Below are 72,089 nucleotides of genomic sequence, written 5' to 3' on the forward strand. Positions count from 1 at the left end.
GGACAAAATGCAGGAGATACAATTCACTACTATGGTCACTGAGACCCCATCAAAAGCATCCTCATGCAACATCCCCAGCCTCAATTAGTTTAGGGCTAATCTGAGCTGTCACCCACCAAGATCGCCCTTCTGACCAGGTGTAAACTTAGAAATCAAAAAACTTCCTAGCGTAATATTCTTCCCATTACATCCAAAGCACCACAAATTTTCTCACATGGGATTTGCAACAAGCCAATCATTATAACTGTGTTAAACACTGTATTGTAATCTCCCTGTAACCAAAAGCTATCTCCATGGATCAAAGGTAATGAAGACCTCTGTTTGAAATATTTGCACGTTGTCTATCAGTATAATGTTGTAATCATCTTTTCTACTTCTAAAATTAACGAGTGAAAGGAAAGAAATTTGCAAATCCTCCGAAGTGGTCATGAACTACCACTAATGTTACCTAAGTTGCTTGAGAAAATGAAGAATGAACATCTTTCTAGACAGTTTATACAAAAAGAAACTGTACAAGCTCTCACAAAAGATGCAACCTCTCACACCTGGTGACCTGTTTCATCATCTACTTATTTAGAGCAAATTCCATACTATTGTCAAAACAACTACTATATGTTTCTACTTGATAGGAGCAATCTACACTTTTCCAGGTTTCCCCAACCTATTTTGGAGTTCAATCTATAAATCAGTATTCATAGAGCACATCACTATCACCCCTACTGGTATCTGGGCTGGGGTGCTACTAACATTAGTTTCAAGGATTGGTGAGTAATTCCTCAAAATCACTAGCCCAAAACTCTGTATGCCTCATTGAAACAAAATAACAAACTAAACATGTGAATACACATACACAATTCCATGGTTTTCAGTACCACTGAGTATAAGGCAGTATACCAGGCTTACTGATTAACAAAAATTAATTTTAGGAGGTGTGGTCAAGATGGCGACCAAGTCGGTCGCACGTTGACAAGCTCCTGTTATGGGCCCATGTGAATCATCCTGCAGACCATCAAAGGGGGTGAGGAGATGGCCTATGGCAGCAGGCTGCGGCAGGTGACAGTACTGGGACCTAGCACTGGCAGGGTATCCCCCAGCACACAGTAGTTTCTGCCTCCTCCCACCAGAGACGAATGGGCTAAGACAGTGACAATGGGGGGACATCCCCAGTCTCCATTCAGCCAGTCCAAGCAAGGCTGCATGGGCAACCACAGTCACCCACGTCGACGGTGCACAATGGCCTGCTTGCAGTGCAAAAGAGGTACAGCTGTAGGCCATACCAACACGCAGGGACAACCCAGCATGGTGAAACCAAAGGGTCCCAAGGTGAGCAGCACCCCAGAACTGGAGCCACCAATGTTGGCCACTAATCCCGATCAGCTGGTGCTAATTGGCAGTATGGAACAAACAATTCAGGCCCTCAACCGGAAGTTGAACAGCCTGTTGCAGGCCATTGAGGATGTCAAAATGACACTAAAGCCAAAGCTTGATACCTTTACCATAGACATGGGACTCCTGCGGGCTGACCACAGCAAACCTGTGGAGCATATAGAGTCTGAACTCCACACTGTACACCATGCACACATCAACTGACATGCAAACTCAATTAAAAGTCCTGAAGCAGGCTGTGACCCTCCTTGAGGCAAGAGCGAACAACGCTGCAGGCTGATCGAGGTGCAACAATGTGTGTATTATTGACCCACTGGAGGGGACAGAAAGCCCCAAAAAGGAGTTGTTTCTTGAGGACTGTCTGGTGTACATGGTCCTGGAGGGTAGGAAGTTGCACTTTTCTCATTGGAAGGAACACAAAGGGTTTTCCTCCTAGGCTAGTGTTGGCCAGACTGTTCATCTATCAAGATAGGGGCCACATTTTGCAGTTCCCTAGAAGCAAAGGCCCGTGGCAAGTGGACAATACAAAGGTGAATGTGTTTTCAGACTACACCCTAGAGGGTCAGCAACGCTGGAGATCTTTGCTGGATATTAAACAACAACTGAGCTGCATGGGCATTAAATATTCTCTAATGGTCCTGACTAAATTATGGGTGCTTGACTCAGGAAAAATGTACTTTTTCATATCGCTTATAGAGGCCAGTGAATGGCTGGAGTCCACGAAAGGGATGATTTCACCCATTGACCCAGACCTACAAGATGGTTGTGAGTGACCAATGATGAAGTTCAGGTCCCACAGATAAATGAGGAGTAAGCCCTCGGTGACCAGTAAGTGAGCGGTGGTGGTGACAGAGATTAAACTGCACAGTATCTCAGATTTTGCCCAGTCAGCCTCCCCTGCAGACTCCCCAAAGTGGCTGGATGAAACCACACACGATGATCTCAATCTGGACCTAAGCATAGGACCGGCCACTACCCAGGTTACATCCGACCAGATAATATGGGTGGGACACTGTCATATCCTTTAATTGTCACAATTGTTGTTATCATTGGGTTGTTGGGAAGAAAGGAATGGAGAGGTGATGTATTCCCATGATGCTAAGGGGAGGCTGTTGGGTCACCGTGCAGGCCGGACCACCCATGAAGAAACGCCACCCTAGGACTTGGCCTACCCCAGAGACTGAGATGAAATGGTTTAACATATCAGCTTGTTGGGTCAAACTATGGATGGGCTACCGTTGTAGTCCTGACATGGGGATGAGAGTTGGGAGTTTCCTTGTTATTAAGCAGGGCATCTAGCCACCTCTACTATAGATGACAGAAGCACACAATGCTCCTGAGATAAACTGGTGCACACACTAGAGGGAGGGGGACAGGGACCCCCTGGCAATTGCTAGCATGTACGAGGAGGAGGTATCTCCTAGACTCACAGTGTTGACCTAGAATGTGCTTTGGATGGCGATGTCCCGTCAACGCCATAAGATGTACAATTACCTGAAGCACAGAGGGGGTGCATATTGCATATCTGCAAGGGACACACTTATTGTCCACAGAGCTACAGTAAATATTGAAGAGTTGGCAAGGACAAATTGCAGCCACCGCCTATTCAGTGTAAGCTTGAGGAGTACTGATCTGAATATCCCAAGTGTTCTCCCACTGATAAATATTAGGGTCATTGACAAGGAGAGGTGATATTTTGTAATGGAGGGAACACTCAATGGGGAACCACTGTGGCTAGTGGTGATTTATGCCTCCAATAGTAATTAAACACAGTTTCTTGATGCCCCCCCCCCCAACACTGGTGCAAAACCTGATTTCCCCGTGTATATGAGGTGGAGACTTCAATTCTGTACACAACATTGGCCTACATTGATCAACACCCCCATTGCAGGCAACAGGGTCCTGGGCGATCTGACACCCTTTTGCCTCCTGGATTAGGGACAGACAACTCTATGACATGTGGTGTAGGATGCATCTCGACAGTTTAGAACTCTCATACTACACCCCTGTGCATTACCTACACAAATGCATCAACCTGTTGCTATGTAACAAAGCTATGGCTTCCTGTGTCATAGACACAGAATAATTGGGGCGTACACTGTCAGACCACAGCTCTCTTAAGCTGACAGCTGCCATGCATTAATACCCACAGGAAGGCTCAATATTCAGGCCATTTTAGACACATGATACAGGGAACCTATTGGAAACTGCATTGATCAGTATTTTACTGAAAATGACAGCACTGCACCAAGCAGGGATGTGAAATGGGATGCCTTTAAGGCGGTAATCCGTGGGCTATGCATTAAAACCTCATTTGGCATAGAGCACATGTTGATCAGGGAGATAATCACAGCAGAAGGTCGTGTAAGAGAGGCCAAGGTAAGTGTAAGACCCTCCTTCGCTGCTCTGCGTCAAGACTGCAAAGAACTGGAGGAGAGCCTGGGAGGCTACATTAGAGAGATTATGTGGACCTGCAATACATGAAAGGAAACAGGGCAGGTTGATTGTTAGCATGGCTCCTCCACACAGAGACCCCCAGGGGCTGCACGATATCTTGCAGGAGAGATGGTCACCTCCCAAACAGAAATTAATGAGGCATTCATGGAGTCTACACTGCACTCTACGCTCTGGTGAATATGGTGGTTGATGCGTCCCTGTGCTCTTTTGTGGACAAGCTGCCCATCCCAAAGCTTAGCCCCCTTCAGAGATCCAACCTGGATGAAGCACTCACGACAGACAAAATATGCGCAACAATAGATCAAATGGTGCGTAATAAGACTCTGGGGCCGACGGGCTACCGACGGTGTTTTACATGACATATCAGCCAGCACTGGCCCAAAAGCTTCTTCAATTATATGAGAAAGGCAAGAAGTTTGGAATTCTGCCTCAGACACTTAGAGAGAGATTGATAGTTGTCCTCCCTAAGTCATGTCAGGATCCCCTTGATGTGCGCTGCAATTGACCACTGTCTCTATGGAACACAGAGTGCAAAATACTAATTAAGGTGCTATGTAATAGACTGATCCCTATAATCAGCACCCTAATTCACCCTGACCAAAATGGGTTTACTTCAGGGTGGAACACACTTCATAATCTCAGGTGACTTTTCTCTATAATTAATCTAACATCAGGGCATGATATATCCCAGGTGGGTATGTACTTGAATATCGAGAAAGTATTGGACACAGTGGGTGGCCGTATCCGATGGTGTTGCTGGAATGAATGGAGTTTGGGCTGGAGATTAAACAATGGATTGAGCTCTTATACTCAGGGCCCATTGCCAGAGTTCGTATGGGTAGGGACATCTTTGACCCATGGCCCATAGGCCATAAGACAAGGCAGGGGTACCCGCTCTCTCCCTTGATATTCAATCTGGCTATGGAGCTTATTGCAATTCTATTCAGGAAAGAAGGCCTGGAATGGGGGATTTTGAACAACGGCGCTTGGGATACCATTTCCCTGTAATAGGTTAATGCGCTTCGTTATCTGCGCGACTCGCAGCCATCCATCTGGCCTGTGATGGAGGTGTTAGAGGGTTTTGGGTGCGTATCGAGATTGCGAGTTAACCCAATCAAAACGTGCCTGGTGCCACTTTGAAAACTGACTAATGCAGAGCAAGTGGGGATGGCGGACTTTTGCCTGGAGTGGAAATATGATATGGTTAAATATTTAGGAATCCAAGTATAACACGCAGATAATGTTCTCATCCAGGGGAACGTGACCTAAGTGGTGATCACCACCAGACAGTCAATACAATTCTGGAAGACCCTACCTCTCTCTCCATTGGGCAGAGTGGCTATTGCAAAAATGCTGGTACTACCAAGGTCGCTGTACCATTTCTTGGCCCTATCACTGCTGCTCCTTAGGGTTTTTTTAGGGACCTGAATAGTATGCTGATAGATCTGATATGGGGAACGGGAAGGAAGCGAATAGTGCTACATAAGCTATACAACTCCCTAGGCAGGGGTGAGTTGGGGGCACCAAATTATGAGTTAGCTTATACAGCAGCTGAGCTGCAATGGACCTTGAAGTGGCTCACAGACAGCCTCAATCCTGAGAAAAAGGCCCTCCTGTGGGGACAACTGAAAAGCTCACTGCTGCGTTGTTTGATGAGACTGTGCACCAGGAACACCAACATGAATCAATTGGCAAAGGTGACGAAATACTGCTGGCACAGGTATGTGCGTTCTGGGGCACCCTCCATACCCTACTCTCTGAACCTACAGTTGTGGGCACTGTCGGCCTTTTATGAAATAGCCCTCCACCACAACACAAAGCATGGGACGGAATGTGGGCTGCCCACACAGGGGGACATGTTTTCACATAAAATAATTCTCTCATTTCAGAAGGTGACCAACAATTATGGAATAGGTCTGGGACACTTGCTGAAGTACAGTGCCTTGGCACATGCAATCAAGCAGATATGGAAGCAAGACCAGGCTGAGCCGCAACTCTCAGATACCCTGTAGCTCTTACTTGATCATGGAAGGAGTAGAAAGGTGGTCATCCTACTATATAACGCACTGCTGGGAAGTCAGATCGAAGTGTACCTGGCGGCGAGGCATATGTGGAACACTGTTGTAAACCGAGTGGTGATGGACAAACAGTGAGTGACCGCTCTAGAACATGTTAATACGGTGTCTAAAAACTCGAGACTTAAGTACACGCACTTCAATTACATACACCAGGTGTACCTTAACTCAGCCCATATCAGGCATGGTGCTAAAATGTCCCGATGTGTCTCCTGAGATGCAGACTTTCGACATATGAATTGGTCATGTCTCGAAATTACACAATATTGGGAGGCTGTGATGGCATTTGTGGCTGAATTCATGAGTAAACCACTTGTGAGGCACAATGTCTAGTAGTGAACCAAATATGTAGTGAAATGTATAGCTCTGGCATATTCCACAGCAAAGAGGCTAATTACAATGATGTGGAAATCACCAGCAGCACTACAACTATGCAGGTGACTGTGGGATCTCTAGAGATGAGCAACAGTGGAGCCTGACACTTCGGCTAAACTTCATGCTCAGGGTCTTAGAGGCCCACCGTTGGACACATGGGACACCTACCTGGTAGTGTTTCATCCAAAACGGATAAGGGGCCAACCTGGAGCATGGGATAGCCACAATTTATTGGGATGTTAGGTACATGGGATGTAAAAAAACAGGTCCCAAGGTCTGTGTAGAGTGGGGACAGTACTGTTTTGTGGTGGGAGCAGGCACTGCCATTCCTCAGGATCACTCTGACTGCACTGACATGAGGGGTGCACGTGCACAAGAGGGGAGTCACATACTCACTGGATACAACACGAGCGTGTGGAACACAAAAGTCATCCAAACAATAAATGTACTGTGCTATAGAGACAAAGTGTGATTAGTAATTGTGAGGCTGAGCCTGTCCACTGAGTTTTAAGGGGAGAGCGCAAAGCGCTCCGTCCCGTATTGTAATCTCTCTTTGGGCTTCTAACCATGCCCATGTCACGTCAGTCACTTTCATTGGTTTGTAGACTTGACTTTTAAGATCTGCTTGCTTTCATTAGTGAAAGGCATGCATGAGTCATGCTTTTTCCGGTGTTTAGCCCTCCTTGAGAGCACGGACCAACTACTGAAAACATACAAGGCTCGATGTTTTCTGTCCGGTATCTGGACTACTTTTATCTTTATTTAGCAGCGTGATCTCACTGGGCAGTAGTCGAGCGCTTTGTATAACATCGATCCTGTTACATAAGTAATTGCACTTTTGCTGGTTACATAGATAATTGTACTTTTGCCAATAGGTTTCACAGCGAGTGAACTTTTATTTCCCTTTGTATGTCTGCTATGCGCTGATGGCGGACATCGGCTCGCTTATGTGAAACTTTCACTTTTCAGTTTATATGGCAAGAAAAGTCCAGTTAGTTATGTGAAACTGTTTTACTTTTAATTTTCAATTTATGTGGCAAGAAAAGTCCTGTTAGGAGTTTACAATGCTAATAGCTCTAAATCGAGCAAACGCGAGACCCATTGCATTGCAAATGCTTGTTTTCTTTTTCAGCTATGACTGTTATGTTGTTCTATCAGGGATGAACAGTGGTGTTTTTTCTGTTATTGCCCTCCTCTTCTCTTAATTTACCTATTGTCTCCCAATCAATACCAGCTAAAACTATGCAGTCTGTGAGTGAACCGCCACACCTTATGCAAACTATTGGCAACTATGTTGTTTAATTGTTGACACATTCCAAGAGACTTCCAAATATCGGATATGTATAACATATGCACTTTTGTGTCAATCCTCATTTTTCTGCCTTAATACCTGTTTGGTTGTACATGAAACTTGATAAAGAGATACTGGGAAACAAGGTATAAGAATTCTAAGACATATTAGTAGCTGGAGCACTTCTTCTTTTTTGCGACAAAGAAAGATCCCCTGCATGGCTACCTGGAATTCATCATAGAAAGCTGTAGCTTTTTTGTCCCTACCTTATCACTCACAACATTCATGATTGTGTGATGGAAGTACTTTTAACATATGGAATGAGACCCAGAGCAGGGGTGTGGGGTTTAGTACGACACACCATATGTGCCCTCTTTATTGAAAGTGGCTACAGTTTTCTTGCAGGGCTGTAGAGGACTGTCTGTAGTGGCACTGATACTGTTAGCAGTAGAACCACAGACATTGTTCTCTCTCCATGCCCATGTAAGTTTCCTATTCTCATATCTGACTTTTTCAAATTAGTCTGCTGGTTCACTGCAACCTTCTCTTCGCCCAGCCATGGCAGACAAAGATGTTGCATGTGTGGACCGTTTGGGATGTGTAGATAATATGTGTAAGGAGTGTGTATGCCACAGATGTAAATGGCCAAACTGCGATCCATTTTGTATTTGCTGCATACAAGTTGTACCTAATATGAGGGGGTGTTGGGAGACAGCAGATGTGAAGAGCAATGCTCCCCTTAGAAAATTACAGGGATCATTTGTAGTTGGTCAGACTGATGAGTGTTAAGGAGAGGAGATAGAGGACACCACTCAGAGACAGGTCAACAGGTAGTTAAGTAGGGCAGCATCCCTTGCCTTTGTGCTCTTATTTTGGGGTTCTGCTGCCTGGAGACTCCAAGCTCCACCCCACCGTCATGCTCACATCTTGTGACAACAATGTCAGTTGGACCAGCCTGAGTGGAATAAGCAACAAAGCAGAACTGCCCAGAACCTGTCTCAGAATTGTACTGTTGGAATACACAACTCCCATCAGTTTGGTACAAAATGGGATAGAAACTGTTTGCCAGTGTGCCAAGAATTCATGGTCTCCACACTGATGGTGACTAGAAACTCTCTGAGCACCAGCACTGGTGTATCCGCAGGCAACTTCATTTGTCAGATTTGATACCGGAAATATGGAGGCATCACCTAGGATGGCCAAGGGGTGCTTTTAGACCAACAGCTCTGGAAGATATCTGAAGGTGTTCTTGCACAAGGAAGGTGTTATTCAGAAGAAGGGAGACATGAAGGAGACAAGCCGAAGATGTCCGCTTCTGCATCAGGGAAGACCCTGCACCACACTACAACTTTGCAGAACTAAAGCACCAAGAAGACATGTGGTGCTTAGGAAGATCGGAACAGTTAGCAGTTCAAGTGAAGGCGAACCAAGACTACCAGAGGGGATCCACACTGACCATGAGGCTTGCATCCGCCACTAATTATTAATAAAAGACCACAAGTGGAAAGCAGCTAGCTTACTTGGGTAGTTGATTCTAGCTCTAAGGAAGATTCCAAGCCACAAGATCCATTGAGGTGTGAGCAATGCATGGGATGGTTATGAGTGTTTGTAAAGTTCACTATCACCTGCTTGCTAGGGTTAGCAGACCACCATGTCTGTGTTTGCTTTTAATTAAAGTTAACTTTTTTAAACCCATTTTCCTTAAAGGAAGAGGAGTTTTGGCACACTTATACATGTCACACTGTTTCAATATTTGGAACGGATACCTACAACACACCCCTTTCAAATATCATATTGTTATGGGGACGCACTTCCTTTTGAGGAGTTGTTAAAAGTTTACTGACTCCTAAAATATGATTCACGTGTAAGAAAAAGCATTTTTGTGGTTGCAAGTTCAAACTTACAGCATCTGCAGTGGTCAAAATGCTTAATGCACTTGGCAACAAGTGAGACAAGGAATAAGGTACTATGCAAACCCCAGAGGGCCAAAAATGGGGGAAGAAAGAGGCTGCTACAAACACGGATGAAATCTTAAGACCCGCTGACCTGTGCTCCAGGTAGTATTCTTCTATAGACTTTCAGGCTATCATATCCCCCTGTCACTGGCCCCAGTGACTGGGCAAAGACTACTGCATGTGAGTACCATAGGAGGTGGTCTTAAGACATCTGAGTTAGAGAAAGCACAGGCCTCCCCTGCTCTTAAGAGCGCTGAGAGACGACGCTCCCTCCAATCCTGACTCTTCTTTCATGCTGGTTACCAGCATGAAAGCAGCACCAGGATTGCTTAAGGGAATTTGCTGGAGCTGCAGAGACCAGAGCGAGGGGGCGCTGGACGTCTTGCAGTAAACATGTTAAGGTTTTTTTCTTTGTATTCCTTTTTTCACACCACTCATCTTCAATGCATGCACACACGACCACATTTGCCTACCCCCCACTCTGCATCATGCCAACCGCTGTTGCACCATTAACGAATCAATCAGATAGCTAAAAACGTGGCCCACATTCTGCAGATTAGGGCAGTTTGCAACTTGTAAAGACAAGCTATGTAGGAGTTTTGCAACTTGTCGGACTCTGTGTGTGTTTGCACTTGCTGCAGATAATGTTTGTGGTAATATCAGGGAAAGCAACAGTAACAAGCATTTTCAATGCAACGGGTCTCGCAATTATTCGAGTTAGAGCTATTAGCGTTGTAAAGCAAAAAAAAACGCAGTGCGATTGCGCTATGTAAAATGCAGCGCGATCGCACTGTGTAGAAAATAAACAGATAAAGTAGTCCGGACTCCAGGCTGAAAACATCGAGCCTCGTATGCTTTTGGTACTTTACTGGTGCTGTGTAGGTGGGCTAAACACCGGAAAAGGCATTACGTATGCATGCCTTTCCCAAATGAAAGCAAGCGGATTTTAAAATGCAAGCCCACGAACCAATGTAAGTGACTGACCTGGCATGGGCGTGGTTTTAAGCCCAAAGAGAGATTACAAAAAACGGGCCCACCAGACCACAGAAAAGGCCCACAAACAGCCATAAATTCGTTCACCACATTGACCGGTCCTTCTGTCACTGCCAGATTGATTTATATCCTAGCCCGACCCTGGGTTTGAGTTACAAGAAGCAGGCTGATCAATTTCTACAGCAAGAGACAGGCCATAGGGTCACTAAGTCAAACCAACCCCTGCCTGCCTTCTCTATAGGAATCCACTGTCTTAGACGTGAATATCTCAAAGGATGGAGGCGGCCCCATCTGACCACGGTCCTCTTTTGTGGGGAGAGGTCAGACTTCACAGGTATCCCTCCCTTGCCAGCGAGCAGTGCCTGCCAGCGGTGGAGGCGGCAGGTGCCAAGCCGCGTCGAGCTCTCGGTGGCGGGCACTGAAACAGAGGGCATGAAGTCATCTCACGGCGGCCCGATAACTCATTCTCCATGAGCTGATAATGACTTCCAGGCAATTAACTCGAAACAAAGGAGGCTCCGTCTCAAAACCGACAAGAACGATTCTAATAACTTAACTGCTCAGGGTAGAATTGGAATTGCATTGTAATTATTGCTTTTTTATTAGGTGAAATTAATGAATTTTGATGAAAAGAATATTTTATGCTCATTATAGACAACCGCATTTCGTGCTCATTTTGTTCAAGCTCACCTTGAAATATTACTGAACAGCCCCTAATCCAGACACACATCACCTGCAGGTGCTCAATCGACGAGACCCCGAAAACAACTCTGCAAATGCACCTCCTGCCACATACCTCAGTGTCCCATCCCTGGGACTAGCACACAGCTCTGCCAGAGCACCTCAATGGGAGCACTCAAGGGCATTATAGTATTCTTACACCTCGACCCCAACGGCCTCTGTCCCTCTTAATAACGCCAGTATTCCTCGTTCCAGACCCACAAGTGGGGGGGGGGGGGAGGGGGGATGTTTCATCGTGCCTGTGGAATTGGCGAATTTGTTGACTCTGCCTTACTATTGCAACAAGGAGTTCGGACCGAATTCCGCCAGGCGTTGCAAGGCTTCAAAATGCGAGCAAGATTTGGCGACCCCTAGCACCATTTTCTAACTCACGAGATTATAAATGGTCGCTGTCAGAAGGCTGTTTCTTGAGTAGATTTGCTGCCTCACAAGTACATTTTCTATTTGAGCGGCTGCAAAATCAACTCGAAAGAGCATGCGAACCGGATGGTGCCATTCGCACGGATTTTGCAGAACAGCTCACACTACTGACGCTAAATCGCAGTGCGGGCAGCTCGACATGTATACTTTATAGCCATTGGCATAACCTCGCAGAGTTTTTAATGTAACTCCTCGGAATTCCACAGAGTGAAACTGCAAACTCCGTCCACCCCTACCCACAAGACCTTTCTTATTCCAGGACTGATCCCACACTCAGCTCTGCCCGTGCACAGCCTGTAGCATTCACTGTTATATCTCCCACCTCCATATCACCACCTTACTTCCACACAGCCCTCACAATGTTCCTCATTCCTGAATCAAAATACCCCTCTTGCCCCAGGACTGATACCCACCACAGCTTTAACACTGCATCTCAATCATTACCTGATACTCAATGGTAATTTCAGCACTAGCATCCGTACACTACTCCAGTGCTTAATTTGAGCCCATGGTTTCTGGTGCTCGGCACTGGCACTTAATTGTCAACACTAGTACTTAAGATGGTCTGTCACATGGTGTTTCCATGTGTTTAATTTAGGGATGAGTACGAGTACAAGTACAGCTGTTTAGTAATTCAATGTATATTAAAATTGACTCATTACTGCTGCAAAAGCCATTCTTATTGCTTTGGGGGCCTGAAATAGTCTGAATTGTCACATTTCTAGGCATGTGATGACAAATAGTTGTGTTGGCATGGTTGCAGGCAGGGGCAATTGGTGGTGGCCTCCTGGAAGGCCCTGGTACTTCTAGTTTTTACAAATTAAGCACAGCACTACTCTACCTCACCTCCTCAGTCCTGTCTGACCGCATCTTCTGATATTCTCAGCACTAGGACCCAATACCACTATGCCAAAGCACCTCAATAGTGACGTACATCATCATGTTATTCTCAGCATTAAGACCACATACCACTCTGACAATGCATCTCAGTCCTGACCTGCAGGATTCCCTGCTGTTCTCAGCACAAAGGCGCTCCCAAAGCTCTGACAATGCACCTCAGGCCTGACCTACGGTACTATGTGTCATTATTAGCGCGGAGAAACTCAAGCAGCTCTGGGAATGCACCTCAGGCCTGACCTATGGTATTTCACGTCCTTATTAGCTCCCAGACTCTCACAAACCTCTGACGTTGCACCTCAAGCCTGACCTACAGTACTCCACACCATTATTAGCACTGAGACTCTCACACAGCTCTGACAATGCACCTCAACTGACAGTCTCACACGGCTCTGACAATGCACCTCCAGTCTCATCTACGGTACTCTGTCATTATTAGCACTGCGACTCTCTCGCAGCTCTGACACTGCATCTTAAGCCTGACCTACAGTACTCCATGTCATTATTAGCACTGAGACTCTCACACAACTCTGACGAAGCATCTCAAGCCTCATCTGCAGCCACCCCTCCTACACTCAGCATGGCAAGCTCCGATGTGCCAGCCTGTCCTCTTCCTCTGTTCCGGATTGTACACCAGTGAGTGACTCAACCACCAGTTAGTTTGCTGAAACTATTCAGCACACAAAAGGCCAGGGTACTCTGATGCTGAGGGACTGCAACCAACGTGGACCTTTCACCAAATCCCAAGGTGGCGGAAATCCCATCAGACGAGGCTACTGGGAGGCACTGCTGTGTCTCTGGCTGTTCATAGCATTTACTGAGTGTAATTACTTGTGATAAACAGAGTTCGAAGTGGGCGGGATCTATGAGGATGGACGTCATGTTTTTTTACATTTACAATTCACATATATTTTGTCAAAAAACAACGCCCCTCCAACCCTGTCCTGACCTGAAAGAAAAGTAAATGTTGCAGTTAGTTAATCAGCAAATGTAAAAGCTGCTTGGGAGCCAGAATAGGCTTTAATTGATGGAGTCACTTGAAGCTCCACAGTGAAAAAGATTTATTCTTTTTGAGAAATAATGAGAGTGCTTTACCAACTGAGTTCTGGAGTGCATTCTTTTAATGAACACATAACAAATGTTTGCACTAGATGCAGTCTGAGTATGTACTACTAAAATATAGCTTTTGAAAATACTTTTTTTTAGCTTAAACACTTAACCTTCTTGCACATTTTATGGCATCCTATTGTATACTGTGTAATACAATTTTAAAATAATGTCTTACTTTTTTGCAGTGGTTTATGTCACACACTTGTACCTTCCACCACTATAAATATACAAATCACTTTTCCCCACTGCACCAACCAGGATTCAAATCTGTGACTCACTAGTTTCACCTAGAGGCATGTGCAATGATTGCCTTGAGGACATGTTGCCTGATCGCTACGGTAGACGACTTTGGAACAGTGGAACCAGATTTCAGTCCAAGTTTTGTCTCAATTACTTATGATTCTGGGTCAATCACTTAATCTACATGTGTATAAGAACACTGCAGCTCACCTTCTCTATAATGTGCCTAGACTGCAGTCGGCCAAACCTGCCCTCTCTGCTCTACATTGGCTCCACATTGAACAATGAGTAAAGTTCAAGATCTTATGTTATATCCACAGAGCCGTTTACGCCAAAGTCCCTCCGCTGTTGCACACATTAGCTACTTTCTATAAGCCTCCTAGACCCCTCAGGTCATCATCTGCATTATTGGCAACAGTACCGCAAATAAAAAAGCTAAATGGGGCGAAAGATCCATGGCTTATCTAGGCGCCAAGCTGAGGAACTCCCTTCCATTTTCTCTTCGGCAAACTAGCCACAAACTGTCATTTCGTCAGCTATTAAAAACCTGGCTGTTCGAATATCTGCTTTATAAGCCTAGTTGTGGGTGATTGCTGCTGCAAGCTCTGGGAGGCCTTAGGATAGCCATGCGCGATAGAAATGCAATAACATAACATAACATAACATAATATAATCTGGTTCTTATACCGAGTGCTCTAATGCCCTTGGGCCAAGTTTGTGCTATAGGAAACAAAAAAATCAGAGGTTTCTTAAAGTAAGAATGCATGACGCTATGATTAGTTTAATTTCCATATACTTTTCATTTACTGTATGTACGATGTTTTATGTGCAGTTATCTTAAGGTGAACAAAACAGTTACCGAATATTTTGTTCTTTTTAGCCACATCTTTGACCATTCTTCCACATTCAATTACCTGCCCCTTTGCACTCAGGATCACAGTTCTGTTTTTAATGCACATAAACATTTGCAAACAGAATCAAAGTTCCCAAACTGTAAAACACTCACCCTCATCATCCGTTTGGAGTCAAATATATAAAGGTAGTCACTTGTTCATGCAACTGGGCTTCAGTAACCTCTGCAGAGGACCTGGGACACCAGTGGTGGCAGTACCCTGCATGGATACCACATAGTAGCTACTGGTTGTTGAAAAAGGGCAACACACAGGCTAGGACCCTCACGCCACATTGCCACTGCCTTCCAAAACTACAGCATCTGCAACTATTTTCCACAATAAGACCCTCATGCCTCATCCTTAAAGGAAAACAAGAAGCATTACAAAAACGAAAAATGAAATGTTTTCGTTTCATTTTTTCAGAGCAGGCAGTGGTCTAGGACCACTGCCTGCTCTTAATTTTTTTTTGGAGTGTCATTCTCAACGGGGAGGGGGTTACCACCCTTTACAAAAGGGTGCAAACTGCGATTGGTTTGGGACCGCGTTCGCTATGCAGACAGTGAAAATGGCGACGGGTGCTACTGCACCCGTCGCACCCCTGCAACTCCGCCGGCTCCATCGTTGCAGGGGCTTTCCCGCTGGGCCGGTGGGCGTTCTTCTGGCGATCGCCCGCCGGCCCAGCGGGAAAGTCTAAATGACCCCCGCGGTCTACGGTCTTTCGGCGGTTTCCGCCCGGCGGGCAGCGCCCGCTGCCCTCCGGGCTCAGAATGAGCCCCTAAGTCCATTAAGCCTCTCTGCCAATGTATCTCAATCCTGACCTGCAGCACCTCATGCTATATGCAACCCTATAGCCCTCACACTGCTCTGCCAATGCATCTCAAACCTGACCTGCAGCCCCCATGCTTATATGTAACAATAGTACCTTCACACTGCTCTAGCAATGCATCTCAAACCTGACCTACAGCACCCCATGCTATATGCAACCCTAGAACCCTCACACTGCTCTGCCAATGCATCTCAATCCTGAACTGCAGCATCCTCTACTATTCTCCACACTAAATCCATTAAGCCTCTCTGTCAATGTATCTCAACCCTGAGCTGCAGCACCCCATGCTATATGCAACCCTATAGCCCTCACACTGCTCTGCCAATGCATCTGAATCCTGACCTGCAGCCCCATGTTTATATGTAACAATAGTACCTTCACACTGCTCTAGCAATGCATCTCAATCCTGACATGCAGCACCCCATGTTATATGCAACCCTAGAACCCTCACACTGCTCTGCCAATGCATCTCAATCCTGAACTGCAGCATCCTCTGCTATTCTCCACACTAAATCCACTAAGCCGCTGTGCCAATGTATCTCAATCCTGACCTGCAGCACCCCATGCTATTTGCAAACCTAGAACCCTCACACTGCTCTGCCAATGCATCTCAATCCTGGCCTGCAGCCCCCATGCTTATATGTAACAATAGCACCTTCACACTGCTCTAGCAATGTATCTCAATCCTGACCTGCAGCACCCCATGCTATATGCAACCCTAGAACCCTCACACTGCTCTGCCAATTCATCTCAATCCTGAACTGCAGAATCCTCTGCTATTCTCCAAACTAAATCCATTAAGCCTCTGTGCCAATGTATCTCAGTCCTGACCTGCAGCACCTCATGATATCTGCAACTTTATAGCCCTCACACTGCTCTGCCAATTCATCTCAATCCTGACCTGCAGCGCCCATGCTAATATGTAACAATAGTACCTTCACACTGCTCTAGCAATGCATCTAAATCCTGACCTGCAGCACCCCATGCTATATGCAACCCTAGCACCCTCACACTGCTCTGCCAATGCATCTCAATCCTGAACTGCAGCATCATCTGCTATTCTTCACACTAATTCCACTAAGCCTCTGTGCCAATGTATCTCAGTCCTAACCTGCAGCACCTCATGCTATATGCAACCCTAGAACACTCACAATGCTCTGCCAATGCATCTCAATCCTGAACTGCAGCATCCTCTGCTCTTCTCCCCACTAAATCCATTAAGCCTCTGTGTCAATGTATCTCAGTCCTGACCTGCAGCACCTCATGCTATATACAACCCTAGAACCCTCACACTGCTCTGCCAATGCATTTCAATCCTGAACTGCAGCTTCCTCTGCTATTCTCCACACTAAATCCATTAAGCCTCTGTGCCAATGTATCTCAATCCTGACCTGCAGCACCTCATGATATCTGCAACGTTATAGCCCTCACACTACTCTGCCAATTCATCTCAAACCTGACCTGCACCCCCCATGCTTATATGTAACAATAGTACCTTCACACTGCTCTAGCAATGCATCTCAATCCTGACCTGCAGCACCCCATGCTATATGCAACCCTAGAACCCTCACACTGCTCTGCCAATGCATCTCAATCCTGACCTGCAGCCCCCAAGCGTATATGTAACAATAGTACCTTCACACTGATCTAGCAATGCATCTCAATCCTGACCTGCATCACCCCATGCTACATGCAACCCTAGAACCCTCACACTGCTCTACCAATTCATCTCAATCCGGACCTGCAGCGCCCATGCTAATATGTAACAATAGTACCTTCGCACTGCTCTAGCAATGCATCTCAATCCGGACCGGCAGCACCCCATGCTATATGCAACCCTAGAACCCTCACACTGCTCTGCCAATGCATCTCAATCGTGAACTGCAGCTTTCTCTGCTATTCTGCACACTAAGCCCATCATTCTGACCCTGGCGGTCCTAAACCGCCAGGGCCACGGGCAACGGAAGCACCGTCAACAGGCTGGCGGTGCTTCAGTGCCCATTCTGACCGCTGCGGTCAGAAAAGGGGATCCGGCGGTTTCCCGCCGGATTTCCCCTGGTGGGCCAGAGAATCCTCCATGGCGGCGCTGCTTGCAGCGCCGCCATGGGGATTCCGACCCCCTTCCCGCCATCCTGTTCCTGGTGGTAAAACCCGCCAGGAACAGGATGGCGGGAACGGGTGTCGTGGGGCCCCTGGGGGCCCCTGCACTGCCCATGCCACTGGCATGGGCAGTGCAGGGGCCCCCTAACAGGGCACCACAAAGAATTTCACTGTCTGCTATGCAGACAGTGAAAATGGCGACGGGTGCTACTGCACCCGTCGCACCCCTGCAACTCCGCCGGCTCCATTCGGAGCCGGCTTCCTCGTTGCAGGGGCTTTCCCGCTGGGCCGGCGGGCGATCTTCTGGCGATCGCCCGCCGGCCCAGCGGGAAAGTCTAAATGACCCCCGCGGTCTATTGACCGCGGTGCGGTCTTTCGGCGGTTTCCGCCCGGCGGGCAGCGCCCGCTGCCCTCCGGGCTCAGAATGAGCCCCTAAGTCCATTAAGCCTCTCTGCCAATGTATCTCAATCCTGACCTGCAGCACCTCATGCTATATGCAACCCTATAGCCCTCACACTGCTCTGCCAATGCATCTCAAACCTGACCTGCAGCCCCCATGCTTATATGTAACAATAGTACCTTCACACTGCTCTAGCAATGCATCTCAAACCTGACCTACAGCACCCCATGCTATATGCAACCCTAGAACCCTCACACTGCTCTGCCAATGCATCTCAATCCTGAACTGCAGCATCCTCTGCTATTCTCCACACTAAATCCATTAAGCCTCTCTGCCAATGTATCTCAACCCTGAGCTGCAGCACCTCATGATATCTGCAACTTTATAGCCCTCACACTGCTCTGCCAATTCATCTCAATCCTGACCTGCAGCGCCCATGCTAATATGTAACAATAGTACCTTCACACTGCTCTAGCAATGCATCTAAATCCTGACCTGCAGCACCCCATGCTATATGCAACCCTAGCACCCTCACACTGCTCTGCCAATGCATCTCAATCCTGAACTGCAGCATCATCTGCTATTCTTCACACTAATTCCACTAAGCCTCTGTGCCAATGTATCTCAGTCCTGACCTGCAGCACCTCATGCTATATGCAACCCTAGAACACTCACAATGCTCTGCCAATGCATCTCAATCCTGAACTGCAGCATCCTCTGCTATTCTCCCCACTAAATCCATTAAGCCTCTGTGTCAATGTATCTCAGTCCTGACCTGCAGCACCTCATGCTATATACAACCCTAGAACCCTCACACTGCTCTGCCAATGCATTTCAATCCTGAACTGCAGCTTCCTCTGCTATTCTCCACACTAAATCCATTAAGCCTCTGTGCCAATGTATCTCAATCCTGACCTGCAGCACCTCATGATATCTGCAACGTTATAGCCCTCACACTACTCTGCCAATTCATCTCAAACCTGACCTGCACCCCCCATGCTTATATGTAACAATAGTACCTTCACACTGCTCTAGCAATGCATCTCAATCCTGACCTGCAGCACCCCATGCTATATGCAACCCTAGAACCCTCACACTGCTCTGCCAATGCATCTCAATCCTGACCTGCAGCCCCCATGCTTATATGTAACAATAGTACCTTCACACTGCTCTAGCAATGCATCTCAATCCTGACCTGCAGCACCCCATGCTATATGCAACCCCAGAACCCTCAAACTGCTCTGCCAATGCATCTCAATCCTGAACTGCAGCATCCTCTGCTATTCTCCACACTAAGTGGGTCATTCTGACCCTGGCGGTAAAAACCGCCAGGGCCAACGACCGCAGGAGCACCGCCAACAGGCTGGCAGTGCTCCCTTGGGCATTCTGACCGCGGCGGTACAGCCGCGGTCAGAAACGGAAAACCGGCGGTGTACCGCCGGTTTTCCGCTGCCCTGGGGATTCCTCCATGCGCCGCCATGGGGATTCCGACCCCCATACCGCCATCCTATTCCTGGCGGTTTTGGCCGCCAGGAACAGGATGGCGGTATGGGGTGTCGTGGGGCCCCTGGGGGCCCCTGCAGTGCCCATGCCAATGGCATGGGCACTGCAGGGGCCCCCGTAACAGGGCCCCACCAAGATTTTCAGTGTCTGCCAGGCAGACACTGAAAATCGCGACGGGTGCAACTGCACCCGTTGCACCCCTTCCACTCCGCCGGCTCCATTCGGAGCCGGCATCCTCATGGAAGGGTGTTTCCCGCTGGGCTGGCGGGCGGCCTTCTGGCGGTCGCCCGCCAGCCCAGCGGGAAACCCAGAATACCCGAGGCAGTCTTTTGACCGCGCAGCGGTATTCTGGCGGTCCCAGCCAGGCCGGCGGCTTCCGCCGCCGGCCGGGATCAGAATGACCCCCTAAATCCATTAAGCCTCTCTGCCAATGTATCTCAACCCTGACCTGCATCACCCCATGCTATATGCAACCCTATAGCCCTCACACTGCTCTGCCAATGCATCTCAATCCTGACCTGCAGCCCCCATGCTTATATTTAACAATAGTACCTTCACACTGCTCTAGCAATGCATCTCAATCCTGGCTTGCAGCACCCCATGCTATATGCAACCCTAGAACCCTCACACTGCTCTGCCAATGCATCTCAATCCTGAACTGCAGCATCCTCTGCTATTCTCCACACTAAATCCACTAAGCCACTGTGCCAATGTACCTCAATCCTGACCTGCAGCACCCCATGCTATATGCAACCCTAGAGCCCTCACACTGCTCTGCCAATGCATCTCAATCCTGACCAGCAGCCCCCATGCTTATTTGTAACAATAGCACCTTCACACTGCTCTAGCAGTGTATCTCAATCCTGACCTACAGCACCCCATGCAATACACAACACTAGAACCCTCACACTGCTCTGCCAAAGCATCTCAATCCTGACCTGCAGCCCCCATGCTAATATGTAACAATAGCACCTTCACACTGCTCTAGCAATGCATCTCAATCCTGACCTGCAGCACCCCATGCTATATGCAACCCTAGAACCCTCACACTGCTCTGCCAATGCATCTCAATCCTGAACTGCAGCATCCTCTGCTATTCTCCACATGAAATCCATCAAGCCTCTGTGCCAATGTATCTCAGTCCTGACCTGCAGCACCTCATGCTATATGCAACCCTAGAACCCTCGCACTGCTCTGCCAATACTTCTCAATCATGACCTACAGCCCCCATGGTTATATGTAACAATAGTACCTTCACACTGCTCTAGCAATGCATCTCAATCCTGACCTGCAGCACTGCATGCTTTATGCAATACTAGAACCCTCACACTGCACCAATGCATCTTAATCCTGACCTGCAGCACCCATGTTATGTGCAACACTAGGACCCTTACACTGCACCAATGCATCTCAATCCTGACCTGCAGCGCCCATGTGATATGCAACACTAGAACCCTCACACTGCCCTGCCAACACATCTCAAACCTGACCTGCAGCCCCCATGCTTATATGTAACAATAGTACCTTCACACTGCTCTAGCAATGCATCTCAATCCTGACCTGCAGCACCCCATGCTATATGCAACCCTAGAACCCTCACACTGCTCTGCCAATGCATCTCAATCCTGAACTGCAGCATCCTCTGCTATTCTCCACACTAAATCCATTAAGCCTCTTTGCCAATGTATCTCAACCCTGACCTGCAGCACCCCATGCTATATGCAACCCTATAGCCCTCACACTGCTCTGCCAATGCATCTGAATCCTGACCTGCAGCCCCCATGCTTATATGTAACAATAGTACCTTCACACTGCTCTAGCAATGCATCTCAATCCTGACTTGCACCACCCCATGTTATATGCAACCCTAGAACCCTCACACTGCTCTGCCAATGCATCTCAATCCTGAACTGCAGCATCCTCTGCTATTCTCCACACTAAATCCACTAAGCCGCTGTGCCAATGTATCTCAATCCTGATCTGCAGCACCCCATGCTATTTGCAACCCTAGAACCCTCACACTGCTCTGCCAATGCATCTCAATCCTGGCCTGCAGCCCCCATGCTTATATGTAACAAAAGTACCTTCACACTGCTCTAGCAATGCATCTCAATCCTGACCTGCAGCACCCCATGCTATATGCAACCCTAGAACCCTCACACTGCTCTGCCAATGCATCTCAATCCTGAACTGCAGCATCCTCTGCTATTCTCCACAAGAAATCCATCAAGCCTCTGTGCCAATGTATCTCAGTCCTGACCTGCAGCACCTCATGCTATATGCAACCCTAGAACCCTCGCACTGCTCTGCCAATACATCTCAATCATGACCTGCAGCCCCCATGTTTATATGTAACAATAGTACCTTCACACTACTCTAGCAATGCATCTCAATCCTGACCTGCAGCACTGCATGCTCTATGCAATACTAGAACCCTCACACTGCACCAATGCATCTTAATCCTGACCTGCAGCACCCATGTTATGTGCAAGACTAGAACCCTTACACTGCACCAATGCATCTCAATCCTGACCTGCAGCTCTCCATGCTATATGCAACACTAGAACCCTCACACTGCACCAATGCATCTCAATCCTGACCTGCAGCGCCCATGTTATATGCAACACTAGAACCCTCACACTGCTCTGCCAATGCATCTCAATCCTGACCTGCAGCCCCCATGATTATATGTAATAATAGTACCTTCACACTGTTCTAGCAATGCATCTCAATCCTGACCTGCAGCACCTCATGCTATATGCAACCCTAGAACCCTCACACTGCTCTGCCAATTCATCTCAAACCTGAAGTGCAGCTTCCTCTGCTATTATCCACACTAAATCCATTAAGCCTCTCTGCCAATATATCTCAATCCTGACCTGCAGCACCCCATGCTATATGCAACCCTATAGCCCTCACACTGCTCTGCCAATGCATCTCAAACCTGACCTGCAGCCCCCATGCTTATATGTAACAATAGTACCTTCACACTGCTCTAGCAATGCATCTCAATCCTGACCTGCAGCACCCCATGCTATATGCAACACTAGAACCCTCACACTGCACCAATGCATCTCAATCCTGTCCTGCAGCACCCATGTTATGTGCAACACTAGAACCCTTACACTGCACCAATGCATCTCAATCCTGACCTGCAGCTCTCCATGCCATATGCAACACTAGAACCCTCACACTGCACCAATGCATCTCAATCCTGACCCGCAGCGCCCATGTTATATGCAACACTAGAACCCTCACACTGCTCTGCCAATGCATCTCAATCCTGACCTGCAGCCCCCATGATTATATGTAATAATAGTACCTTCACACTGTTCTAGCAATGCATCTCAATCCTGACCTGCAGCACCTCATGCTATATGCAACCCTAGAGCCCTCACACTGCTCTGCATATTAATCTCAATCCTGACCTGCAGCGCCCATGCTAATATGTAACAATAGTACCTTCACACTGCTCTAGCAATGCATCTCAATCCTGACCGTCAGCACACCATGCTATATGCAACCCTAGAACCCTCACATTGCTCTGCCAATGCATCTCAATCCTGAACTGCAGCTTCCTCTGCTATTCTCCACACTAAATCCATTAAGCCTCTCTGCCAATATATCTCAATCCTGAGCTGCAGCACCCCATGCTATATGCAACCCTATAGCCCTCACACTGCTCTGCCAATGCATCTCAAACCTGACCTGCAGCCCCCATGCTTATATGTAACAATAGTACCTTCACACTGCTCTAGCAATGCATCTCAATCCTGACCTGCAGCACCCCATGCTATATGCAACCCTAGAACCCTCACACTGCTCTGCCAATGCATCTCAATCCTGAACTGCAGCATCCTCTGCTATTCTCCACACTAAATCCACTAAGACACTGTGCCAATGTATCTCAATCCTGACCTGCAGCACCCCATGCTATATGCAACCCTAGAACCCTCACACTGCTCTGCCAATGCATCTCAATTCTGACCTGCAGCCCCCATGCTTATATGTAACAATAGCACCTTCACTCTGCTCTAGCAATGTATCTCAATCCTGACCTGCAGCACCCCATGCAATACACAACACTAGAACTCTCACACTGCTCTGCCAATGCATCTCAATCCTGACCTGCAGCCCCCATGATTATATGTAATAATAGTACCTTCACACTGTTCTAGGAATGCATCTCAATCCTGACCTGCAGCACCTCATGCTATATGTAACCCTAGAGCCCTCACACTGCTCTGCAAATTAATCTCAATCCTGACCTGCAGCCCCTACGTTTATATGTAACAATAGCACCTTTACACTGATCTAGCAATGCATCTCAATCCTGACCTGCATCACCCCATGCTATATGCAACCCTAGAACCCTCACACTGCTCTGCCAATTCATCTCAATCCTGACCTTCAGCGCCCATGCTAATATGTAACAATAGTACCTTCACACTGCTCTAGCAGTGCATCTCAATCTTGACCAGCAGCACACCATGCTATATGCAACCCTAGAACCCTCACACTGCTCTGCCAATGCATCTCAATCATGAACTGCAGATTCCTCTGCTATTCTCCACACTAAATCCATTAAGCCTCTCTGCCAATGTACCTCTGTCCTGACCTGCAGCACCGCATGCTATATGCAACCCTATAGCCCTCACACTGCTCTGCCAATGCATCTCAAACCTGACCTGCAGCCCCCATGCTTACATGTAACAATAGTACCTTCACACTGCTCTAGCAATGCATCTCAATCCTGACCTGCAGCACCCCATGCTATATGCAACCCTAGAACCCTCACACTGCTCTTCCAATGCATCTCAATCCTGAACTGCAGCATCCTCTGCTATTCTCCACACTAAATCCATTAAGCCTCTCTGCCAATGTATCTCAACCCTGACCTGCAGCACCCCATGCTATATGCAACCCTATAGCCCTCACACTGCTCTGCCAATGCATCTAAATCCTGACCTGCAGCCCCCATGCTTATATGTAACAATAGTACCTTCACACTGCTCTAGCAATGCATCTCAATCTTGACTTGCAGCACCCCATGCTATATGCAACCCTAGAACCCTCACACTGCTCTGCCAATGCATCTCAATCCTGAACTGCAGCATCCTCTGCTATTCTCCACACTAAATCCACTAAGCCACTGTGCCAATGTATCTCAATCCTGACCTACAGCACCCCATGCTATATGCAACCCTAGAACCCTCACACTGCTCTGCCAATGCATCTCAATGCTGACCTGCAGCCCCCATGCTTATTTGTAACAATAGCACCTTCACACTGCTCTAGCAATGTATCTCAATCCTGACCTGCAGCACCCCATGCAATACACAACACTAGAACCCTCACACTGCTCTGCCAATGCATCTCAATCCTGACCTGCAGCCCCCATGCTAATAGGTAACAATAGCACCTTCACACTGCTCTAGCAATGCATCTCAATCCTGACCTGCAGCACCCCATGCTATATGCAACCCTAGAACCCTCACACTGCTCTGCCAATGCATCTCAATCCTGAACTGCAGCATCCTCTGCTATTCTCCACAAGAAATCCATCAAGCCTCTGTGCCAATGTATCTCAGTCCTGACCTGCAGCACCTCATGCTATATGCAACCCTAGAACCCTCGCACTGCTCTGCCAACACATCTCAATCATGACCTGCAGCCCCCATGTTTATATGTAACAATAGTACCTTCACACTGCTCTAGCAATGCATCTCAATCCTGACCTGCAGCACTGCATGCTTTATGCAATACTAGAACCCTCACACTGCACCAATGCATCTTAATCCTGACCTGCAGCACCCATGTTATGTGCAACACTAGAACCCTTACACTGCACCAATGCATCTCAAGCCTGACCTGCAGCTCCCCATGCTATATGCAACACTAGTACCCTCACACTGCACCAATGCATCTCCATCCTGACCTGCAGCGCCCATGTTATATGCAACACTAGAACCCTCGAACTGCTCTGCCAATACATCTCAATCATGACCTGCAACCCCCATGTTTATATGTAACAATAGTACCTTCACACTGCTCTAGCAATGCATCTCAATCCTGACCTGCAGCACTGCATGCTTTATGCAATACTAGAACCCTCACACTGCACCAATGCATCTTAATCCTGACCTGCAGCACCCATGTTATGTGCAACACTAGGACCCTTACACTGCACCAATGCATCTCAATCCTGACCTGCAGCGCCCATGTGATATGCAACACTAGAACCCTCACACTGCTCTGCCAACGCATCTCAAACCTGACCTGCAGCCCCCATGCAATACACAACACTAGAACCCTCACACTGCTCTGCCAATGCATCTCAATCCTGACCTGCAGCACCCCATGCTATATGGAACCCTATAGCCCTCACACTGCTCTGCCAATGCATCTGAATCCTGACCTGCAGCCCCCATGCTTATATGTAACAATAGTACCTTCACACTGCTCTAGCAATGCATCTCAATCCTGACTTGCAGCACCCTATGTTATATGCAACCCTAGAACCCTCACACTGCTCTGCCAATGCATCTCAATCCTGAACTGCAGCATCCTCTGCGATTCTCCACACTAAATCCACTAAGCCGCTGTGCCAATGTATCTCAATCCTGACCTGCAGCACCCCATGCTATTTGCAACCCAAGAACCCTCACACTGCTCTGCCAATGCATCTCAATCCTGACCTGCAGCCCCCATGCTTATATGTAACAATAGCACCTTCACACTGCTCTAGCAAAGTATCTCAATCCTGACCTGCAGCACCCCATGCTATATGCAACCCTAGAACCCTCACACTGCTCTGCCAATGCATCTCAATCCTGACCTGCAGCCCCCATGCTTATATGTAACAAAAGTACCTTCACACTGCTCTAGCAATGCATCTCAATCCTGACCTGCAGCACCCCATGCTATATGCAACCCTAGAACCCTCACACTGCTCTGCCAATGCATCTCAATCCTGACCTGCAGCCCCCATGCTTATATCTAACAATAGTACCTTTACACTGCTCTAGCAATGCATCTCAATCTTGACTTGCAGCACCCCATGCTATATGCAATCCTAGAACCCTCACACTGCTCTGCCAATGCATCTCAATCCTGAACTGCAGCATCCTCTGCTATTCTACACACTAAATCTACTAAGCCACTGTGCCAATGTATCTCAGTCCTGACCTGCAGCACCTCATGCTATATGCAACCCTAGAACCCTCGCACTGCTCTCCCAATACATCTCAATCATGACCTGCAGCCCCCATGTTTATATGTAACAATAGTACCTTCACACTGCTCTAGCAATGCATCTCAATCCTGACCTGCAGCACTGCATGCTTTATGCAATACTAGAACCCTCACACTGCACCAATGCATCTTAATCCTGACCTGCAGCACCCATGTTATGTGCAACACTAGAACCCTTACACTGCACCAATGCATCTCAATCCTGACCTGCAGCGCCCATGTTATATGCAACACTAGAACCCTCACACTGCTCTGCCAACGCATCTCAAACCTGACCTGCAGCCCCCATGCTTATATGTAACAATAGTACCTTCATACTGCTCTAGCAATGCATCTCAATCCTGACCTGCAGCACGCCATGCTATATGCAACCCTAGAACCCTCACACTGCTCTGCCAATACATCTCAATCCTGAACTGCAGCATCCTCTGCTATTCTCCACATGAAATCCATCAAGCCTCTGTGCCAATGTATCCCAGTCCTGACCTGCAGCACCTCATGCTATATGCAACCCTAGAACCCTCACACTGCTCTGCCAATACATCTCAATCATGACCTGCAGCCCCCATATTTATATGTAACAATAGTACCTTCACACTGCTCTAGCAATGCATCTCAATCCTGACCTGCAGCACTGCATGCTTTATGCAATACTAGAACCCTTACACTGCACCAATGCATCTTAATCCTGACCTGCAGCACCCATGTTATGTGCAACACTAGAACCCTTACACTGCACCAATGCATCTCAATCCTGACCTGCAGCTCCCCATGCTATATGCAACACTAGTACCCTCACACTGCACCAATGCATCTCAATCCTGACCTGCAGCCCCCATGATTATATGTAATAATAGTACCTTCACACTGTTCTAGCAATGCATCTCAATCCTGACCTGCAGCACCTCATGCTATATGCACCCTAGAGCCCTCACACTGCTCTGCAAATTAATCTCAATCCTGACCTGCAGCCCCCAAGTTTATATGTAACAATAGTACCTTCACGCTGATCTAGCAATGCATCTCAATCCTGACCTGCATCACCCCATGCTTTATGCAACCCTAGAACCCTCACACTGCTCTGCCAATTCATCTCAATCCTGACCTGCAGCGCCCATGCTAATATGTAACAATAGTACCTTCACACTGCTCAAGCAATGCATCTCAATCCTGACCTGCAGCACCCCATGCAATACACAGCACTAGAACCCTCACACTGCTCTGCCAATGCATCTCAATCCTGACCTGCAGCACTGCATGCTTTATGCAATACTAGAACCCTCACACTGCACCAATGCATCTCAATCCTGACCTGCAGCACTGCATGCTTTATGCAATACTAGAACCCTCACACTGCACCAATGCATCTTAATCCTGACCTGCAGCACTCATGTTATGTGCAACACTAGAACCCTTACACTGCACCAATGCATCTCAATCCTGATCTGCAGCTCCCCATGGTATTTGCAACACTAGAACCCTCACACTGCAGCAATGCATCTCAATCCTGACCTGCAGCGCCCATGTTATATGCAACACTAGAACCCTCACACTGCACCAATGCATCTCAATCCTGATCTGCAGCACCGCATGCTATTCTCTGCATTAAGACCCTCTGACAGTGCGCTCCATCTGGATCTCTAGTGTCTCCCGCTGTGCTTCGCATTACGACACCCACCCAGTTTTGACCCAGGTCTCAAGCGGTGATCGCAGCACCAATGATGGTCCTACACTGAAGCTCCTCGCAGTTCCTCCTCTGCTCCACAACTCGGAGCCAGCCAGCCAGCCGACAGATCGAAAACTATGGTAATGAGATGCATATTCAAAAGTATTTGCAATTCTGGGCTCTCCTAGGCGACTACGCCGCTGCTCTCCGTAGCAGAGCCGCGATGAATTGATTTAGGTTAAGAATGTCTGTGACACCTCGCCCGTCATCCCCTGGGTTAAATAAATTCTGTCTCCGGGAGTCCCTACCAGAGAGCGAGATGATAGTACACTAGTTATTGTAGCCCCCTAATCTCATCATGCATCCCATCTTATTCACCATAGCCATTAACACCGTTCTGCAGGAGAACTTGTTCTGCTTATAGCGCTTCCTACTACACATCTGCAGTTTTAAGCACTTTAAAAACAGATGTTGCTATTACCCAATTTAATGGCACTCAATTTGCTAACCTGGGAAGGATGGACGATTGAGTCAGCTTTCCCATTTGAACTCGTGACCTTTAATCATTGTCGATCTCAGTGGTGAATGAACTATCTCACTGAACTACCTTGCTGGTGTATTGGTTTAGAGTTGGTTCAAACCCTGGAACTGGCTGAGTTTGTACGCGTTTGTGTATAGATTCGTCTCAGAGATACCTCAAGTCAAAGTTTTCAGTTCTGACAGTGTCAACTCAGCCTTTCATTTTTATACCGTATACAAGAGTGGCATCTACGAACTGATTACGACCCCCATGGTACTAGTACGGTGCAAACCTTTGGCGTATGATTACCACACGTAAAAAGCAATACCTTGCAATTATGAATTAAATCACTCTGAATGAGGAATAACTATGCAGAGTCGGAATCACCATAAACTATTCTGTATGGTTTTCCCTTTTCTAAGGGAGTTGGAGACTTGCTCTGCGCAAATTGTAAATGTGTGCAGGATCATCTGTGTGAGTGAAGGGTGGAGGGTAGGGAAGGTTTGGGGGAAGGAAAAGATTGGAATTTGCAGGGGGAAGCATTGCATTCTCCCATTGACAGAGAAAAAAATCAGTCTGGACAGGGAAAGAGGCTTAGCTACTGTTGCAGTCAACAGCCTCATATGGTTTAAAGGTCACTATTATCAACTGGTAGAATCAGTCCAGTGTTCCCCCACAAGGGAAAGCGGGGTGCGAGAACTCCAGGCCGGGCATGATCAGGTGGAGTGTACCCACTCGGGGATACTGCTCTACTGGCTCTAAGACGTCTTACATTTCACAAATTATTGCCGACAGAATTAGGGCTATGATGTGTGGCAAAAGGAGTACAAAGATCTGTGCCTCCTGCATTTTTTCTCACCCTTTCTCCCGGTATTTCTCCTGTTTGCAGTGTCTTTCACCCCGAGGCCTCCGATCCAAAGAGCTGCCAGCTGTGGGGTACCACTAGGCTGGGTTAGACTCTTCTTGATTAAAAAGCACCTAAGGAACTACTCACTCCACCTACCTGAGACCAGTCTTCCAGGGCACCCAGGGGTGACTGCCTAGATAGTGGCAGTGTGACGTGAATAAGGGAGCAGTCTTTCTGTCTACCCACAAGATTTAGGCCTACTGATCCACTGTGTTAATCCTGTGTGCGCACCCCTAGCTTGACATTTCTAATGCATGTGTGTGTGGGGGGGAGGAAAGTGTTAGAGGTTCATGCATGTCTGGAACATCTATTCTGTGGTGGTGGCTGCCTGTGACCATGTTCTCCCACTGCTCCACGGCACTCATGACTCGTCACATCCAGGGATGCGGCCCCTTGTCTTGTGTTGTCTTCTGTCCCTCCTGAACATCTTGCCAGTATCTGACTCTTAGCTGGACTCAACATCCAGCACTTGCACCACAGATAAAATAAGATGTACTCAGCTTTGCCTCAATGAGCTTTTAACAGAATTTTCAAATGAAGCACGAAATTTAATTGGAGCTGAACCCCTGTCCTGCTGCTCCGTAAAAATGAATATATACTGACCTTTCGGCCCATTAAAGAAGGAGCCATGTGACCTCGAACTTGCCCCGGGGATTTAAACTAGTCTGTCTCTGGACATGCAGTAGTGAACAGAACGTCTGTCTACAGCTAGGAAAACCTGGGACCAAGTTCTTCGTAGAAAGATGCTCTACTTTACGTGCTGTCCACCTCCTAAAGTGCTTTGTGGAGTGACAAAAGCACCTCAGCTATGGAGTGTGGCTATCCGGTTGAATGCACTGTGTATGAAGGTGCGTGAGTTATAATAATTTCAACATGTTGTGTAGATTCACTATTACAGGCATAAGTTTAGAATTTAAAATCTTTGTATAGTTAAAGTTTGGTTTGTAGATAAAGAATAAATAAAACATAAATAAAGTTATAGTAATGTGAAGAAGGTGGTGTGTAAATTATAAATAAAATGTTTAACTATAAATATAGAATGTGTGTTGTTTGTGTAGTTGAAGTTGGCTTTGTATAGAAATATAAGAAAGGTTTAACATATCTCTCTCTCTCTCTCTATATATATATATATATATATACATATATATATATATTTATATATATTTTTATTTATTTATTTAAGCAAGGGCCATGATTCACAGATCCAAAGTTCAAAACGTTTTTATTGTTTTATTGTTGCATACTAGACCAACATGTATTTGATGAATTCTTTGTTTCATCAGGGTCGCCTCTTATCTTATCTCTATCACACTTACTACAGGTAAAGCAGAGTAACTACAGTATATAAATCATAGCTACATTCGATAAACATTACTGAAAGTTTAATATATCATTATCTAGGTTTAAAATGATGTCAATAATCCACTGTACCTAACACATAAAGATTAATTGATGATCCTGAATAATGCATGTGCTATAGTACTATTGTGTAACTTTTTCAATATTTATATGCTTCATTTTTACAAACTAGTAGTGTCCCATTAAACCTCGGTCATGTCTGTCAATGGTTTCAAACCCTTGATAACAAATGTATAGTTTGGGTAGCTATAACAACAGTAAAGGATAATATAATTATTTATAATGTTGAAAAAATGGTTCAAATCCCCCTTACTTGTGCATGCAAATTGGAAAAAAGTTTGAAATGTAAGTCATGCCTATCAGTATCTAAACCAACATCTTGCCTCACATTTCTAATTTTACTCTACACTCCTTATACAAAGTGCCATATATACTCTGAAAATATTACAGATTATTTAACCTATTCTTGATTACTCTGTACTCTTTGAAGCCATGGCTAGGATAGAATTTGATTAAATCTGTGACTGGTCTCTTCATATGTGGCAATGCAGTCCATGTAAAAGTAGTGTGACAGTGAAAGAACACTGTATCCTAGATGGACAGGAAAGAAGAATCCATACATGGATTTTCTGTAGATTTTATTTCTGTATATATGTATTAACATGTCCATGTAGATTGCGAAATGTGAGAAGCATGATTTTTGCCATTAAAAAATAGCTGTTAAAGCACCTTAGAGCTATTAGACAGAGAGACCCTTCTTAGTGAGTAGCTAGACATTTTGCTCCGATATATGACTCTAATGCAGTGCTGTAGTATATTTTGGGTGTTGACAGTGTGCTAACTCAGATGGAGAAACTTTTAAGAAAACTCAAATTGAGGCTCATAACTGAATTGGGAACGAAGCATCCAGCTGGTGTCAATATGGAAGAGGAGCTGGCTGTACAAACTGACTGAAATATCAGACGTGATAGATTAAGCCTCCTGTGGAAGAACTGAATGAATATATTGGAACACGTCCTGTGGGAGATAATGTCTATATCTGCGGATATGTAAATGTAGGTACTTATGTGTGTGCTTTTCTGAGGTTATATGTATCATGGAGAAGATTACATGGGGCATCTCAGAAAATGATTCAAAGGGTTATGACATACTCACTGCCATGATATTTATGCTCTTGTGAAGTTTAAATAAAGGGGTAATTAGTTGGAAATGGGATCTCCTCTATGCCAAGTGTATAATTGAAATGCAATGTAAGCATGTCTCTGTATGGTGAAAATTATGTAAACTGGATCACTGAGCACTAAAAACTCCTGTATTTCTTTGTGTGCATATTATAATATGAAAACTACACTTATGAATTATGGAGTGACTTAAATTAAATTATAAATTTAAATGAAATAAATTGAAATTAAATTACATTAAAAGGAGTATTCATTAAAAATTGGACATCTCAGATGAAAGACTTCCACGGGGATGCACACAAAATTTCTTCACTTTGGGCCCCGGGGACCCCTTGCCCCGAGGTATTTATTTTTTATCAAGGAGAGGGGAGTGTGTGGTTCCCCTCCCCAAACCATTAAGGGCACCAGGGGCCCCAACCCCCAAGGCCTTTTTTTTCAAATTAAAGGGGAGTTGGGCACACAGCCCCACTGCCTTAGCCACACAGGGGGCCTTTGAGGGGAGGGGGTGCACAGGGCAAAACATATTTTAAGGGAAGGGGAGCATGCCTCCGGATACCGGGGACCCCATCCCCTGGGGCCTTTGAGGGGAGAGGGTGCACAGGGCGAAAACATATTTTCAGGGGTGGGGGGAGCGTGCCTCCCCTCTCCTATACACTATGAGCCCCTGGGTCCGCATCCTCCTTGGGCCTTCTTTTTTTATAAAGTGGAGGGGGACATATGCCCCCTCCCCAAGCCCATAGGAGCCCCAAGGACCCCATTCCCTCAGGCCTCTGGTGTTTCTGGGTGGGGGCCCCTGTGCCCTCCCGGGGCGCCCATCAAACACTATCTTGAGGGCCGCAAGGGGACGGGAAAAATCTGAGTAATTATAACTCATGCTCTAAAGTAACTATATCTTACACCCCTGGGATGGAGAGTGTTGTCATCTATTCCTTTTTTTTAGATGTAGTGATATCAATAAGGTAATAGAAGATGTCATGAGTGATGTAATATGTGAAGAATTTAGCAGTGCATGGAGAGGGAGTGAGTTATAGTTATTTTAGGACATGAGTTATATGAGATAAATATATCTGGTGAATTCCAGTAGTTTGGAAAGATTGAAATATCTAGATTACAGGGAATACATGGCATGAAAGCTTGTCAGAGTACTATAGGGAGTCATTCACTTTGAAACCTGTATGGAAATCCCAACCAGAAGAGCTGGATGCCCACTAACTGTCCCGGATGTCACAAAGGAGCATCTTGAAGTAAACTGAAGGGAAGTCCCAGGGAAGCATTGGTTTGCCATCTGAACTTCACTTCACTTACAGGGACACACTGCCTCCCAAAGTCACAGACATATGATTGACAGCAAATCTGAGGGATGCTTTACCTTGTACAACTAGGAAGGTTCTGACAGTAGTTCTCCTAAAAACTAGGTAAGATGCGCTGGACAGAAACACACAGTAGCTTCAAGGAGGCGAAGGCGCTCACAGATAGGCTGCAGGTGCTGGGGATGACACTCAGCTGCATGTGGGTGGGAAAACAAAGAATGGATGTGAGACACAGGACGCAGGAGGGCTGCGGGGGAATGGAGGGTTATGGAGGGGATGAAAGGCGGTGTGGCACACAGCGCCTGCAGGGAGCGAGGGCAAACAGAGGTGATGCATTGAGGACGGGGGGACAAACAGTGGAGGCAGGGGCACACATGGGTGGTGGTGCAGGCGGGCAGGGGGAGACAAATGGGCTGTAAGGACAGGGCAGGGCAACACACAGGAGCTACAGGGCGCAGGAATACACAAAGGAAATGCACATGGGCCGGGCGACAATAGGAGGGAAACAGGTTCTCACATAGGGGAAACAGGAGGGAGGGGGCACATAGAAAAACGTTATCGTTCTCCCACCCTCACCACCAAGACGTGGAACACTCTTCCCACCCACCTGCGTCAGACACAGGACCTACTTACCTTCAGGAGACATCTCAAGACATGGCTGTTCAAGCAGTAGCACCTTGAGATCCTCACGGGTGAGTAGTGCGCTTTACAAATACTCTTATTGATTGATAGGGGAGCTGGAGCACACAAACGGGTACAGGGCCTGCAGACAGCAGAGCAGAGAGGCACTGAGAGGGTGGAGGGCACACAGAGGGAACGAGACTGACGTACAAGTCAGAGAGGGGGCGCAGGGGACAGAGAGTAGCATAAACCCAGCATGGTATACAGGGCACCACGCAGGTGCTGCGCGCAAAGTGGACTGGAGATACAAGAGAGAAGGTGCAGAGTGGCACCCAGGGGTACGGGGTCTGAGGGTAACACGATCGAGAAGGGGCTGGGGGCACAAAGAAGGGAGGCAGGGTCACACAGAAAGGGGTAAGGGGGAGGCACACAAACGAGTTGAAGGGGGGAAGAGGGGCTGCAGAGGGCAAAGCAGGGAGGCAGAAAGAGAGAAGCGGGGGGGACACAGAGACAGCAGGGCAGCCGAAGCAGCACACCCAGGAGATGCAAGGCCATGACAAGGCTGCACACAGGAGCTAAAGGGTTATGGGCAGGGCCGGCCATTAGCATGGGCAAGCTAAGCTCAGGCCCAGGGCGCCAGTGTTCTGAGGGGCACATGGAGCTGTGTGCATTAAGGTTATGCCAACAGCAGCGCACTTTTCATCTTGCTCCGGCGTTGTCCTTGTCCCTGTCTGTTTCTGTGACTGTCTGATTTGCCTGTTTAAAGTGGTTTTAGTCCTTTATTATCATAGCCTGGGTGAGGTTTTTAACAGTCCTCTTTGCTGCCCTCCCTTCACCCTCTGACCCCTTGCTGACACACATCAACAAAACCATCATCTGAGTGAGGCGGCTAAGGTGAGCTGGGGGAGGTCCTGGGATGTGTGTGTTCAGGGCCAGTCCTTGCTCATCCTGGCACTGACCATTGAATCCAAAAGGGACCCCTTGCTGCCTCATTTCGTCACTACCATCAGCAAGGACGCCAAATTTCTCTCCGGTCACGCCCAGGGCGCTATTTTAGCAAAGGCCGGCTCTGGTTAAGGGGGTGCATGTATGCACAGAGGGGCTGTGTGCACATGCAGGGGATACATGAGGCAAACAGAGGGGCTGCAGGAGGAGCTGAGCATGCAGCGGCTGCAAGGCTTGCTTGTGCACAGAGGGCAAGAAACCGGGAGGAGAGCCATAAAGAGGACCAGCAGGAACAGGACAGGCTGGTACAAAGGGGCTGCAGTTAGGATGAGGGCACATAGAGGGGCTGCAGGTGAGTAGGGATGTCAAAAGGGGATACAGGATGCAGAGGACACGCAGAGAAAGTGCAAGCGGTCAGAAGGCATCCAGGGGTGGAGAGGCGCACACATGTAGCAGAGGGGCAGGGCCACACAGTAAAGCTCCACATGTATGAGGTCACAGAGTGGGCATGCAGGAGAGGTCGAGGATACTTGTGATGGCTAAAGGGGTGAGTATCAGACTGCCCGATACGGTGTATACCCGGGGCATATTATTTTTTTCTTTTGTGTGTGTGTGTGTGCGTGCGCGCGCCGAAGCATGAGCCCTAAGGCAGTGTGTTTTTTGTTATTTTCTATATATAATTCATATATATAGTGTAATTGCCATTGATGGCTCTGGGGAGGGTGCATAACTAAAGTCCTCCAACGACAGTAAGTAGGACATCACTGGCTGTGGATCTGCATGTTGGTGCGCTCCAAGTTACCTTGGTATGTGCGCAAACGTTTTTAACAGGAGGGAAGGTGCCCTGCTAGACATTCTCATTAAGTAGCTCAATTTCATTTAGAGAGACAATCTTCTCTGTTCTGCTGTCTTACTGTTCTATTAGACCTTCACAACTTAGCAATAACTGTGCGAATTCAGATTTCTTACAACACATATTCCAAATTACATGTTGCATTGGGCCTCAATTGTTTTGAACCAAAGTATATCCATGGACGTCAATTCACCAAAATACCAGGGGCAGTGGAAGTGAGATCACGCACCATTTCATCTTTACTTTCAGTCACACACACACACACACACATGCTTACACATACACACCAATTCACTCATACACACACTCTCTTTTACATAAGCTCCCTCTCCCTCGCAAGCATGCCCACAACATGCATTTAAATGTATTCTATACTTACCTCAACGACCAAGGAGGGTCATATTCCAGCTAACTGCACTCCATTTTTTTAAATTACACTAATAGTGAATAATATATTATCACCCTGATCACCAAATTAGAGCACTCCCCCTCCCCAATCGTTCACATGATTATATATTATAGACGTAAGCACGTTAGCGATCAGTCTGAGCAGGGAGTATCACTCTGGTTCATTCAAGACACCCCAACCCCTTCAGCGTCAACACTTTAGAATGGACCTGAAACAGCAAAAAACGGGCCCAATTAAAGGCACTTTTCAGGCTCATTGCATGCAGAAGGCGCTATAGTCTTTGGAAACATTCGTGTCTCCCCTTCAGCGAGGATCTCTGGGGGTGTTAACAGTTGGTGCGCATTGATCCAGCCTTCCTGGCAAGCCAGGAGCTCTCCCCTGCTCCCAGAGCCGGACTCTCACTTGGGATCGCCCGCTGCGCTAGGCAGGTAGTCCTCATCGATCTGCCTCTCCTGGACAACAAACCTGGCCCGTTCTGCTGTTCCCCTCTCCTGCCCCGGATCGGGCTGCATCGACCGGGCTCTCCCAAACAACACACGTCTGACGCGTAAGTTACACCTTATGCACCTCCACACCCGTATCCAAAAGGCCCCCTCTCTCCAGACTTTAGGCAGGCGCTCGGACGCTGGATGCGCAGGAGCTCGGATGTGTCAGGACGCTGGATGCGCAGGAACCCGGATGTGTCAGGACGGAGGCCCGGCTCACACTAAGCTCTTTGACTCCCAGCGGCGGAAGCGCATCGATGGAGCTAGGCCGGACTTTGATCTTCTCACCAAAAATTAAATAACTGTGGAGTGAGTGATCAATGGGCCCGAAAAGGAAATCATTCACCAACAAGCTCAATACCAACTGCTGCTAAGTCCTCATAAATCCGGCAGTAATCGCTGCCAAGGGCCAGTGGCGTAAAGCAAGATGATAGGCGCCTCGAGCATCTTGGGCTCCAGAGACCTCCTAACTAACAGATATACATATGTTTTCGATTGCTGAGGCGGGGAGGAAGTGAGGAGGTAGAACACTCATCCTCCTAGTGACAATACCTCCAGCAGGCGTGCAGCGTGCAGGTTTTGCATGCTGCACGAGAATGTGCCTGTCAACTCAGCCACGTGCAGTGCCTGCCACACGGTAAGGTGTGCTCCCATTTTACTCTGAAAGCCTGCAGAGACCATTGTACCTCAGCACGGCTAAATCACACTCCATGAACCAATGATCTGTGCAATGTTGCGCCAGACTTCATGGTGCGCCGAGTCTTACTAACTGCAGACATCCCCACAAACCAGGCTACGCCATCTCGGGATCTATGGCTTTTCACCACAAGAAGGCAATCTACACAAGCTCTACACTGGTGTCAGTGCCTAATTTGTGATGGGATAGGTGCAGGTACCCAATGTTTTGCTCAAAAGCCTATGATAGACGATTTTGAAGGTCAGGGAGCTGAATACGAAGGATGTGTGTTCTTAATTCTACCTAGTGCCTCTTTAATCCACCATCAGACACTCCCTATCTCTTTATTTCACCCCTGAGAGTGTTTCTTCAGTCCTGCTTTTAGGTCGAAGACTACAGACAGCTGCGGGCTAAAGACATCTTGGGGACATTCAGAAAGCTTCACTATGAATGCATTCCGCCTATTGCTTACCATTGGCTTTGTGGTTTATAACTCACATTTACTTGGCTTCTACTTGCTGGCTTTATTTGTTTTACGCTGTCCAGCTTATGTTTGTCCCTCCTGTTGAGCATCTCTTGTTTTCTGTATCCTTCTGAGTATGAGAATTGTGTAAACAGGGGTTCGATCTTGTACTTATCTTGTCACATTTGCTGTGCTATCAAAGATAGAGGTCAAATGTCAGGCTCTGTCTTCAGAGGCAGCTCAGTGTTTTCCTTTCTTTCTCTGACTTCAAAGTGAGAACATTTATGTGCCAATTATGTTGGCTACTAGGGTGTACTGGAGGAAGGCTTTAGGGTGTATTTTTTTTCTACCACACAACAAAATGTAAATGCTTGGAAATGAACAGTGCAGACATTTTAGAATATATCTGAATTAGAAAAGCACAGACAAAGCAAATTTTTTGGTCATTTTGAAGTGTAGTGGAAAAAATATCTCAATACGATCAAAATAAATCACTAAACTATGCGATGGCATTTCTGCACATTACTGTTTGTGTGCTGTACATTTTTTATCAGTAAAACTGTATGTCTTCATAAATGTAATGGTCATTTCAATTGAAGATGTGGTGTCTGTAATGGCTGTGCACTACCTCAACATACATACTTCACTTTATGCCACTCCACTATACTCTGCACCACTCAACACCACTGTATTCTACTCTGCACCACTCCACTCTAAACCACTCCACTCTACCCCATTTCAGTCTATGCCTCTCTATTCTACTCTGTACCACTCTTCTGTACGCCAATGCACTTTATGCCAAGCTAACCTGCCCCACTGCTCTTTTCGACACTATACTCCACTTAAGTCTAGGACACTTCACTTTGCAACACTGCATTCTGTGCCACTGCACTCTATGCCAACGCACTCTAGTTTGTACCACTCCATTCTACACCAGGGAACTCTGCCAATCCACTCTACACCACTCTATTTTACCATGTACCTCTGTGCTCTGCAATACTGCACTCCACGTCAGTCTACTCTATGTCACTGCCCTCCAGCTTGCACCACTCCACGTATTGTGCACTACTCCACCCTACGCCACTTCACTTTACTCCCTGCAGTGAAATGGCATAAAGTGCAAAGGTTTTGAGTAAAGTAGTGTAGAGTTCATTGGCAAAGAATGCTTGGATGTAGAATAAATTGTTCTGAGAATGCAATTCCTACCTGTGCCGACCACACTGGAGGAGATCACCACCCTGATCTTGAGTCTTCCTACCTGCAAGGCCACTAGGGGCGATGGCTTCATTCAAGTACCCTCCCCCCACCTCTGAAAGATGGAGAATGTTGTTCAACCACCCTCTTTCAGGGAAGCAATATTTGTACTGCTCCTTAAAACTTGCAAATTGTCCAGACACCAGATGCCAAAATATTGACCAAAGTCCTTGTGAACTGGCTGCTACTTTTCCTGTCTGACCTGCTCTTCTTGATCAGGCAGTATTTATACAATGCAGGGCTACCTCTCATAATCTCTGCACCCTGATCGCCCTGATTCATCAGCATGATCTGCTATAAGTGATGTTAATCTTTCTGGACGCCACCTCTCTAGAATGGCCTTTTTTGTCTTTGCCATTCTAGCTAGAATGGCTTCCCCTGATAGCTTCGTACGCTGGGTAAAACGCATCTGCGGTATGACTGGAGGGGCTTTGCGGTGCCATATTTTTAATTATACTACACCACTGCACAGGCACACTTTGTCAATTACTAACTATACCCCCACCATACATGACATATTTAGGAATAGAACATGACACAACATCGCCGCACCCCCTGGGTGCAATAATTAGCCAACTCTCTCCCATTGACTGCACCAAGATAAAGTCTGTGGCACGCATCCAGCATACCTAAGACACAAAACGTAGAAAGTTGCAACTGCCACTACTTTACACTCCAGCACAATCATTGACATATTACCTGCTGATCCAGATAACTCACGAGCCTCAGCCCCAGGGGCGGCTCCTCCGTTAGAGCGGAGGAGCGTCGCTCCTCTGAAAGGCCTCCCGAAGAGCCCCAGAGATGAAAAATTAAATGGGAATGGAGTTAATTCATTACCAATTTATTTTTCATCAACCCATCCGGAACTGAGTGTCATAACGGGGCAGGGACCTGCTGAGTGTTAGCAGCAGCAGGGAGAATTGGTGGGATGCCTGTGCACTAGTTTAAAAGTGTGCATGTCTCTTTGGCTGGTCGTCTTGCAGTGGCTCGCTAGACCTGCACATTTCAAACCTCTCGTTAAAGAAAGCACAGGCCTTCAGTGCTCTTGAGAAAGCTGAGAGATACCGCTACCTCCAATCCTAGTGCTGCTCTCATGCTACTTACAAGCATGACAGCTGCACCAAGATTAGTTAGGGGAATTTGCTGGAGCCCACAAAGCCTGGAGGAGACAGAGCAGAACATGGACCTGAGCCAGGACATCGTGCAGCAAGCAATTAAGTGGTTATTTATTTTTATTTACAGTTGTCACTCACCTTGCATGCATGCATTCACACACCACCAATTTGCCTGTTCCCCCAGCCCAACACACTAACTACTTGCCAGGCTCTGCTGCTCAGGATTTGGGGGGTGCACATGATGGGAGATATCTATCCTAAGGAACAATTTCTAGACTATACGTCAATTGAAACTGTAGCATGGCGCGCAGCATCAGACAGGTTCATGGACCCTAGATTGTGCACACTTTGCAAAACACACACACCTGCCTTCCCGTTCGAACTCCCACCATGCAAGACCCTTGATACTCTCCTCACTTGCACCAAAAACAAACACCTTGTGACTGTGCTGCACCCGGCCATACAGACTAAGACCCCTTTTGAGATCGCCAAACCCAGACTAATCTGGGAGGAAGATTTCTGGGGGTCTGGGTGATTGGTGGGACGGAATCATAAACAAGCAGTGGATATACTGCTGTGAACTGACCGGGAGACTATACCCGAATGGCTGTCCATGCCTCATTCATTTTACATTTTTACACAGACTATCATGCTTTTGCTTAGCCTGACCTGCTGTCAAAAATGAACAGACTCTTCTTCTCTGGGATTCAGGGCTTCTGGGGCAGACTTTCTCCACCTTTCCTGGCACTGACCAGGGACCCACAAGCACTGGACTAAAGTTTTTGAAACTCTTTAGGAAATATCAGAGCTCAGGCTTGAGCCGGCTCAAAGATGATGCTCTTGGGCTATATGGCAGGTATCTAAGGTACCACTAGTTGCTTGGTGACCTTTGCCTTATTGCTGACTGAGGGAAGGGTGGCTTGCATATGAGGAAGAGACAAGTCCCCCACGGTCACCTGCTGGCTTCATGGTCAACAGTCACAAACAATTGGGTCTCTCACTATTACTACATGCTACCCCGCACCAGTCGGCCAAAAGACATATGGAGCCCTTTGCAGTCCTGCCTATTTAACACCAATATTCTGGATCGCTGAATCAGACCGGTAAAAAACTGTTCCTTGCGAGAGGTCCACAGGCGGTCATGATGCTTAGCCTGGCAGCCTGCTGGCTACATCTGCCTCATGCCGGTCCCCTGGGGAATCCATAGAGGGTGGCCACTGCAGACTGGTCCTCATCTTGTGACATGTGGATGTATGTGTGGCCTGGAGCTCCCATCTGAACAGAAGCAGCACTCAGATATCTACTCTTTATACTCCAGTAACATAGGAAGATTGTGACAAAGATATTTTTTCCCCTCTCTTCATTATGCCATGCACTGTTTCGTTTTTAGGGTCGAGTCTGTGAGTGCATGCACAAGCGCATGCATCTTGCTTGCAAGACTGTTGTGTACAGTAAAGGGCTTGGAGCCTGGTGGTCACTTATCATTTATCATAGCTTGCGTGGTTTTGGAGAAGGGACCAAGCGATGATAGATTCAACTTAATCAGTGTTTGTCCGCTGCTCCCGATATGATTGAGGTACTATTTTGTTCTTTTTATCTTCTAGTGCCCTGTTAACAAAAGGCTTGTGACTAGCAAAAAACTTACTCAGCAGGACAAAAAAAATTGCAAAGTTTCATTTTTGTAGCTAACTTTCTTTTATTTTGCCAAGTCATCTTTTCTCATTTTGCACTTGTGTTTTCTTTTGTTTTTGCTCAAGGGCCTATTCTCAAAATATGACAATTATCTTGTTCTAAATATTGTAAAGCAACATTGTTATTTTATTATCTGTAATTTCTAAAGTTCTTTAAAACATATTTGTGCGTACACCCCAATCCATCCCATTTCAATCCACCCCACTACAAACCATCCCACACAAAGACACCCCACTCCAATCCAATCCACTCCAACCCACCCCAATCCAATCCTCCCAACCCACCCCAATCAACTCTGCCCCACTCCAATCCAAAACAATCTGCACCACTCCAAAACAATCTGCCCCCCCCACTGTAATCCAAAACAATATGCCCCACTCTAATCCAAAACAATATGCCCCACTCCCATCTACCGCACTCCAACCTGCCCCAATCAGGTTCAAAACAATCTGCCTTACTCCAATCCAAAATAATGTTCCCCACTCCAATACGCCTGGTCCAAAACAATCTGCCCCACTTCAATCTACTTCACTCCAATCCAAAACAATTTGTGCAACTCCCATCTGTCCCACTTCAATCCAAAACAATCTGCCCACTCCAATGCAAAACTATCTGCCCCACTCCAATCCGCCCCACTTTAATCCAAAACCATCTGCCCCACTCAAATACGCCCCACACCAATCTACCCCACTCCAATCCAAAACAATCTGTCCCACTCCAATCTGTCCCACTCCAATCCAAAACAATACATCCTACTCCAATACAATTCACCTCACCCCAATACAATCCACCTCACCCCAATACTATCAAATCCACCCACTTCAATCCACTCTAATACAATCTGGTCGCTCCAATCCAAAACAAGTTGCTCCACTCTAGTATGTCCCACTCCAATCCAAAAATTATCTGTCCCACTCCAATCCAAAAAACTCTGTTCCATTCTAGTCTGTCAAACATCAATCTAAAACAGTGTTTCGACAACAGTCAGCCGCATTCCAATCCAAACCATCCTGTCCCACTCTAGTCTAAAACAATCTGCCCCACTCCAATCCAAAACATCTTTCCCACTTTCATCTGCCCCACTCCAATCCATTTCAATGTGCCCACTCCAGTCTGCCCCACTCTAGACTGTCCCACTCCAATCTGCTCCACTTTCATTTAAAACCATCTGCCCCACACTAAATTGCCCCACTCTACCCCACTCCAATCCCAAACAACCCACTGCAGTCCTCATCAATCTGCCCCACTCCAATTCTCACAACTCCAATCTAGTCCACCTCACTGAATCCACACCTCTCCATCCCAATTCAACCCACTCCAGACCACCAAAATCTTCCCCACACCACTCCAATCCACCCCAACCCAGACCAGTCCAATCTACCTCATTCCCATCCAATCCACCTCACCCCTATCCAGTCCACTTCACCCCAATCACTTCAGTCTAGTCCTCTCCACTCCAGTCTAATCACACCACTACAGTCCAATCCACCCCACTCCAATCCAACACACTCCAACCCAACCAACCCCTCTCCAATCCATCTCACCCCATTCATCCAACCCATCCTACTCCACTCCAACACACCCACTCCACTCCACTCACATCCATCACAATCCACCCACTCCAAACAACTGCACTCCAATCAAGTCAGGTGCTGCCCAATCCACCTCACTCCAGTTCAGTCCACCCACACCACTCCAATCCATCCCACTCCAATACAATCCACTTAAATCCACCCATATCCAGTCCACTTTAACCCACCATGCTCCAGTCCAATCCACCCCACTTCAAACCACCTTAATCTACCCCACAGCAATCCAGTCCACCTCTGTCCAATTAATGCACCCCACACCAATCCAATCCACCACACTCCAATCCCATTCGGCCCATTCCAATTCAGTCCAATCCAGTCCAACCCACTCCAATACATTCCACCCCACGCCATTCCAATTCACCACAATTCTCTCCACTCCATTCATTCAACTCCACCCCACCCCAATCCAATCCACCCCACCCCAATCCAATCAACCCCGCCCCTATCCAATCCACCCCAATCCAATCCACCACACTCAATCCACCACACCCTAATCCACCCCACTCAGTCCAACCCACCCCACTGAACCCAATCGATCTCACTCCAATCTACTCTACTCCAATCCACCCCACTCCACCACAACCAATCCAACCCAGTTTGATCAACCTCAAATCAATCCACCCCAGTCTAATCCACCCCACCTCACTCTAATCCACCTCACTCAGCCAACCCCACTCCAATCCAATTTACCCCACACAAATCCAATCCACCTCACCTCAATGCAACCCACCCTCTCCGATCCACCCATTCCAATCCATTCCAATCCAACCCACCCCAAACTAATCTGCCCACCCCTCTCCAATTTATTCCACCCCTCCAGTACGCTCCATCCCAGTTTAGTCCACCATACTTTAATCCAATCCATCCAGTTTACCCCACTAGAATCTACCCCACCCCACTCCAATCCAATCCACCTCAGTCCAATCCACCCCATGCCAATCCAGTCCACTGCACTCAATTCCAGTTTACTCCTCTCCAATCTACCCCACTACAATTAACCATACCACAATTCAATCCACCTCTCCCCAGCTCAGTCCACCACACTCCAATCTAATCCATCCAACCCACTCCAATCCACCCTATTTCAATGCAATCCACTCCACCCTAATCCACTCGACTCTAATGTACCGTGCTCCAATCAACCCCAATCCAAAGCACCCCAATCCAATCCAACACACCCTACTCCAATCAAACAAACTGCACCCCAGTCCAATCCATCCCACTGCAGCCCACCACATTCCAATCCAGTCCACCCCATACCATTTCAATCCACCCCACCCCACTCCAATCCATCCCACCCCATCCAATGTACCTGACTCACTCCAATCCACCCTCTCTATCCCAAACCAATCCACCCTACCCCATCCTAGTTCACTCTACACCAGTCCAACACATTCCATTCAGCTCATCCCAGTCCAATCCAATCCACCCTACTCCAGTCCAATCCACCCCACTCCCATCCAATCAACCTAACTCAAATTCAGTGAATCCAATCCAACCCACTGTAATCTAATCCACCACACTGCACTCCATCCCTGTACATTCCAATCCACCCACTCCAGTCTAATCCACCCCACTCCAGTCCAATCTAATACACCCCCACTGCATTCCACCCCTCTCCAATCCGCCATACCTCACTCTATCTCAGATCTATCACTTCAATACAGTCCACCCACCCCAATCTAATCGACTCCACTCGAATCCACCCCAAACCAATCCATCTCACCCCATTTCAATCTACCCAACGCCAATCTAATCCACCCCACTACCGCAATCCACTCCATCCTATTCCAACCCACTCCACTCCATGACACTCTCTGCCACTGAACTACTGAACTCTACTCAACTCTACAACATTTGATTCCCTCTACTCCACTTTACGACACTCCAACAAATCCACTCTACTCCTCCACTCCACTCTGACTCTCCACGCCGCTATCTTTTTAGCCATGCTGAACAGCAGACACACTTCTGTACAACATGGCTAAACACATTCCCAAAGCCAATAAGACTTAATTAGACAGAATCTATTGGCTTTTCCAATGCTTGCTTATTTAAGTAATCAATATAAATAAATTGTGTAGAGCGTTAAAGCCATTAGACAGGAATTTTGTTACTTAGATGTTGGTGTTGAAGTTATATTTAGATCTTACCTAACAAATTTAAATTACTTCCATGTTCTTTTAATAAAAAAGTAAACCATAAAAAATACATACATCCATATACATCCATTGAGGGGATGCAAGTCAGCTCCCGTTAGACTTTGGTCTGTTTGAGTGTCATTCACATTCTGTCTTCACCCATGATAACAAATAGCATGGGGCAATGAGTCAGGAAACTTAAACCCTTGTCCCCATTGCATTCAGAGTGACTGCATTTTGAATGATTAGATATGCACATTCTCCTGAAAATGCACCTCATTACATGTCCTATAGGTTTCCATTTTCTCCTTTTATATGTTCATTTTCTCCTTTCACATGTTCTCTTTCCTTTATACTTTTAAAAATGTTTTTAGAACGCCTGCCAGTTCCCTAGACAGTGCTACTGGGGTGTTTTATCTGCAGAGCACTGCATCCCACCCAGAACCGGCTTTTAAACCCAGTGGCCATAATGGAAAGTTTTACCTTTCTCATATTAACTATGAGCCTTCTTGTCCCATCATGCAAAGTGCTTTTAAACGTAGTAGCCATCATAGAATGGTATTGTCCTTTGTGTACATTTGTTTTATCAATCCTGGATGGCTGACACGTTAGTTCTAAAAGGGGTGATGATGTTGATAAACTAAGCCCAATTCCTTCCCTAGATAGTCCCCTACTATTATATATAATTGTTTTCTTGTGTTTGTATAGCAAGTCCATGCTTGCCATGTTTATGCACCAGCATTTGTCTTTCTTCTACTTTTATTATTTTAATTTGTTTAATTTATCTTATGTGTGCTTGTTGAGTTTGCATGTGTTTTATTGAGGATGAGAGAGTGGGTGAATGAAATAATGAGTCAGTGGATGCATGAATGACAGTGCACATGTGATGAGGTATTGAGTGCCTAAGCTCACCAGTGACTGGAGTGGAACTTTCAATTATAAGCCAGAGCTACTGGCATTACAAATACTTGCTTTTGTTATGTTGAAGGGGGGTGCTTTTGGCCGCTACCCAATCCTTCACTTCTTTATACTGTGGGTATCCCCCAGTACCCACACTTCTTCCCTTCTGCCCTAACATTTACTTGCCTAAACTTGCTGAGTTGCTTTATGCCATGATGCAGCACAAACAGGGAATAGTCACATACAGTGTTGTGTGCTGCCAGAACTCCACAACCTGCTCTTATGAAAGACAAGATTTCTAACAAAAGATTCAGCAAGGAAAACAGAAGGCTGTCTGATATGATATGACGAAGCCACCAATAATCCCATGTCACCATTAATCCCATGTTATCTCACCCAGTCCTGATATTTTAGCCAGCGGTCTTTTGTATTCTCGAATTTGTAGTTTTATCTTTCTCATAATACCTATGAGCATTCACATCCCATCATGCCAAGTGCTTGGTGCTAAAGAAAAAAGAGTGTTGGCACAAAACATGCGTAATATTTAAAGGAGATAACAGAATATCTATCAAAATATGAAAATTACGTGCTGGAAAGTTGGTTATGTGTAGTGGTAAGTATGAGCCTACCTGTGGCAATAAGGCCACCAACCAAATATAGGTTCATTAAAAGTCTCAGTAAATTAGACCCTTGCTCAACCTTTGGTAGCTGTAACTGAGCAGGCAGGCCTAATTTAGGAGACATGAGTGGGAAGCATTCAAAAACACCAATACAGTAAAAAAGTGAGGCGCAACCAACAATAACAATTCCACACCAATTTTAAAACATAGGTTATATGTTTATGAGTAAATAGACACCAAAACGACAAAAATCCAGTGTAGGGAACCGGAGACATGAACTTTTTAAAGAACGAAAACTTCCTAGTGCTTAGAAACACAATGTGCAAACTTTACCAAAATTCTTCAAACTTCTCAAAACTTCAGGAGGTGTTTCCTAAAGTCCTCCTTGCAGGTACAAAGGAGGGTCCAAAACACAAATCCAAGGGTCTGGAATCTCCTAGATGGTCCTTGGAATGTTGGACCACAATTCCCCCAATACACCTGGCCAAATCCTTAAAAGTCCACTAAATGCACTCCGGGCTGGGGACTCTTGCTGGAGATGATGCAGGTAAAACTTTATTAGCCTGTAGCTGCAGGGAGTCTACTCCTGAGTCCTCCTTGAAGCAAGGCACCATCCCCTGGGCTGTAGTACCCGATTGTACAGCAGGCGCAGTTCCCTCAGAAGTGCAGGCCAAGGGTGCAAATCCAGATTCCAGCAGCACAGTCCTTCTTCCTCTTGTAGTTTCAGGCAGCAGATCTGAGACGCTATGCGCCTCTCACATATTCATTTCCAGCTCCTGGGCATCAGGAAGGCGGGCACCCCTAACCAATACAAAGCAGGGTGACACCCAGATGAATGACCACTTCCTCCAAATTGTGACATATTTCTGTCCCAGAAAGCACTGCTCTTCCAAACTCCATGATGGCCGAAATTTCAGCAGAGCAGTCAGAGCTGACTAAACCAACCCAGAGTGCAGCTCATTTCCATAGCTCTCCTCCTCCTAACATCTGCAAATTCCATAGTTAAGCCTGGTATGAGGCTGAGGAGTCGAGAAGGTGAGTTGGCATTCTGTGCCTGTCCTACTGTCCTTTCAGGCTTGATGTTTTATTACCCCCCTCTGCTCTGACATTCCTGTGTAGCTGCACAGCTGCCCTTCACCAGATAGCCTCTACCCTGGACACCACTTATCAAATAATCAAAGCAGCTCTGCTAATCTTGTTATCACTGACCAATCAAAAGGGACCTTTAGAAGGCTGGATTTTGCCACACAGGAAGAAAAGCCTTAGAACTTTTCTGTACAGGTTATGATAAATTCACAGATCTCAACTTACTGGATTTATCTAAACAAATATTTTAAGTCCTTGAATGACTTGTCAACACTTTTCCTTACTATATTTACAATAAAATACAATATTTCAATGAAAGGCTATGGATCCCAGTATCTACAATGGGGGAAAATGAAATCAGTTTTTTCCTCACCAAGCTTTATAAAACATCTTTTATAAGGTCTGTGCTTATAGGGACATGACCCTCCGCCCCTGGAACACCTAGGCGAGACCATGCGGGTACCTAATATGTGAAAATAAGGACAACCATCACATTTAAAGTGCCCATAGCCCCAAAGTCAAATTGGGACACCATTTCCATTTAAATGCAGTCTGCAGAGTCAGACTGCATTTAAAAATGACAGAAAACATTCAGCAGTGCCCATATGCAAAGGGCAGCAATTCTGCTGGGCCTCTACTTTCATGCCCTATTATGTACCAGGGTCTTATCGGTGGTTGGCACTCCCTGGCCATATTATTTAGGGACGTATAGGGGCTGTCATGCAAATGGTACAAATGTAACTTTTAAAGACAGAATGCAAGGTAGGCCTGCTTTTAAAAGGTCAGAAAGCACACAGCAGTGCACACATGCAAGTGCAGAAAGGAAATTCTGCTGGGCATCTAATCTCCATGCCCTATTATATACTAGGGAGTAACAGGGTCTGTCAGGCCTATTGGACGGGTACCATAATACCTAGTGTACTCTACTACATGTGTGTGTTTTAACATAACCCTGGCCCGGGTCTGACTAACAGAGCACAGAGCATAGACAGAATCTGGTACCATTAGCACGAGTCAGCAACAAAAAAAATGGGGGTGAACAGGGCAAAAAGATGACTTTGCAACACCGCCCTATGACTTTTCCTCTCTCCTCCCCCATGATAAAGACTGTTCTGGCAGCCATGATGCTAGCTGAAATGGTGTCTGTCCAGCCCCCTAATTTATAACAAGCATTTTCAATGCAACGGGTCTCGCATTTGCTCGAGTTAGAGCAATTAGCGGTGTAAAGAAAAAAAAACGCAGCGCAATCGCACTATGTAAAATGCAGCACGATGGCACTACGTGGAAAATAAACAGATAAAGTAGTCCGAACCCCAGGCTCAATACATCAAGCCTCGTATGTTTCTAGTAGTTAACCGGTGCTGTGTAGGTGGGCTAAACACCGGAAAAGGCATGACGTATGCATGCCTTTCATAAATGTAAGCAAGCGTATTTTAAAAGGCAAGCCCACGAACCAATGTAAGTGACTGACGTGACATGGGTGTGGTTTGAAGCCCAAAGAGAGATTACTGAATGGACTGAGCGCTTTGCTTCCCCCATAAAAACCAGTAAGCCACCATTGCTGGAGACATCACTTACTTGCAAAACCATCTTATAAACCATGACAAAGAAGGAAGGAAAACTTTCAGCATGTGAAGGACATTGGAAATTTACCCTCACGTGACCCCCATGTTCAGTGCCCTCATCTGCGACAACAGTTCTGTGGCATGATGACCTTGCCAACAAGCATATTTCCACCGAAAGCAGCTTTCACCATGCAGGAACTCAAAATGTGTAGCTAGTTCACTGCTGATGTTTGGCCTTGGCCAAGACAATAGTACCTCAGAGAGAGGCCAGACTTTAAAAAAGTCCTAAAAACTTTTTCATTAGACTACCTTGGATATTGCTGTGTTCTGCACTTTTGGACGCAGCATGAAAGCCCAGAAATACAAACTAGATAATAATGGAAGATACTATTTTCTGCTTACAAAACAACCAAAAACTCATTAGCTCTACACATGACACTGTTTTTTTGTAAATTTAAAACCAAGAAGATTGACCAGAAATGTGCATTATACATAAGAGAAGTCAGCTTCTCGCACAGGCTCCCGCACAGCCGGTGCTACCTGATCTTCCATTAGCAATACCATCTTCTTGATTACTACACAGGGACAATTAGAGGCGATCTCTCTGGTTGCCATGGTCCCCGGTGGTTGCTTTGTTTGAGTCGCGGTGCGTGCATCCGCATCTGAGTGTGCAATTACTTCACGTAGGCAGGGCAGTGCTACTAAAGTGGTTCACGCTGTGAATTACCACTTCCCGTCCTTAATCCCCGGTACCTCAAAAATGTAGAGGAACTGAGGTTTGGAAGGAAACGGCCAATGCAAATGAATTTGCCATCTGCAGCAGCATGTATATTTTCTAATTAATCTATATATTTATATATATATATTTTCACACTAAGAGTAACTGCCGCGCTTGCTTAATTTTGCTCTAGCTGCAGTTGTCGAATCTAGAGCCAGGTTACCTCTGAGAAGGCGCGCGCTCTTGAAACTCATTAACCACATGGTTAATCAACCGCATAGATGCACCAGGTAATACAATGGGGAAAACCAGGCTCACTAATGCAGCGTGATGGAGATGACAGCACACGGGCTCATTGTTCCATGTCTAGAAACATACTTGCACTGTTAAAAGATGCCTACTCCGTACTACGGACAGCGGGGTGCTGTTCCGAACTCTCAGTCAACAACCTTACCTAGAGCCTACCACACTGACATCCGAGTATGCTCCTCAGTGAGTTTAATACTGCCCTCGACATGCGCCTAACGCAATCTGAAAAGAGGAATAACTAATTCTATTATTGTGCTCCAATTGTGTATATGTCATCTGAGCTTGTCAAAAATATTTTTAGGCTCCTTTTTAGGCCGAGTCTACTAGACAGCGCATACACTGTCTGTTGCGAGATGGATTGTGGTCTTACCAAGAACATACTGGAGCTTGGAGCCCACCCAGTGATTAACATTGGATGGGTTTCCTCTCACACTCAGTTGCATTGTCCATCTTGTGAGTGTCCTGCTGCTGGAGCATTGTGACTTTACTTATAACCCTCCAATGCTCACTTCTAGGGACATACTTTTTTCTGTCTTAAGCACTATACAAGAGTGCATATGTTTTTCAGCTCTCTCCACAGTGAGCTTCACTTCCCCCCTCAGCATTAATTCTGTGATACTTCTTATCTACCCACTTCACGTTGCTTCCTTGCCTGTTGTTTCACCTCCCCACCCCTCTCTCTGTGTTGCTTCGCCAACATATGCCCTCTTTCACTCTCGCCTGATCCTTTTCCTGCCCCTGATTGCTTGCTCACCCATGCAAACGTCATGCCTTTTCCAGTGTTTAGTCCTCCTGGAGCGCACAGGCTAACTACTGAAAACATACGAGGCTCCTTGTTTTCCATATGGTTTCTGGACTACTTTTTCTCTTTATTTCGCAGGCAGCTTGATCTTGCTGGGCAGTAGTCGAGCGCTTTGCATGACATCGACCTTGTTACATGGCTAATTGCACTTTTGCCAGTTACATGGCTAATTGCTCTTTAGCAGTATACATGGATAATTGCACTTTTGCCGATCCGTTGCACTGCAAGCAAACTTCTGTTTCCTTTTGGGTGTCTCCGTCACGCTTCATGGTGGCCGTGGGCTCGCTTATGTGAAACTGTTTTACTTTTCAGTTTATGTGGCAAGAAAAGTCCAGTTAGGAGTTTAAAACACGAATACCTCTATCTTGTTGATATGTGTATGTCACCCATAAGGCATTCCTAACAAGTCCTAATGCAGGGGACTTTATATTAAAAAGTAGAAAGTTGCCACTTTGTTACCCAAAGTTTAGAGTGACTGCTTTTAGTCGTACAAAAGCTGCCCTCGAGAGAGAGCCCTCTACCCTCATGGGGGGAACCACCTTTGAAGGACAAATAGTAGTCAAGCAAGAAAAGGGCTGCTCTTTTGTTTTAACTGACAGACTGGGGAAGTCATTGCCAAACCATTGCCAAACCATTTTTTTGCGTTGTGTAGCATCGAGGTAGGCAGACCTCTGGGATGGACTAGGGAGCTACACACAATAAGAGAAGAGCTCTGCCTTGTTGGTAGTATGCAGAATGGTGCATTCTAGGCTAGCTAAATGCCACACTTCACAGGAAGTTTTCACTTGGTGGGAAGGGACCTGGTAGCCCATTGGCTAGTAGTCACCACATTCCTTGAAAGCAAGAAATGGGTATAAAAGTGCCACCTAGACCTCTGATCATGTCTGTACTGGAGAGGGTACCACCAAAGAGAGACTACACCAAAGACTGGACTGCACCTTGGTTTAGGAAACAAAGGAATGTGCCTATCATGTCCCACTTGAGGTGAAGGCATCCCGAGCCCCTGACAGAGAAGGTAACTCCAAGAGTTAGTATGCAGATTCCCTGTTAGAGCTACAGGGCCATAAAAGCTGAAGAAGCATGTCTTGGCAAGTTGGTAGCCAAGAGCACCAGATTGCCTCTGAATGCCAAAGTGCAGCCTAGGAGACTGAGTCCGAACTCTCCAAAGTTGCACCGAGTCTGCTTGACTAAGGAGAGTCATCAGAATGCAGTTAGATCACCCAGCTAGGAATTTACTGACAGTTAAAGGGAACCACTGGCTTTGCAGTAACCAGTAGAAACTGTTTTTTGGATAGAATTTACCCGGACTTCATAGACCCATGTAGCCAAAGTCACCCCACTGTTTTCGTGGACCAAGAGGTGGCCTGAGGAGGATCCCTGACACCAGCTCAGCATCTTTGAGCATCGTCAGCATTCTGCAACCCTTTCATCAGGACCAGTCCATTGATTCCTGAGACAGTTCACATATAGACCCTGGAACTGGACTGGAGACTGCTTTAGCTGTGAGGTAATTGTTCAACTCAACCTCACTGATCCTTGTAACTGGCTCCCTTTATGAGTTGGTCACCACAATAGTGCCCTTATAGCCGTTTTCAAGTACTTGATGTGGCGAGTCACAGTAGATTACAATGATTTATTGTGCTAAGTGAGAATCTGTGATTTATTGTTTCTTTGAAAATTCATATCGCCTGAACCCTTCAGTGGATTTTTGTGTATTTAAAGATAAAAATGCAAAAAATGTTCAACAGTTTTGGAACTTCTTAAAGGTATGCATTTATTCCTTTGACAATAACTGACTGTTCCGGGCCATAGTTATGCAGGACTGAGCTAAAGTTTCACAAACAATCCTAACTGGACCTGATAAAGAATTGTGCCTTTCTTACACTTAAGGCTCACACAACCACACCATATAATAAACCACTTTTCTCACACAGGCCCAGAGAAGGTGATAAAATATTTGCACAAATATGATGCTGTTGATCTCTGAACTCAAAGTGGTGCCTTAGATTGAAGCTTTTCTCCAGTTCCTGTTTGTTACTAAAGACAGTACCAAGCAGTTTCAAAGATGAAACTGCACATTCTACCTGCTTGCTGAGGGCACTGCAGTGGCTAGCTGAGACACCCTTAGTGTCTATGACTCTGCAGTGGTATTTGTAGCTGAGTAGTCAAAGGTTACTCAGGGGAGCTGATGTGTATGTGAGATTCAAATGCAATATTACGAGGCAGTGATGTCAGGCACTGTCTATTACTTGAATGGCACTATGTTATTCTATGACGCTCACTCGTTTAAATATGGAGATGACCTTGTCAGTTGATCTCATGGCACTGATGGACTGGTCCAACCACTACCTCATTTCCTTCAGTGTAGTCTCGTATGAAAACATACTGAATGGCTAAACAAAAAGACGAATTAGAAGACACAAAACATATTGATAGCCACGAGCTGAGATCAAGCACCTCATTTCAATCGCAACATCTGAATATGTGGCCAGCACTGATGCACTTGACAATGCACTATGATAAGGCAATGACAAGTATAATGGAGGAAACAGCTCTTATGGAACTAAAGAGAAAAAGCAAATATTCCTTCTAATGCTTTAGTGAAGATCTGAACAAAGATATGAGGAAACTAATAACAGTGGAATGAAGATGGCAGCAAGATTCTTTAACTTTGAATCTAGACACTAAAGATACAAAAGTAACATCTATAGAACCAAAGCTACCTACTTCAGATCTCAATTCGATCAAGTGAGAAGCTATACCAGAAATCTTTTAACATTGCCAAACAGTACATTAATCCACCCTCTAGGCTCGAAACAGACATATCCAAATACAGGAGTGGAAAATTCTGTGAATTCGTAGTTGAAAATGCCAAAACATTGAGCACTCCCTACATACTCAATCAATGGACTATCCTTCCCTCACATCAGCTCAAAAAAAGACTTTGTTGGGGGGACATTTCAGAGAAATTAACTTATCAATATAATAACCAGAACTGGATCAATGTCACATTTCCTTGATCCGATACCTGCCACCATACTGAAAGAAATAGGCACACACATCGTCCCATCTCATCAATGCTTTCTTGGCTCACTGTGAAGTCCTCAACTGTATGCAAAACAGACTGGGCACTCTTAAAAAAGCGAAGGGCAGACCCTGCATATCTGAACAATTTCTGCCCAGTAACTAACTCCCTTTCTTAGCGCAGATCCCATAATGCTGCACCTCAACACCATCCAAACAATTCAATGAACATCTGACCAACCTGATGACTTGCAATCTTGTTTACACCTATGTGTAGCACAAAAATAGCTATTCCCAAACTACACGTGATGCTCTACATATTCTGGACAATGGGGACTCATAGCTACCTATCCTCCATAACTCCTCTACAACATCTGACATGGTCAATCTCAACATTTTACTTAACATGCTCAGGGACAGAATTGGGATAAATGCCACTGTGCTGAGATGCCTTTCCTCATACCTAGTAAACTGCCTGCAAAGAAAAAGGTTGAACTTGAACCCTAGCAGACCCATCACTCACAATCCATGGCATTCTACAGGCCTCAATACTATCTCTATTACATTCTATAACAACAGAAACCCATATGCCTGTGTGAAACTGAGTATACAATTATCATATGCAACATTGGTCCCACAGGACTCATTTAATATATTCACTTAAATTTGCAGTGAAGTCACTACATGCAACTAATATTTTCTGCTCCTCACTGACCAACAGGCTCTGGTTTTCCTATCATAAACATTTAATTCATATCACCACATTTTGTAGAAACTGGGGTTGAAGAACGAGACTTACCTGAGGAAGTATTCCATGACGCTGGTTGCTTGCAACTTCAACAACCTAGAAAGAAAGAAAGGACAAGTATTAAAGATAGGGGAGGACACACAGTGGAGACAACAGGCAGAGGAAAAGCCAACTCCAAGCACACACACAGACCTTTCACATGTCATGCATGCCGCTTCTCCTGCACCCCCACAAACACCAACAACACTAACACGCTCCACACCAACTCTAACACGCCACACACCAACTCTAACACGCTCCACAACAACACCAACATTCTCCACAACAACACTAACACGCTCCACACCAACTCTAACACGCTCCACACCAACTCTAACATGCCACACACCAACTCTAACACACCCCACACTAACACGCTCCACAGCAACACTAACACGCTCCACAACAACACCACCACGCTCCACAACAACACCAACACACACCACAACAACAACAGCCCCCGCAACCACCTTAACTGCATACTCCTAAACACCCGCTCCGTACACAAGCACGCCATCGAGCTCTGGGACCTGATCACAACACACTGCCCTAACATCGCCTTCCTCACGGAAACTTGGATGAATCCCTCATCTGAACCCGACATAGCCATAGCCATCCCAAAAGGCTACAAAATCTCTCATAGAGACCATCTAAACAAACCGGGAGGAGGCATCGCCATCATACATAAAAGCACCATCAAGATCACCACCAACACCCACAACACCCTAGACAGCACAGAACACCTACACTTCCTAATTCACATAAACACCAACACCACCCTCAGAGGAACCCTCATTTACAGACCACCAAGACCTCGCCCCCTTTCTGTGACGCCATCGCTGACGCCATCAGCCCCCACGCCCTCACTTCCACAGACTACATCCTCCTTGGTGACATCAACTTTCACCTGGAAAACACCCACGACCACAACTCCACAACCCTGCTAGACAACCTCACGAACCTTGGACTCAAACAACTGGTCACCTCACCCACTCACACAGCAGGACACATGCTAGATGCAATTTTCACCTCCAGCAACCACATAACATTCACACACACCACTGAGCTCCACTGGACCAATCACCACTGCATCCATTTCTCCTTCACGAAACCCCCCACCCACTACCGACAACTCACCACACCCTACCATATGTGGGACAAGATCCCCACAGAACACCTGAACGCCAAGCTCGCACAAGCTCCTCCCTCCCTCACCAACGGCCCCCAACATCGCTGCCCACAACCTCACACAATGGCTTACACCCTGCGCAGACTCCCTCGCTCCTCTGAAAAGCAACAACACCACCCGCAACATCAAGACCGCCCCCTGGTTCACCACTGAACTCCAAGCCTCCAAGCGTGAATGCCGCAAAACCGAGAAAGCTTGGTGCCAAGAACCCACCATGATCAACTTCTCCACCCTCAAAACCACCATACGCAAACACCACCAACTCATCCGAACCATCAAAAGGGCTTACTACAAAGAACGCATAGACAGTAACTCACAGAACAGCAAGGAACTCTTTACCATCATCAAAGAGCTCACCAGACCTAAATCCTGCAACATCGACCCCACTCACACACAAAACCTCTGCAATTCCCTCTCCAACCACTTTCACCTCAAAATTTTAGACATACACAACAGCTTCACACCACCTGCACCCACCATCACCACCACCGACACGACCAACAACACCACTCCCACCCACTCCAACCAACTGCACACCTGGGCCCCTACCGACGATGAAGAAACCGAAAAAAACATGATCTCCATCCACTCAGGCTCCCCCACAGACCCCTGCCCCCACCACATCTTCAACAAGGCCAGCCCAATCATCGCTCCCCAGCTTTGCGCCGTAATCAACAGCTCCTTCGACGACGCCACCTTCCCAGACTCCTGGAAGCATGCTGAAGTAACCGCCCTCCTCAAAAAACCCAAAGCAGACCCGGAAGACCTCACAAACTTCAGCCCCATTTCTCTTCTCCCCTTCCCCGCCAAGGTCACTGAGAAGATAGTGAATGCCCGCCTGTCTCACTTCCTAGAGGAAAACAACGCACTCAGCGCCTCCCAGTCTCTTCCCCCTTCCCCGCCAAGGTCACTGAGAAGATAGTGAATGCCCGCCTGTCTCACTTCCTAGAGGAAAACAACGCACTCAGCGCCTCCCAGTCTGGATTCTGCAAGAACCACAGCACTGAGACCGCCCTCATCACCTGCACTGATGACATCAGAATCAGAGTTGACAAGGGTGAGACCGTCGCACTCATCCTCCTGGACCACCCCGCAGCTTTCGACACTGTTTGCCACCAAATCCTCCGCGCACGCCTTTTCGACAAAGGAATCCGACACAATGCCCTGGACTGGCTCACCTCCTTCCTTGCCGAAAGAACCCAGAAAGTTCACCTCCCTCCCTTCCAGTCCCCAGCAACCAAGATCATCTGCGGGGTCCCCCAAGGGTCCTTCCTTAGCCCTACCCTCTTTAACATTTTCATGGCCCCGCTCGCCAACATCCTCCGCCCTCACGGAATCACCATCATCTCGTACGCAGACGACACCCAGCTCGTCATCTCCCTCACCAGGAACCCCACCACCGCCAAGACAAACCTCCATGCCGAACTCCTCGACACCGCCAAATGGATGACAGCAAACCACCTCAAACTCAACTCCAACAAAACAGAAATCATCATCTTCGGCCCCAACAAGACAGTATGGGATGACACCTGGTGGCCCATCGCCCTAGTACCACCACCAACACCCTCCACCCACGCACACAATCTCGGCATCATCTTAGACTCATCTCTCTCCGTGGCCCAGCAAATCAACTCCATAAATTCCTCCTGTTTCAACACCCTTCGCATGCTACGAAAGACCTTCCAATTGATCCCCATAGAAACCAGGAAAACCGTCACCCATGCACTCATCAGCAGCAGACTAGACTACGGAAACGCCCTTTACGCTGGTACCACAGCCAAGCTTCAGCAGAAACTCCAACGAATCCAGAACGCAGCCGCACGTCTCATCCTGATCTCCCTCGCAATGAACACATTTCCGCCCACCTCAGATCCCTTCACTGGCTACCCATCAGCAAAAGGATCACTTTCAAAATCCTCATCCACACCCACAAATCCATCCACAACACTGGACCAGCCTACCTCAACGAACGAGTGAACTTCCACACACCCACTCATCTCCTCTGCTCTGCTGACCTCGCCCTCGCCACAGTCCCCCGCATCCAACGCACCACCTCCGGAGGCAGATCCTTCTCCTACCTTGCCTCCAAGACCTGGAACTCCCTCCCCACCAACCTATGCAAATCCCAGGACCTCCTGACTTTCAGAAAACACCTCAAGACATGGCTTTTTGAGCAGTAAATCTACACTCCTCCCATTCCCCCCCACAGCGCTTTGAGACCCTACTGGGTGAGTAGCGCGCTTAATAAATTTTTTGATTGATTGATTGATTGACTCTGAAATGAAACATCGAAAAGTACATCATGACTGACATGCTGAGCAATGTTGCTGCAGATGTTCCTGCACCTGATGCAGCAGAAACTAAAATAGGGGAGAATGACTAAAGCCAGCTACTGTCTGATACCAACATCATTGAGTCCATTACACCAGCACCAACCAGATGCATTGCAAGAGTTGAATCCCTCCCTGAATTTACTCAGGACTCTGATGACTTGCAAGAAGATGTACACACACCCCCTTCTGATGGTAGACGCACCCACAGAAATCAATCCCTGTTCCGGCGCAAGTATACTCCACTCAGGAGGCGTAGTGAAGGAGTCAGACAGAGCACAGAGGAAGATGAGGGCCCATCTCTGTTTGGTGGTCTGGAGGCATCCATGTTAAAGGTGCAGCACCTACAATGTAAGCAGATGAAATCAATGCACAGGCAGTTGGTGTCTACCAATCACATGTGCAAGCTGCATGAAGGACAACAAGCTACAGCAGAAAACCTAAGGGAGATGACAAACGTAATTAAGGAACTCTGCACTGTAATGCAGCAGGACCATGTCACCCACCATAGGCGCCACCACCAATTGATGGGTAGATTAGATTGACTCAGCAGATCTGTTAATGTACTGTGAGCATGCAAGTGGAAATGTCACATTGCAGTGGGGACGTTGTACGGAAATTGGTGCAAGTCACCAATGCATTGGAGACAATGGAGACAGCCCGGAGTGCTGCAAATAGTGAACTGGGTGGTGGGGATAGTGAGGAGCTCTCTAGCCTCAGTAGTGTCACAGTTGCTGTAATGGATCCTAGGTGTCGGAGTTCCAGACACAGTACTGTCTCAGAACCTTCAACAAGAGGTGCTGCTGAGCTCACTGAGCTTTCTAGCGGAGTGCGTGGATGCAAAAAGTAATGTGGACATGTTCTGGGCCTTGCATATTTTGTGTCAATGCATTGATACTATGATGTTATTAGTATGATATTGTAATTGGGTACTGATTGTGATTTTGGACTACCTATGTCCTAAGCCCACATATTTGACCTCAAGTAAAGGCAATAAATGTGATACGTGCTGCAAAAAGTAGAACAAGACGTAGTGTTGTCATGACTTACATCAGAAATAGTTGTGAGTAACCTCAGCGCATCTTTGCCTGCCATCCGCTGTTCTGGTTCGGTCTGCTGGCTGAAGGGGTCATCATCCTCATCTGAGTCCGTATCTGTGGGTTCCACTGGTATGCCTCTTCATCCTATCGATGTTATGCAACATAGCACATGTGGCCACTATCTTACAGGAGGTTTCCGAACTGTATTGTAGTGCGCCCCCACTTTAATGCAGGTACTGGAAGTGACTCTTCAGCAGTACAAAGGTCCTCTCAATCACACTATGCGCCCTCCTATGTGCCACATTATATCACCGTTCACTTGGTGTGGCTTGATTGAGATATGGTGTTAGGATGAAGGACCGCACTGGGAGCATAATACCTGCACATGCATGGTTATGGCATTGGTTCGGTGTTTGTGTGGCTGCAGTTGCGGTTGTAAATCTGCTATGAGGTCGAGTATCATGGCAGAGTTCAACCTATACTTTTCAAATATTTCCTCCTCTGTCAGATCAAAGAGAGTTGTGTGCACTCTTAAAATGCGCTCCTGTCTCCTCCTCCCTCCTCAAACCTGCCAGGATCCTCATCCTCCTCTCCATGACGTAGTGTGCAGCCATTGTTGAAAAGGGCTGATACACTTGTTGTGTAGCCATTTTAGTTATAGCTCCTTGCACGTTATTTTAGCACACTAGGCCTGCCGCTGTGCACTTTAACCTAAATATATTTTATTCAGCTTTGTTTATTATTTTAACAATGGCCACTTTTGCTGTCTTGTTTTATTTATTTCTATCTAGCTGTTTTTGCTTAGGCCAGCACTGCATTCTTAAACAAGACATTTTTGTTCGCTATGTGCTTCTTTCAAGGCTGCAGTAAGATAGATTGCCAGTGAACGTGGTAAAAGTTTTGTCTCTGACAGTCATAGAAAAACACACATCCTTGCGTAGAGACATTTTCTTAGAACATCAGCTGTTTTATTATAAAAACACTTCCTTGTCCCTTACATGTTAGAGGGAGATTCCAGTCAGAGAACCACGACTGTATGCTGATTGCTAAACGCTTTGCTACAGCTGCTTATGCAGACTTCAGGCCTTTGCTCAGGTATGGGGGATGATGTCTTCCCAGGGGAACCTGAATGGCAGAACTAGAGCTTAACATGCTGTGCTCTATTATAGCCTAGGTAGGAATTAGTCTATTGACTTTAGTGACAATATGGTAGCGTTATTTCTATGCTTCACTCTCCTTGTCACAATTATAATCTTGTCATGCTGTACTGTCCTGGTTATTGCAGTACATGCTTTGCTATCTAAGATGCAGTCGCTTCATTAAAACCTTATTGAAACATATACTGCCTCTGTTTGTCATTGTGTATGTGAGACTAATGTAACCGAGTGAAACGGATGAGACCTAAGTGACCACGATTTCCCAGAGAAATCAACTATGTCATGCGCTCAGCTGCCCAATCTTCCCTGCTCTTGGGTAGAGATGAGGCACTGCTAGTTAGCCGGAGCAAAACCCGGATTAGGGTTACAGGTGTCACCTGTAGTGGGTTAAGACTCAGTCTCCCACACGCAGGTGATTTTGCTGCTCAAAATCCAGTAGTCTCATTAGAATAATGAGAGCGTATGCGACATGGCGCGCCAACATTTGGTCAGGCTCTAATTTCCGGGTCCTCCTGAGTATCTTTGTCTCACTATATACATAGACACCTCAGTACTTTATACGGAGACGTCCGTGGTATTGAGGATTTCCTCCACAGCTAAGTAGGGAACACCTATCTGACACTGGAGTTTGTTAAAGCTTGAACTCTAAAAGGATAATCCCCATTTGGTGTGCTTATCTCTGAACAAGTTTACCATTTAATATGGTGAATCCACAACAGGTAGATATTGCTGTCAATATGAGACAACCCCTTACTGCACATTTATTGGCACATGGCCTAACGGCCGAGGGGGCTTCAGTCACATTTGTGGTGGATGCACATGCAGCTTATAGAACAGAACTCTTCTATTCTTGGGTCACATTTCCAGCAGTTGATGGGAACACAAACACATTTCATCACTATACACTTGCAAACGCACCTGGACAATACAGAGCATAGGCATATTTACAAATACCTCTATCTTATCAAGAACATAATAATTGGCTTGATGGTGCCCTACCCCACACAATTTTACCTGTTAGATTAGGTCCTCTAAGTAATGATGGTCCTACCTAGCCTTTATTGGCCACTTATACACCTCACCCTGCTGTAGCAAACCTAGCGGTAGCTGAAGTCCAACATATAGACGATTAGTACAGTTTGTAATGCAAACACTAAACACACACCCAGCACATGCTGCTCCAGCGCAACCACATGCAGTGATTAACCCTGCAACTGTACGTTAGATCATGGGTAAGGTACCCGCCAAATTCCGTTTTGGTTAGCGCAAAAAATAAATGCACTGGAAGCAGTATTTCCCCATACGGAACCTCAGGATAAACACAGAATACTAACAATGTGCTTGCCATTTGGGATGGTTCCCTCAATAGATAACTGTAATACATGGGGCACGGTATTTGCCATTCTCTATACTACTGTACACGGTACACCAACACTTGCCAATTTACTGGAAGTGTTGAAACAAATTCAAGATAAATACGGGGCTGCCCCAGCCCTGGATTTGGGGATGCAATTAATGGGCAACTTTGTCACAGTATCCTCAATTATTTTAAGTAACCTTAACGGGGAAGCGGTCACATTAGCGGTGCACATGCGGCTCTGGGATGTTCCTCAACAGGGTCAAGAATGTGAGCTGCCAAAGATTATCGTGGAGACCTACTCTAGTATTGGTCGAGATAGTCTGGGAGCCAGACCAACAAAACCACAATTTCAGGGTAAATCTAATAAAGATTTACCAAGCAAGCTCTTGAGGCTAATGAGAAACGCTTGGATAAAAAACAACAAACTCCTAAAAAAGAAAGGGGAGAATCTCTGCGCACGGAGACCCCGCAGAATAGATATAATCTTAGAAATAAGGATAATATAAAAACATCTGACAAATATCAATATACTGATACACGCCAGTCTCGTTTCTTTCAGGACTTATCGGAAAAATGCAGTGAGAGAGGTGGGCGGTCAGAGCGAAGAATGTGAAACCGAGACGGGAATCACAGTGCTCAACAGAGGTTTCTGTTAAAAAGGAAGAGAAACCACCCCAACAAAAACCCCAGTTTAAAAAGAAAAAAGTGGCAGGAGTTGCAGTTCGACGTGCCACTCAAGAAGAGGGCTCTATTGAAGAACAGGAAGTGGGCACTAACACTACTAGACAGTGCGGCAGAGGTCACAATAGTTCGCCGGAGTCTTCTAGAGCATCTGGAGGTGAAAGCAACTGATGACTTCCTACAAGTAGAAACTGCGGACATGCGTGTCTCCACGCCTGATAGGGTGTACAAAGTAACGTTATAGTTAGAAGGAGTCATTGAACGCACAATAGATGCTATCTTTTAAGATCGTGTAGTAAACATATATGATACTTTGTTGGCCGAACAACACTGGCCACCTGAATTTGTCCAAACATGCCCATATGGGGAAGATGTTATTAAACCTTCTTTCTTGCCTCTTGTTCCCGAAGAGCTCGCAGACAGAATCCTACACCATCGATTGGGCATTGGCGCAGACACCCATGTTATATCGCAACTACATAGGATGGAACAAGGATTCCCCCTACCACGTAACTCCTATTAAAAATCAACCCCAACCTCAACCCCAATATCCAATAAAACAAGATGCTGAAGCACCCTGAGAGAAATTCTCACACAACTGGAGTACCAGGGCGTAATCGAACCCTGTGTCTCACCTATGAATAATCCTTTATTCCCAGTAGCTAAACCAGACCATTCATACAGAATAGTCTTAGACTACAGACATTTAAATAGTCATACACGCACATATGCTATACGAAACTCACATAGCGCAGCACTTATGAACAACATAGTGCGCAAAAAATATAAAACAACCCTGGATATTTCCAATGGTTTCTTCTGCCAAAATATAGCACCTGAGAGTAGAGACGTAACAAGTTTTTAGCGCAGTAGGCGCGTAGAAAACATTCAGTTGTTTACCCCAGGACTGTTCACGGCTCATGTGACTTCAATTTTGCACGACATTGACCCTGAAGCATTGTCCTATGTAGATGATATCTATCTCACGGATGATGAATTGCTGCAACATTTAAGATGGTGAGCCCGCCTTGTTGTGGGATTTGCTGAATTTGGCTACAAATTAAATTTTAAAAAAATAAAAATAGCCTTCCTTAGCATCCTGTTTCTGGTATATGAGCTATTGAGTGAAGGAAAGAGCCTGGCGTCACAATTTTTGGAAATACACACAATTACAACCTCCAAATACCATAAAAAAACTCCAATCTCTATTGGGCTTCCTAAATTTTGGCAGAATTTATATTCCTGATTATGCATCACGCATAAAACCTTTACATGACTTAATATGTCCTGACTTTTTAAGTAAATTACAGACACGCAAACACACATGCATTCTCAGAGACCTGCAGACAGACAACAAAACACATTTGGTCATCGGAGTAATTGCTGGTGCCACTGGTTTCACCTATGTAACTTTCAATGAGGGTGAGACAGTCCTGATTGCATACATATCACATTTGTACTCAGCAGCAGGACAACGCTTTGCTCCCACTGAGAAAATTGTCATTGCTGTACAGATGGCTGTCATTAAAGAAAGACCTCTAGCCCAAGGCAAACGCATTATTGTTGTCTCTCCAATTCCAGCCCTTGAGGCTGTCACCAAAGCTAGCATTCCAAACGCTAAAGCATTACATCCACATTGGATACAATGGGCCACGTCTTTGACAGCCACTGATGTAGACTACATTTTTGACCCAAAATTACAAACTCAAGAATTTTTGCAAAATGAACTAGAATACCCAGTTCCAGCAAACACACTGCCTATTAATCAGTTTCAAAGAGTCATGTATATCGATGGCTCAGAGAAACCTGCAATTGCCACAAAGCACCAATACTCTGCTGCTTGTGCAGGTGTAAGTGGCTACATGGAGGATAATACATTTTGTCCCCAGCATACATTCATGCAAACCCTAAGGGATTGCACAGCACAACTAGCAGATCTGAAGGCTCTGGTGATGGCACTGGAACATACGGATCCTGCACAGTTAACACTGATTGTGATTTGTACTACTGTGTCCAGTCCTTTAATGAATACCTGCATTAGAGGCGCCAGAAAGGGTTCAGAGATTCTAAAGGCAACACCATCAAACACAGACTTCTGTGGGGAAAAGTAGCAGATCTGAAGGAAACTCTACTAAATGTCCATGTTGTACACACTTGGACACCAGTGCATTGGAATATACGTTGCTGGGAATACAGTGGCTGATGAAGCTGCAAAGTCAGCAGTAGCTACGGCCACTGTTGCTGCAGTAACCCACTTAGGTGCGAAACCGGACGAGGACATATGGGCTGCTGTGAAAGCTACACCTGAAGGTACACCCTACCCAAAAGCATTTCCTGATAAATATTCCTACCGAATGGGAGGCTGCCTAAATGCTGAGGTTAAGATACCAGGCATAGGGGTTTGAGAAATTCCTAACAAAGAAATAAGACCAGAGTTGATTAAAGCAGCGCATGACAGGGCAGCATCTGCCCATGCTGGTGTGGCGGCTACAATATCATTGTTACAAGCCCGTTTTTGGTGGCCAGGACTATACAAAGAGGCCAAGCAGTATGTCCTTTGCTGTGACATTTGCCAACGAATTAAAGTTTCCACTGCAAAACGCCCACCGCAGACACCCCTCCTAATTTCAAACAAACCATTACAATGTTTTCAATATAGCACAGGGGTCGAGGTGATCGTTGCCGCACCTTCATCTATAGTTATATGCACGGTTAATAACACTATTGGTGCTCAGGTCTTGAGGACCAACCCCATAGGCCTCAAATAACCATAGGTTTTGAACATTAAGAAAGGACCCGGCACATCAAAGTGTTTTTAGTATCCAAGAACTTATTGTCCCATTTCTTTAAGTTGCATCTGAAATGACACAGTTCCACAATCGAATCTCATAGAATCACTGTTTTTATTGATCCAGAATAAAAATACATAATCCATAGACAACGTGCTTCATCCTAACGGACTTCTTCAGGGCTAAAGAAATATAAACATATAAAACCATGTATTAGTATAACATTGAGCCTAAATCCTTAAGTGCTATACAATTAAAATACCATGAAAAAACCTTAAAACCACAAAGTACCATCACCATGATTTAGTTATATTATTCCATTCAGTGTTCTCCCATTATCTTATACATCTATGTTATTTTATATTCATATTAAATTGTCTATACAGATTTTATATTCACACCATCCTGATTTTATGATGTATGCACATACTGGAGATAGACAAACTAGAAAGAAGATGGTCAATCAATTAAAAAAACACTCGTATTGCAATAAAGATTCATACTCAATGGTTATTAATCCAAATGTGCATATTAGAAATTGTTTTTACTAAACTTGCTATCGCATATAATTAAAAGAAATGGCAGCCATATTGAAGACCACAGCACTTATGTTCTTTTAATTAAACACTTATTAATTACAATCTGATTGCGGTTCATATATTTGTGGCAGCCAATTTCAGATGACATCTATATTCATACAGTCACATAATTATATGCACTGTTAATTTATAAAGTTGGATCAGTTATCAAAATGATGATATTAAGTACAATTCCCATTTTTTGGTCTTTTACTGAATTCAAATTCTTGCTAAAATGGACTTTATATGAATATGCAATGTCATTCTAATAACCACCTAGTTGCAATTACATGCCACTTTATTATGTGACCCTTATAGCAATTACAATTTTAGTCAACCTGAAATCCTACCTCATACGTTAAAACGTGTTGCGTGCTCCCCAACGGGACATAATTTAAGCAACATGCCACCAAAACTGCTCATGTGTTCCTACCACGTTTATATACCTGTGAATCCTTTCACGGCCTTATTACAGACCGCATACTTATGGAGGCCATTTTAGAGTGGAGTTTACATTCATACATTAATATATTTGTAACAAAATTGGTTTCTCATATTTGATTGATTGCAGAAATCATAGTGCTTATTATAATTTCACTGTTTTATAGCGGCTCACCATGTTGAAAAATCTTATCAATTGTACCGTTATTATTAACTTGATTTTACTATTAACCGCATCAAAAGAGGGTCATATACAGATATCTTCTCATTCAAGACAATATGCCCATTATGTTGATTATACTTTCAATTAACCCGAATTCATACCTCTTGATCCAAACGTTTGACACGTTCCACAGCAGAACGCCATCTAAACAATATGCCAGCAAAACTGATTGTCATCGCTGATATACCTTTGAATAACCGCTTACACCTGGATGGCCCATTACAGGACTCACTCCAGGCCCTATATCCATGGCGGCCATTTTGAAGTGGTGTCTGCCTTCATACGATCATATAGTTTGTAACAAGGTTAAGTGCAAGAATAAATTAATTGGAAACATGATGTTAATTCCAACTATATTCTTTCATGTCAACATACTAAACTATAGATCCTTATCAATTATCATCTAATACCTCCATGTTTAAATTAATATATTCATATTCAACATATTACATGTCCTCAACAAGTATCCCAGGCGGTCATTTTTGAAGTGGTGTCCACCTTCATACGATCATATCGTTTTTAATAGTGTTGATTCCTACAAGTGGATTAATTATAAACAACATGATATTAAATCAAATTATATTCTTTCATATCGGCATGCAATACTATAAATCCTCATTAAAGTTCGTATGTCAAAGATAACAACATTATGTATCCTAAGCAGTCATCGAACAAGCACTTTCCCTTCAAAATAAGGGAATAGGCCATTATAGAAACCTCAATAATAATTCCTCAATTTTTTTAATTCAATGCTTTTATCCTTTCTTAAAATTAGTTCTTACTAAATCCCATATAAGGGAACACCAATTATTCTTGCCACCAACTACAGTTCTAATGGCATCAATCAAATCTATATGAACCAGATATTGCATGGGTTCCATCTTAGCAAAATTGATCTTATTATATAACAAGGTGTCATGATTCCTATATCAACCGTCTATAGCTAAGTCCATAATTTTATTATAATATAACTTTGTCAATTTGAAGACAGTTGAGGACATTTAAATTGTCCCAATGGAAAATACGAATTATGCACCACTGAGTATCTTCTGTTATGAATATCCAAAAAAGAATGTTTCAGAGTTGATTACAATTACCCTTCGGAAATTGAAAGAATGTATCCAAACAAGTATATAACATCAATTACCCCCTGATCGACACTCAAGTTTAAAAAAAATAATGAAATTCATTATTGACATTTAAACCTTCCTGAACTGTTTGTAAACGACTTATCCATTTTGCCTCTGTTTGTCTCAATATCAGTTCTCTATTACCTCCCCTTTCATGAATAGGTATGTGTTCCACACTGTGGAACCATATCTGTGTATTCATTGGATGAATCTGTTGTATATGCATGGCCACGGGATATCTTACATCCCCATTCTTTTTAGTTCTTAAATGTCCCATTATTCGGATCTTTAAACTCCGTATGCTGCTACCAATATATAACTTGCCACATGAACAACCTAAGACATAAATCACAAATGTAGTATTACAATTAATGAAGGAATTGATTGTATATTCCTTCTGAGTATTGTATTTAAACTTTTTTATTTTATTTATTCCTGTCTTACATATAGAACAACCTCTGCAAGTGAAGAAGCCTTCCGGTTTCAGATCTAACCATGTTCAAACCTCAGACTTATTTCGGTTGTCTTTTACAAAATTGGGACACAATACATTTTTTAATGTATTGCCTCTCCGGTAAACCATTTTCGGTCTTTTAGATATGGTACCTTCTGGTAATGTAGCAGAATTTAAAATATGCCAGTTCTTCCTTAATACATTAAAAATATGAATGCTATATAAGTCATATTTAGTAATGAAACATATCTCACGTTTCTTTTTACTATCCTCATTTTTATTTACTTCCTTCTCCCTGTACTTTTCTTTCAATGTATATTTCCTATCCACTTTTTCAATTTTTGTTCTTGCCTTTTTCAGGACACCCTCACTGTATCCTCTCTTACGAAATTCAAGTTCCATTGTCAACAATCTTTTTTCAAAATCCTTCTGTTGGCTACAATTACGCCTTGCCCTCACCATTTCACTGTATGGTATTGATTCTATCGTTTTTCTTGGGTGGGAACTAGTGGCATGGAGTACACTGTTACAAGCAGTCATTTACTTGAAAATGTCACTATGAATGGCATTATCATGTAGATACAATAGTAGATCTAAAAAATCGATTGTATGTTCATCATATTTTAGAGTCAATTTCACATTGAATCTATTGTTATTTAAAAAGGCATGATAATCAACAAGATCTGAAAAATTCCCATTCCATATAATGAAGATATCATCTATATACCATCCATAAAAAATGATGTTATTAATCCATTGGTGTGCCTGTCGGCCCCAGGCATGCTCCGCCTCGCACAGGCCCATAATTAGGTTTGCATAAGATGGAGCTAATCTGGAGCCCATCAATCAATCAAGTTTTTTTTATATAGCGCGCTACTCACCCGTGAGGGTCTCAAGGCGCTTGGTGGGGGGGGGGGGGGGGGACCAGGAGGGTCACTGTTCGAACAGCCATGTTTTGAGTTTTTTTCTGTAGAGCAGGCGGTCTTTGGTTTTGCGGTGGTGGGTGGGGAGGGAGTTCCAGGTTTGGGGGCGAGGTAGGAGAAGGACCTGCCTCCTGTGGTGGTGCGTTGGATGCGGGGGACTGTGGCTATGGCAAGGCTGGCTGATCAGAGGTTGCCGGTGGGAATGTGACAGTTCACTCTTTCGTTGAGGTATGTCGGGCCGGTGTTGTGGAGGGATTTGTGTGCGTGGATGAGGATCTTGAATGTGATTCTCTTGTTTATGGGGAGCCAGTGAAGGGTTTTGAGGTGTGGTGAGATTCTTTCGTGGCGGGGGAGGCCAAGGACGAGGCGTGCGGCTGTGTTCTGGATTCTCTGGAATTTGCGTGTGGGTTTGAGTGTGATGCCGGCGTAGAGGGCGTTACCGTAGTCTAGTCTGCTGCTGATGAGTGCATGGGTGACTGTCTTCCTGGTCTCTGGGGGAATCCATTTGAAGGATTTTTTTAGAGTGCGGAGTGTGAGGAAGCAGGAGGAGGTAAGAGCATTGATTTGCTGTGTCATAGAGAGGGAGGGGTCCAGGATGATGCCGAGGTTGCGTGCGTGGTTTGCGGGGAGGGTGTTGGTCCTAGGGCGGTGGGCCACCAGGAGTCGTCCCATATGTTTTTTTTGGGGCAGAAGATGATGATCTCAGTTTTGTTGGGGTTAAGCTTTAGGTGGTTAGTTGTCATCCAGTTGGCGGTGTCGAGGAGAGCTGCGTGTAGGTTGGTTTTGGCGGTGGTGGGGTTGCGGGTGAGGGAGAGGATGAGTTGGGTGTCATCTGCGTAGGAGAGGATAGTGATTCTGTGTGATAGGAGGATGTTGGTTAGGGGGATCATGTAAATGTTGAAGAGTGTGGGGCTGAGAGAGGACCCTTGGGGGACCCCGCAGATGATCTTGGTGGTGGTGGTGGTGGAGTGGAAAGGTGGGAGGCGGACTCTCTGAGTCCGGTCAGTGAGGAAGGAGGTGAGCCAGTCTAAGGCTTTGTGGCGAATTCCTATGTTGTGGAGGCGTGTGCGGAGTGTGTGGTGGCAGACAGTGCCAAAGGCTGCGGAGAGGTCTAGAAGGATGAGTGTGATGGTCTCGCCTTTGTTGACTTTGGTCCTAATGTCGTCAGTGCTTGCGATGAGGGCGGTTTCCGTGCTGTGGTTCTTGCGGAACCCGGATTGTGAGGGGTCAAGAGTGTTGTTTTCTTCGAGGTAGTGGGATAGGCGGGTGTTGACTAGTTTCCCGGCGACCTTGGCGGGGAAGGGGAGGAGGGAGATGGGGCGATAGTTGGAGAGGATCTCTGGTTCGGCTTTGTTTTTTTTTTGGAGAGCAATATTTCCGCGAGCTTCCAAGGGTCTGGGTAGGTGGCGTCGTCGAAGGAGGAGTTGATTATGTTGCGGAGTATGGGGGCGATGGTCGGGCTGGCTTTGTTGTAGATGCGATGTGGGCAGGGGTCGGAGGGGGATCTGGAGTGGATGGAGTTCATGGTTTTTTTGGTTTCGTCGTGTGTGGTGGGGGCCCAGGTGGTGAGTGTGATGGGGGGTCATGAGTGGGGGTTGAGTTGGGTGAGTGAGGGGTGTGTGTGGTGGGTGTGTGTGGTATGAAGCTGTTGTGGATTTCCAGGATTTTGTGGTGGAAGTGGTTGGAGAGGGCGTCACATAGGGGCTGTGTGTGTGAAGGGTCTATGTTGCTGGCTTTGGGTTTGGCTAGTTCATTAATGATGGTGAAGAGTTCTTTGCTGTTTTGAGAGTTGTTGTCTAGGCGTGTCTTGTAGTGGTCTCTTTTGGCGGTGCGTTTGAGTTGGTGATGGGTGCAAATGGTGGCTTTGAGGTTGGAGAA

Source organism: Pleurodeles waltl, chromosome 3_1 (assembly GCF_031143425.1).
Source record: "Pleurodeles waltl isolate 20211129_DDA chromosome 3_1, aPleWal1.hap1.20221129, whole genome shotgun sequence".
NCBI lineage: Eukaryota > Metazoa > Chordata > Amphibia > Caudata > Salamandridae > Pleurodeles > Pleurodeles waltl.